We start from the raw sequence: 70,712 nt of genomic DNA, 5'->3' as shown, positions 1-70,712 counted from the left end.
AGGGAGAGTGATCCTGAGTGAAGCAGACGACAAATGCGAGAATCCCTAAGCTGACGTCATGGAGGCGCGCTTCGCAGCGCCGCCTGTGTTCGCGCTCACCGCCAATACGCTGCACAAACGGCGTACCGCGAGCACTTGCGGACTTTTCGGAGCCGACCGCAGTGCTTGGATTTTTTTCTCACTTAACACAAGTTAAGTAACACAAGCCTACTCGGATTTGCAAATGATAAGTGCTGTGCTACTATTTTCCCCCCAAAAGCTTGTCAGCTGTTTTATAGCTTACTCATACGCCCATGTCTTGACAGGAGCACTGAAAAATAGAAAAAAAATTGTGGTTGACCGCTTTTTCATAGGAATCAGTAAAACACGAAAGTGGAAGGGGCCTTCACAGGAGCAGTTGAATGTTAAAGGAGCCTCCTTCATGTGCGAAGGGCTCGCGAGAGTGACCCCGCCAGACGAATTGACGCCGACACGCGAGAAACAAAAAAATAACCGGCTTATTCCGGGTCAACAAAACCAAAAATGACATGCACAGAAACAGCAGCTTGCAACACATAACGGTCATGGGAACAACGCGACCGCGGAGGGTGCCTCAATCGCCTCAACTCACGCGCGTCCCCCGTACACGAAGACGCTGACATCGAGGCGCAACTTTCGGTGCTCATTAGCCTCGTGATGCGCTACTTCACTGCGCCTCTCCTAGACGGCAGCGTCATCGGAATGAGTCATATGGAAGGACATAAGGCGCGTTCTTAGAGCTGCTCACGTCTCTGTGCATAGGGCAGTGGACGAGCGCCACGTACCTCCCGTTGTGGCGAGAGGAGAGGGCGTTCATGGGCTCGAATCCGGGAGCCGCCGCGTCAAGGGCACGTTTTCTGGTGATGTCACTTCCGTGACGGATATGACGTCACTAATGTACCCGGGCATAAAACACTTTTGTGTTAAAAAGGTCACACAGCCTCTGTACGAGAACGATCGAGCAACGTATTGGAACGTGATCGAAATATGAGAAGTAAGGCCTTGCCTTCATGACCGTTATGTCCATCTACAAAATAATCATAAGCCATTCTACTCCGTAAAGGTGGATCACTTAGCTCGATACCAGTCAATACACAGTTTCCCCACGACGATGACGAAGATAAGAAGTTAATTTCCAAATCAGCAATCTCCGAACGTAAAATGCTATAACGTTGCCATTTTCTCAGCTATAAATTGCCTCCAAACATAAGGTTTCAGGCCTGCAATTTTCCCAGCCATAAATCGCCGCCTAACGCTTCGCCTTACCATTCTGACAGCCATAAAGAGCCGCTGAGGGTAAGGCTGCGGCCTTGACATTTTCCCAGCCATAAATCACCGCTCAAGGTAAGGCTATAGCTGTGCCATTTGTCCCAAGGCTACAGTCTAGCGGATGGTGATATTTTTAGGGGAAAGAAATGAGCCAAGGCAGCCGATAGCGAAAATTTCGGGACACTGAAAGCACTAACACTAACCGATGGCGGCAAACCTGGGGCATGCATCCAAAGCTCCATGGCGGAAATTCAATGGCGGAAATTTTTGGCCAGCCCAAGTTCCAGGTGTATAGCCGACGATGAACATATTGGCGCAGGGACAGGGCCAAAAAGTTCCCACCGATGGCGAAAATTTTTCGGCAGCCAAAAAGCCGAGGCTATAGTCCAGCCGATGGCAGAAATTTTTGGGCAGTGAAACACCAAACGCAATAGTCGAGCCGGTGGAGGAATTTTTAAGGCAACCAGAGTGCCAAGGCTATAGTCCCCGCTCACGGAGGAAATTTCAGTTCGCCACAAGTGCGAAGACCCTATAGACTCCAGCCGTCCATCCCATGGCCAAAATTTTGGGGCAGCCAGAGTGCCAAGGCCATATTCTAGTCAATGGCGGAAATATTGGGGCACTACATGCGCCAATGATATAGTCGATGGAATGGCGGAAATTTTGAAAAGGGCCAAGGCCGATCCAGCCAATTCATCGGGCGGTCCACCCGACGGCGGAAAAGTTGGGGCAGCCAAAGTGCCATATAGTACAGCCGTTGGCGGAAATGTTGGTGCAGTAGAAGTACTAAGGCTTTATAGTCCAGCGAAGGCGGAAATTCTTGGTGCAGCGAAAATACTAAGGCGAAAATAGTAAGGCGGTGGCGAAAACTCTGGGGCAGAGAAAATACCAAGGGTAGTCAAGCCACTGGCAGAAATATTGGGGCAGTGAAAATTTCCGCCAATGGTGGAAATTTTGTTGGCAGTGAAAGTACTAAGGCTATAACCCAGCCGATGGCGGAAATTGTGGGGAAGCCTAAGTTTCAAGAATATATATTACAGCCGACGGTCTAAATTTTCGGTCAGCCAAAGTGCCAGGGTTATATTACAGTCGATGGCGGAAATATTGGGGCAGTAAAAGTACTAAGGGTATGAGTCCAGCCGAAGGCGGAAATTCTGGGGCAGTAAAAGAGCCTATAGCCCAGCCTATCGCGGAAACTCTGGGGCAGCCAATGTGCCGGGCTACATTCCAGCCGATGGCGGAAATTTGGGGCACTGAAGGTGCCAAGGATATAGCCCAGCCGATGGTCGAAGTGTTGGGGCAGCCAAAGTCCAAGGAGATAGTCCAACCGATGGTGGAAAGTTTTGGCTAGCGAAATTGTCAACGCTATAGTCGAGCCGACAGAAAAAAATTTGGGCAACCAAAGTGCTAAAAATTAAGGCCGATGTCCAAAAATGCCTAGCCCACGGCGGAAATTTTCGTTTAGAATAAGTACCAAGCCTGTATAGTCCAGCGGATGGCGGAATTTTTTGGGAAGTAAAAGCAATAAGGTGTAGTCCAGCCGGTGGCCTAAATTTCGGGCAGTGGACGTTACGAGGGTATACTCCAGCCAATTACGGAAATTTTAGGACAGGGAAAGTGCCAACTCTGTAGTCCAGCCGATGGCGGAAATTTTGGAGGAGTGAAAGTACTAACATTATTGTCCAGCCGATGGCGGTAAATCTGGATATTTTAGGGCAGCCAAACTGTTAAGCGTATAGTCCAGCCTATGACGGAAACGTTGGGTCAAAGATATTGCCACGGCTATAGTCCAACAGATGGCGTAAATTTCGAGGTAGGGAAGGTGCCATGGCTGAAGTCCAGCCGATGGCGCAAATTTTTGGTCAGCCAAAGTTCCAAGACTAATAGCGTCCTCGATAAACACGCACCGGTGTTGCCCCCAAAACCGGCGCGGTGCACAGTGTCCCACGACGGTGCGTACCGGCACGGAGCGTTGATCGAGGACAAACGGGGCGGTTCTACCAGGCGCCATCTCTTAATTTAAGAAATCAACTCATAAAAACGTTCACAAGTAACAATACAGCACTGTAATGAGACACAGCTATATTTGAAAGTGGTATTTATTGAAGGCCAATGATTATATGTACGCACCACTTAAATCCGTCACACATGCGGAACAACGTACCGCCACCGCTTCCACTAAACAGCTACATACAAGCTGCTTCTCATCTTCGTTTGAGCCATAATGCGAGTGCCTGTTTTGTTCCGCCCTGCCGTTACAGCAAAACAAGTAGGTCTTCATCGCCTAGGCACTCCGGTGACAGTTCATGATAATTCGATCGAACGAAACGAATGTCAATCCCCAACTGTCTGGCAATGCATGCAGCCGTTTTTGAAGTACACGAAGTTCGCGTCCTCATTTACAATCTCTAGCCGTTGTTACCGCATCGTTGCCCGATGAATTCACATCCTTGTCAGCAACAATACACAGCTCCTTCCGCCTTGACACTAGTGCGGCGATGCGCCGTCGCTGCAGCAGACGGCGGAAGAAGCCCCTTCGCTGGCATCGTCCGCGATGCATCTCGGGATTGCACGCCGGCACACCATCGACTCTCTCGGTGCGCGGCGGTGCAACCAAAAATTGCCCCGCGACGGTGCGCCCCGCTTTATCGAGGACGGACGGTGCACACCGGTGCGGTTTATCGAGGATTAAAAGGCGCACCGGTGTGCCCCGGTGTGCACCGGTGCGGTTAATCGAGGATGCTATAAGGGTCAAGCAGATGTCGGTAACGTCAAGTCAGTGAAATTACGGAATCTTGAAGCGCTAGGACACAGGGACAAGCGAGTGGGACAACACAAGGCGCTTGTCCTAGTGTCCTAGCGCTTCAAGATTCCGTCATGTCATACCAACAGGCCCAAAGCAGCACCCTCAGTGAAATTGCTAAGATGCGGTGGAAATCCGCCGCCGTCTAAGCCGGTGGCGAAAATTCGGGCGCAGAAAAAGTTCCAAGGCTATGGCCTGTATTCAATAGCGAGGCGCGCATGCAGGCAATCATGTAAATGCGCCGTCACTGGTTACGTCGGGCTCCGCGAGATGGCGGTACTTGTCCGTGTCCGTGCTAAGCGCATGATATGCGTTGGTATTCCAAGCTCTAGCCCGCCGAACGCAAATTAACGCCTGGACTCAAATGTGAGTGCGATAAATAACAACTCTGTTGGCACCACCGTTTAGAATCGGGTTTAAACAGAATAGACGACGCACGCCGGTGTTATTTTTGTTTTTCGGCGTGCGGCCGCAGTGGCATAAGCCGCGCCATGTTTGTGGCGCTTCGGCCATGTCCGTGGCCATTTCAGTGTTGCCAAATGAATAAACTGACAGCTAAACTTTTCAATGAATACCGGCTATGTATAGTCCAGCCGATGGCAGAAATTTTAGGGCAGTGAGAAACTGTTAATACGGGCTTGTTGGTACATACTTAGTTTGATAACAGCGCTAGGACAGGACACAGAGAAGGCGACACGAGACTGGGCGCTGTCTCGTGTCGCCTTCTCCGTGTCCTGTCCTAGCGCTGTTATCAAACTAATTAGGGCAGTGAATTTGCCCCAAATATAGTTGAACCGATGGCGGAAATTTTGGGGCAGGGAAACGCCAAGGATAGTCCTTCCGACGGCGGAAATTTTTCGGCAGCCAAAGTGCCGAGGCTATAGTCTCTCCGACGGGAATTTAGTTCAGTATAACTGCCAAGACCATCCGATAGCAGAAATTCTGGGCAGTGGAAGTTCCGAGGCTATAGTTCCGAAATTCCATATTTTAGCTGCACTATATATAGTGCAGCTAAAATATGGAATTTTCGCATTCCGGCGGCCCCAAAATGCGAAGATCTAAAATTCGAAGGTGAAGCCAATAGGGGAAGTTTTGGGGCAGTAGAGGTGCTAAGGCCGTAGTGCAGTCGGTGGCGGAAAACTTTGGGCACCAAAGTGCCAAGGATATATAAAGTACAGCCGATAGCAGAAATGTTGGGGCTGTAAATGTGGCGGAAATTTTGGAGCAGTAAAAGTATATACTTCCGACATGTGACAAGACAAGAGTGTCATCCACTGTGGAGTGTTTTCAGGGACCGGCCAAACTCGAACTACTCCCGACGTATTTCGGCGCAACAACATCTGATGCCCTCCAGTTTGCACGCGCCAAAATCTCAGAAGTGGTTGTAGATGATCTACAGGTGCGGTTATCGATTCCTCGGATCGGGAAAAAATCCCGCATGTTTTTTTTTCTGTCTTAAGACAACTTTCATTACTTTACATCACTAAATGGACGGGGAGGCGTCGCACGTTTTTGATGACGGCTCGGTGACGGTGTCATTGTCAGCAACGGCAGTGGTTATGCCTGGGAACTGATTCAACGTTTCAAGATTGCTCATAGGATGTCGTCAACCGCAGCAGAACTGGTCGGTTTACGCGAAGCCCTCCGCACCATTTTTTGTGAAAGGCCACAGCAGTGGACTATTTTTTGTGACTTCAAACAAGCGCTGCAGGTACTAAGGTACCCAATGAAGAGAGGAGCATATGATCAGCTGACCACTGATGTCGGGATCCTGTTTAAAGGGCCACACGGTAGGGCTTCAGTGGATACCAAGTTACTGTGGCATGACTGAAAATGAGTTGGCGAATGCAGAAGCACAGCAGGCACACCACAATGGAACTCTCTTGGATATACCCATCACAAGGCAAGATGCTAACGCGATACTCTACCGAGCACGTAAACAGCTGCAGAATCGACATGAACGGCTTCACTGCAGGCTCGATCCAGAGCAACGTTCTGTCTCACTCATGCTCCTTGACTTCGTACAAGTCAAGATACATTGCTACACAGGCTGCGTCTTGGAGTACCATTGACCCAGAAGTATCTTTACACAATCGGACGCGAGGACAGCTCGGACTGCCTTCTGTGTGGTTGTCCTGAGACTACCGAACATTTGCTTAGCGCTTGTCCAAAGTACTCTAGTGAGCGAAAGAACCTTGAGGCAGCATTACTACGCTTGGACACTCGCCCTCTGTCCGAACAAAAGATTTTGGGCACGTGGGCTGACAACACGAAACAAAGCGTAGCGGTTAAAGCCTTGCTTACATTTCGACTCCTCTCTGGATTCTCGGCTCTAGGGTGCGCCAAAATATAACAGACTGCGAAATAATGTATCAAAGTGTTTTTATGAACGATAATCATGTGCTGAAAAGTGGACTGCAATCATCTGATTCTGCGCCCTGTTGTATGTGAGACGTTTATTGGTTTTACTGCATATACATAGTTCATTGGTCAATTTCATCGTTATTTCTCATACCTAATCCATATTCATTCATTTCTCTTTTTGTCCTTACCCTCCCCACAGTGGGAAGTAGCAGGCCCAAGATAAGTTTCTCATGGCCGGCCTCTTCTCCCTTTCAATAAACATTTACTCTCTCTCTCTACAAATGCGGAAATTTTGGGGCAGCGAAAGTACTAAGGCTGGTGGCGGAAATTCTAAAGCAGTGAAAGTACCAAGGTTGCGGTTCCGCCCATGCTGGAAATTTTGTGGGCCGTGAATGTACCAAGCCTATAATCCAGCCGATGGCGGAAATTCTGGGGCACCCAAAGTGCCACAGCCATATTCCAGCCGATGACTTAAATTTTCCGGTAGCCAAAGTGCCGAGGATATAATCCAGCATATCGCGGCAATTCTGGGCTAAAACATGGTGAAAACTGCGCATAAAAGACGATTCTCCAGTCGATGGCGGAAATGTTGAGCAGCCAAAACGCCAAGGCTATATTCAGAGGATGTGGGACACTTTGGTACAGTAAAAGTGCCGAGGCTATAGTGCAGCCATGGCGGATATTTTGGGAAAGGTAAAAGCGCTGAGGCTATAGTCCAAATAATGGGGGAAATTTTAGGGACAGCGAAAGTACTAACGGTATAGTCCAGCCAATGGCGAAAATATTGGGGCAGTGAAAGTACTAAGGTTATATTCCAGCCGATAGCGGAAATTTTCCTGGTGCTGCTTAAGTGTCAAGGCCATTGTCAAGACGATGGCGACAATTTTGGGGCTGACAAAGAGCCAGTGGATTGCGGAAATATTTGGTCAGGAAAAGTGCCGATGGTAGAAATTTCGGGACAGGGAAACTGGCAATGCTATAATCCTGTCGATGGCGGAAATTTCGCTCCGATGGTTGTGATTTTTGGTCGGCCAAAGTGCCAAGGCTATGGTCCAGGCCATGTCGGATATTTTTGGGCTGCCAAGGAGGTTCTGGAATTTTGGGGCGGTCAAAGTCAAAGCTATACGTTCGAAGGACTAAGGTTGCGAAAAAATACGGGGCAAAAAAAAAAGCAATCAAATCCTACTAATTCAAAGCGATAGTCCAATAGTCTAGCCAATGGCGGAAATTTTGGGGCAGTACAAGTAGCAAGACTGCCATTCGATGTCGAAAATTTTGGGACAATTGAAGTGGCAAGGCTATATTCCCGCCGACGGCAGAAATATTGGTGCAGTAGAGGTAACAATGTTTTACTCCAGCCAATATCGGTAATGTTGGGCCAGCCAAAACGCCAAGGCTATTGCTGCAGCCGATGGCAGAAGTTTCGGGCCCGTGGTCGCGGGTTCGATTCCCGGCCGCGGCGGCCGCTTTTCTGATGGAGGCGAAAAGCAAAAACGCCCGTGTGTACGAGATTTCGGCGCACGATAAAGATCCCCAGGTGGTCAAAATTAATCCGGAGCCCTCCACTACGGCGCGCCTCATCGCCTGCGTTGCGTCGGCGCGTTAAACCCCACAATCAATCAATCAAGTTTCGGGCCCGTGAAAGTACCAAGGCACTTTCTAGCCGATGGTGGAAACATCTAGTCTAGCCGATGGTGGAAACATTGGGGCAGGAAATGTACCAGAGCTATGTACCAGGCGGTGGGTGAAATATTTTTTTCTTCCGCGCCTTGGCAGCGTCATTTTCTCTTATCTCCTTTAGTCATAATAACCCAATCGACATAACCGAAGTCCACCATCTATAAGAGAACCCACAGCGGAACAGCTCTCATCCACGAGAACGCCTATGTGGGCATGACACTCAAATTGGCAGCGATCATAGGCGTGCGCACAGGGGGGGCGGCCGCCCCCCCTAATCATCTGAAGGGGGCGCTAAATTTGCCCCATGCCTTGCCGATGTAACACATGAAAGTAAAATTTCTGCTCAGAAATATTTTGTGTGTGTTGCAATTCCATCACATTGAAATAAAAATTTTATAACCATCCCTCTTTGCACTGCGTTCGCACCGCAAGGCCTTCAGTGAGAAGAGGTTGGGAGTTGCTCTGGTGGGCGCAGCGGTAAGACTTTGCCCCCCCAAATTGAGAACTCTGCGCACGCCTATGGCAGCGATCAGCCTCAGTTTGAAGAACCAGCCTGGCTATGTGCAATATATATGGCCGCGTAGGTCCTTCATGAAGCCGATTCAGCTGGTTAGATTCCGGGAAATTCCATTCCCATTCCATACCTGCAAGCCTTGCCGCCATTTCATTCTTATTACATTCCGGTGTCGCGACCGGGCGGATTGTTACCGGAGTCACATTCCAACTCCGGAGTGGTTATTCCGCAACACCGCGGAGCCGATATCCCCGGCGCACGTGCCTATGGATGGCCTCCTGGACTAAGGAAGATCAACTATTCATATCTGTGTTGAAAGAAGAGCCGGCAGTGACGTGTAAGGGAGCACGGTACCGTTACAAGTTGCGAGCCGATTCTTGCAACAACTTTTCACGAAGTCGTTCCAATCAAAATATGGATAGCTTGAAGCATCCAGTTTGTTTGGGTGGTAGTCTAGCTTTTACGTATACACAGCATGGTGCATGCAGGCAGACGCCATGACACGAAGGTGCATTTGACGTCACTGTTCGCGTCGCATCCCAACCGATTCCGGTCTGGTAGCGCGCGCAAGCGCGCCAGACTGGCCATCTCGATACGTCACGGGAGCCCTGACGTCGCCCGTTTGGGTCGAAGCGCAGATGACGCCATGAGCTCACTCGATGGCGCGGACGAGCTTTCTCGTGGGCGCAAGGATTAAAACTGATCTAAAATATGTTCTACTGAACGGTTACGGTTTAAACTTCCGAGGGGGCATCTTTATTTAGAAAGGAAGATTTTTAAATAGTTATCTAAGCTTTGAAATTCAGTAACGGTACTCCTTTAAAGGAGTACTGACACGAAATTTTAAAGCTGAGATAACTATGTAGAACGCTTCCTTTTTATCAGGAGATATCTCCCAGCAAGTTTCAACAGCAACCGTTCTGCGAAACATATTTAAAATCCATTTTAATCTTCGCCCGCACGAGAAAGCCCAGAGCGGACCGACATGACATCATGTGCTACTTGCCCGAAACTGCCGACGTCGGGGCTCCCGTGACGAAGCCGACGCGCTGCTCGGGCGTGTGTACACGTCATGGTTTTGGGACTGACGTCATGCTGCCCGGTCCTGTGGGGACGGTGAAGACCTCAGCCGGTCTGGGCGCTCGCTCGCGCTTCGAGAGCGGCAGCGATACGGCAAGAATGGTGACGTCACGTGATACCTCCTGTCACCCGGCGTTCGTTTTGTCGAAACCGAAACTGACACGAATAAACGACGCCGTAAATGAATGTTTACGCTGCGCTCGACCGTCTAAACTGTCATTCTATGAATAGTGGGCTGGTAGGCACGCATAGCAGCGAAAAAAACGTAACACCAAAATGGGGCGAACAGCAGGCTCCTCGGTATGGCGAGTGAGTGGTGGTGGTGGTGGTGGCTACACACGGATTGGTCAAGCGGCGAGCGCGGCCCTAAGGCTCAGCAGAAAAGTTGAACAGCGTCCAACCAGGCTTTCTTGACCTCCATTCTTTGAAAGCTCGAAGCATCCCCGTAATGAATGCCCTTCCCCTCTCGCACCGCCATTTTGCTCGCTATAGCAGGTCTCAGGACTGGCGAACATGTGGTCTCTTAATTACCACTATTGCACAGGTTATTGGCACTGCAGCTGCTCTTGGCAAAAATATGCAGCTGCTCCGGAGCAGTTTGAAATGACAGATTACAGACCAAAGGGAATAAGGAGGAGGAATAAACTTTATTTATGCGAGTCTTAGGTGCCGATGTCTGGGCACGCGCGCCTGCATGCATTTTCCTCGAAGGTACCACGCCATTTCGACATGACAGCAATTCCGCCTTAGTTCAACAAGAAACTGCGACATATGCACACACAGAATCACGCTGCTGTGTGCCTATACGCTCTCAATATTTATTGGTTAGCAAGAACGGATGATTTCCTAGTGTAGCCTTAGAGGTACGTTAGCATTTCTAACTGTTCGCATATTCGCTGAGCTTTAGTGGACCAGTTTGACATGCAGCTTGCTCCAGCATTGAAGTGCGAAACTCCTTCTTCATGAGCAATCTCTGCACACCGTGCTAACAAATTTTTGCATTGTCCCACAGTCTTGACATTCCGTCGCCGTCGATAACATTCCATTGCCACCTGTTTGGCCCAGCACTCGCTTCACACTCCATTACGCGCAGCGCCCTAAGGCGAAGCCGCGACACAACAAACCTACACATGCTCGCAGAGGCAGTGCCACCTCAACTTGACAACACCCTGAGAAAGGCAGCGCTGCAGAGGCAACGTCACCAACGCCGCCTCGACTTGGCATAGGCTTCCCTTCCTTCATTGCACCTTCTTCCCGTTTGTTGACAGCGCAGTAAGCTGACCAGTAAGTTGTATTTTGAAGTGAAGCTTCTGCTATGTCTCAGCGAACGCACAGCAGCGTGCGCTACTCTGCCGTTATCTCGCAGTGCATTGCCTTCATGGAGCATGTTGTAAATCGTGTTTGAACCTCCCGTGCAAACCGTTGACTGCAATACGGCTCACGCTGCTTGTGTGTCACAGCGTCCCCCTCACACTTTCACAATGCGTTGCCGCCAAGGAGCGTCTCGTGCGGGCTCAGCATACTGCCCTCCCCCTCACACTGCCGCCACACTTCCCTCCGCCGTCGTCTCTGTCCGCTCGGTGAACACGCCGCCGTCAAACCACAGTAGTGGGCGCCAAAATGCTGCGCACTGAAAATTACGGGTTTACCCGCCGCAGTGGCCAAGGTGTTGTGCTGCTGAGCACGAGGTCGCGGGTTCGATTCCCGGCCGTGGCGGTCGCTTTTCTGACGGAGGCGAAAAACAAAAACGCCCGTGCGTACGAGATTTCGGTGCACATTAAAGATCTCCATGTGGTCAAAATTAATCCAGAGCCCTCCACTCACCCCCTGCGTTGCATCGGCGCGTTAAACCCCACAATCAATCAATCAAAAATTGCGGGTTTCTGGAGCACAACACTGGCATGGAGCCATGAACTTTTACTGTAAAACCAAAAAGAACAGCTGTCTAACTGGCCATACTGCAAATCCGGAGCTGCGGTGTCATCAGTGCTGCAGAGAAATCTACAGAAGAACCCTGTTGATATGTCCACGGTTCATACGATTTCCCGGTTACTACGCTCTCATTTGTGAACCCTAAAAATGCCCCACAATACGCGTCTTCCTGCATAGTGCGTTTCTCCCTCTATTTTTTTTTAATGTATCAATGAGGTTCCACTGTTTTTACAGTTGTGGCAGACTGCCAAATGTTTGGTATGGCTGCCACCAGCAGTAGTGGCAGTGGGTACAGACGCAGCTAGGTGAATGCACAGTTTCAGCATGTCCAGGCTGCAATGACTTCTCCAAAAGGAGACTTTTTTTAGGAGCACAAAATGCTTCGTCCGCAACAAACACAATCAGGTCTGTAACCAATGCTGCGTTCCTCAAACGTGTACAACATTCACAGGCAATGTACGAGGCATTGTGAATTTCTCAAGTGCAAAAGTTAAACCAGGCAGTTTTATTCCCTAGTCCTTTTGTGATGCCAAGAGCGATTTGCCAAACCACGAAGTAAGGCCATGCGAAATGAGAGAGACGACAACGCCTTGAAAACTTCCGACATGTGTTTTATTCAGGCGCAACCCTTCGGATCAATAAATAAAACCTCCAACTCTGTCTCTGCCTTGACTGGCCACTATACAAACGCGCCCCGTATGACACAGAATACAAAAGCAACCGTCTTTCACTCAGCGTGGGTGGTGGGGGGAGATCGTGGACACATACCAACCAGGCCAGAGCAAACTAGAGTAGTAGCTGGCTTTGGCAGCACGAGTGACGCTTGCAAAAACGTTCGCGACAGGTTGAACGGGGGCAGGATTCCCTTCTGTCCTCCAAAGTGGGCGCGTGGATTTGCTTCTTGGTGAAATTGCAACTTGCCGGTGGCAACTTCAAAATGCGTACAGGGTCAGTGGTAAGCTCAACAAAATCCACAACGACCCTCAGGAAAGTTCACTGTTTGAAGCAGCAATGTTTTTTTTCCAACACGCATGTGAAACATTATGCCAAAACTTGCTATATTTCTTTGACCTTTGCATTGAAATATTTCGTAGTTGAGTTCGACCTTACGACTTTCTCGTGCGGATTTCAGCACGTGTATTTTGAAAGCAAGTGTAGGTGCATAAATGACGGCTACTGCCTGGTATAAAACAAACTCGTCCTGCCTTGCGAACCTGCACCGTTTCTCACTTAACGAAAAAAAATATGTATCAAAAATGTTCATGCGTTTCCGAAGCTCTCTATGCCTAGTGATCACAAATCTTCGGTCTCTTCGGTCTTCACTTCAAAGTGAAGCTGACACCTCAGACAAGCATTCTTCCTCACTGACTCGGGAAATACACAGCATACTGCAAACCTGGCGTATGGTCTTCGGTTACGCACCTACGTGAGTTTCAGTCATAGGAAACGGGTGGGAAGGGGGTCGCCGAAATGCCTGCAGGCAATCAGAGCCTTCTAAATTGGACAGGCTCGGCAAGACGTCCACACTTTAACACCAGAAGGCACAGAGAAGCTTGCTATGGTGCTACCTACAATTCACACATCCAGCCAGCCCTCGACAGGCATACCCTCAAATTCAGCCTTGCATTCAAAAAACTTCAGAAGCTAGCTGGATGCAGTTTCCGACGCTACTTTCTGCAAATAAGCAACCCTGAATTGTGTGCAAGGCCATTTCGGGCTTCACAACTGGGTTCAACTCTACAACCAAAAAAGTACAAATGCTGTATTCTGGTCGCCATACACACAGCTTGACAGGGAGAATGTCCATAGAAGTAGCCTGGGCTCTCAGAACATATTCCGCAAGGTACACACACATCATTAGAATGAGGTCCATCATGCTATCAGTCACGCCCCACCGAAAAAAATATACAAAGACATTCTGAACCCACTCCCTTCCAAAATTGTGGCTGCTAGTTCCGATTCGCTTAACGATATGCTGCGCGTGACTAGTGCTGCCGTCTTCAATGGGCTCCTCCACTGAACCACCGCACTGCACTTCTGAACGCTTCACAACACTGCATGCACCGGGGTTGTAATGAGACAGCAGTTGGCCAACTACCGCTGCGCTGTACTTAAGTTTTCATCAATACAAAAAACTTGAACAATATGAAAAAAGGCAATGTATACAGACAGTTGTTACAAGTACAGTTCATCTTTTCATAAAAGAAGATAAGACTGAAGTAAAAATGTTGGCTCTTCACAATGCTTCACAATAGAAAATTACATTGTTATAAATAAGATATCTCAATCCGCATCACCCTAAGCCTGAGTGCAAGACTTTACGATCCTCAGGTGATCACAAAGGCTGGCCAAATCAAGATTGGTGTTAACCCAATAAACACAAATCGAAAGTAAATATCGCCTGCTAACCATACTAACCATGCATTTTCCACCTGATTAATGACAAAAAGGTTGCCCGTACGTACAAAATTTTCGTGTAGCACATCACTGCGATTATTTTGAGCTTGGAGGCATGATCAGTCCGCAATACAACCTTAAAACAGCACAAGATAGGGGCACAGAGGAAATGCGACTAGATAACTTCCCAGATATCAGTTGGTGCTCCTTCTACCAGCACATCTGTACCAGCCTGTGCTGTGATACCGCGCCAAATCAAAACCTGCAGCTGCTGTGAAGCAGCAGATTTGTCAGACCTACCTTTTTGACAGCAAATGCCTCCCTCGAATCATTTTACACACCTCCCACTTGTAGAAAATCCCACAAGAGAGGAGCTGATACAACGCAGCCCAAACAAAACAGCAAGCAGAAATCCCCCTACCAATCTCCATGGAACTAACTGGGCACTTCGGGAATAATTGAACGCGGCTTGGGGACACGTATGCAAATTTACATATGCTACAGTTCTGACACGTCCGTAGGCACACAGAAATTTCTCGGCGCCCCGCAGAGTACTACGCAAACACCATAACTTGGCGGTTGTTGATCACATGTGGTGGCTTTGGTGAACAGTCATGTAGTTTCAACTGTTTAAATATACTCGCACTATTGATAAGCACTATGAATGCCAAATTGATAGAGCTCTGTAAATAAACAATATTTTCTTTTTTCACCGGCTAGTTACAGACTCAAAGCTAGTTACGGCAAAGACGCTCGTTATGTGCACGAAGTGTGAGCCCTACACGAAGGGAATAAAACTTCCCCACTGCTCGTTTAACACGAGACGGCAATATTACAAACCCGGAAATGGGAACCCAAACAATGGCCAATGTGTGGAGCAAACAACCACAATTTGCAGACAGACTGCCCTTGAACCAGAATCACAGAAGACCCATACTACAGAAGTCAGCACAGCACACTTAACGCCCCACAGCAGCACTGGTACGGGCAGAACAATCACCTGCGAATTTATGAAATACTGACAACAAAATATATCGCGCTGATTTTAAAGAAGTGCAAATCTTTCTGTGGCTGCCACCCTTCCGACACTTTAATAGAATTTAATAGAGTACTTGGCGGCGAATCACGTCCACATTAAACAAGCAATCAAACACGCATGCCGCAGATACCTTGCACACAACCGCTCGCCACACCGCGGTGTGAAATCCTGTTCTGTTGCCAAACGCTGCCGGCAGCCGCGCCGACTGAGGGTTGCGAGACGATGCAAGGTAACCACTTCATCTCGTTTCAAAGACGGAGAGAAAAAAAGAACCCCCCCTATGCAGGGCAGCGCACAAGTCAGACGTTGTAAAGTGTCTTCTGCATCACCGGGCGCTTGTGTTGTCGCTGCATTGTACGGCGCTGTCGGTGGTGACCGGCCCTGGCGAGTGCTGGAGCGACGGATTGGCTGCGGCTTCTTTCTCTGCTGTCAAGGTGGTCGGCACCACTGGGTTGCCTCTGTTTATGCACTTGTCACACACACTCACTCGGCTGTCGTGCATCACGTAGTCCGCTTTGAAAAAATACCACTAGGCAGCACAGTCCTGGATTAGGCCTGCGGGAAAAAAAAAAAAAAAAGAATGCATAGAGGGTGCTTAAATGCATTCCTGCAGTACATATGTTGCCCAAACAATACACTGTGTAGACAAACTCTCTAGCTAAGAATTAACTCATTTTATAATGTGCGAAGTGCAGTATTTCAGTTGAGCGTTGCTGAAAGAATGACGTGGATGAGCTTTTTTCCGTGTTGTTCTTTCATCGCCCTTTACCTTAAATACTGTGCTTTATACGTTGTGAAATGGAGGACCACGCCGGCCAAAAATTCACCTCGATTTCAAGTAGAAAAAAAAAAGTTTACTTTATAGGGCATGAAAATAAGCAGGTCGGTTGTTCCTAAATCCTAACTTGGTACAGCAGGCGTAAACTGTACATACCAAAGCCTTTCAAACGAATTGTTGCCGGCTAACATTTGCTTGACTGTCCAGGAACTAACCAGCTGACACTTTTGCGCCATCCTGGATTAAATGATTCAATTTCGCTATTGGTAAACACCCTAGCCTTCCCACTTTACCCGAGCTTCTGAAACTACCTTGAGAGAAGCAAATCGAAACAACTAGGAGTCATGTTTTTTAAACAGGCTGCCTACCGACCGGCGAGCACAACTTTATGATGCCAGTGCAGCTTAAATTTATTTCTGTGGTTAACAGCCGCAGGATATGAAGTTCAACTGGGAAGCACCATCGTGGCTTACATCATAAATACAACGCATCCAGTACGATAAATTACTTAATTTCACATTCTGAACTGGCATCCTTTAAGTGCAATATGTGTCCATTCTCAATGAAATATTTTGGAAAAGTGCATGCATAAGAAGCAATGCCAGCTAAAAATTGGTTACATCTTTCGCAAAATGCCGAACCTAGGTCGGAGAAAATTTAATCATTAATAATGCATGGCCCCTGACAGTCTAACACCTCCGTCCTCAGTAGCAGACGCGGCTGCCGACCCTCGGGTCCAAGAAGCCCCCGTGCTCGCTCACCCACACGAGGAGGCCCCGCCATCAGTCCAGGTCGGGAGGCATGCTGCTAAGGCTGGGCTTGGCCCCCGAAGACAGGGCTCCGCTGTCGTTGGGAGGGCTGCCCGTGTAGATCTTGAGCGCCCGCTCTTTCCGCGGCGATGGCACCGTCTTGACGCTCCCTTTGTGGGACCTGCCGAAGGAAGTGGAGTCACAGCAACTACAGGGACGCCATTGCGACAGGGCACAGTGGAATGCCCTCTCACATGTGGACATCTATGCATGTGCGCGAAGGCTCACACCCAAATGCAGCCTCATTCCACACTGCCCTGTGGTAGCACGGGGCTTTAATTAAAGCACGCCATTCAGCCAGGGATAGGACCTTGAACGCTGTGCATAGCATCACTTTCTTAGCCTACAAGCCGATGGCTACAGGTGGGCAAAGCATAGTCGACATGGCCAGCAGACCAGTGGCCAGAAAAATAAATTATCACACACCTTTTGGATACACAGTGAAAGGGAAAGAGTGCATTCCAAGTGGACATAGAACTCTGGACACAATCCTTTAGCAAATCTTGTGGAAGATTGCAGCCTACTGCGTCCCTCCTTCCTTTCCCCCTCAGTTTTCAAGCACACAGTGAAAGGACAGGGCAACAGGCACGCTGCCATGCGTCTCCCTGCCACACTGCTTTTCTTCCTTCACTGTAGTACAGTTTCTCAACAGAGTGCGGGTTGAAACATTGGCACAGCTCGCACGAGTGGTGCAAGGCTGGAGAAACAGCAGAGCTGGCGGCCCCTCCCCTTCACCGGAGACCTGGCCGTTGCATTTCACGTGGATTTCTTGCCGCTGAAAGTTCTCCATGGCTCACAGGCCCGGATCGTTTTGTTTGCAGCCTTTCACATCTCTCGCGCAAAGTGGACCGCGTTAGCACGTGCTGGGAGCTGCAGCAACCGGCTTCGTGAACTCTGCGTCTGTGCTCCCCACTTAAGGCCCAAACGCACATGAACTGCTAAGGAGGACATCACGCGAGAAATCACACCACAAACACTTGGCAGAGTGTTCTCGAAAGTGGAGCTCGCCAACGCCGGGTGTTCCTCACGAGGCACGCACTCACGTGCGCTCAGTACGTTTTTCTTCGTAGTTTTTTGCAAGCTCCCCATGTGGCGCAAGTCTGGATAACGCCGGGCGCTCCTCACGAGGCACACACTCGCGTGCGCTAAATACTTCTTTCTTGGTATTTTTTCGGCGAACACAGCTTATACCTGTGCTACACGAGCGTTTGGAAGGACATTTCAGTCGAATGACCTTCGAAATTTCAAATGTCATTCGAACTAGAAGGAGTTCTGTCGGTCTACACGACCATTCTCAAAGGCAGTTGAAAGTTTCGGCATTCGCCCACCATGTTTTGGTGTCGCCATGCTGCCATGTTTCGTTCTTGGCGACAATTTAATTTTATAGTTAAAATGGGCAAAAAAGCAATTATTAGAGATCAAATTGATAACTATGTACAATCGCACACAAGACATGCACAAGGCAGCCAGTTTCTTTTTGTCTTTTTTCGCACCACCTGTGTTGAGAGTAAAAAGTTACCTCGTAATCGTAGACAGAGCGAGTGACAGAACGAAAACAAGTGAACGAGTGAAAAATTATAAAGATCTTGCACTTCAAACACACAGTTTTTCTTGTAAATAATTGGTTTTGTTATTACGACTTGCAGAAGCTGAGCCCGAGGGTACGACCATTCGTGTTTCAAAGGCCTTTGAGACTCTCAAAGGTCAGTTGTGCTCCTTTGACTCAAATGCCATTTTAACCAAATGCCTTTGAAAAACGTCGTGTAGCAGCTCAAAGGTGTCAGTTGAGGCAAATGACATTCGACTCGAAGGCCTTCGAAACGCTCGTGTAGCACGGGTATTAATCAGCTCTGCCATAAAAAAAAAAAGATGCACCACTTTGAAGGCGAAGCACATGAGTGAGGACAAAAGACCCCGGTGGAGGGTACGCACCTGATGTTCTCCCGACTGGAGATCTCCCGCTTCTCCTCTTCCGTCAGCTCCTTCACGGGCTCCGTCTTGTCACTGCCAGGGGGAGGGGGAGACAGGCAACACGTTCAGATTCAACTCTGGAAGGCCGAGGGTTATTCAAACGGGCCCTACAGCCTTTCCCCATCGGCAGTTTCTGACCAGACAGGATTGAACAATGCAGGACGTCCCCCACTGGGACACGCCGCAAAATATTTAGGGCTTCATTTTTCAAGCAAAGAAACTGGTGGTACAGAACATCTGGGCACATTTTTTTACGTTTTAACAATATAAGTAATGCTATTAGGCAGAATTCTGTCGCCTCCACTCAACAACTTTTTGAAGTTTTTGGTGTGTTACACGTCAAAGCTATGCTAGTGCAAGGTTCCAGATTAATTTTGATCATTTGGGGATCTTTAATGTATGCCAAAATCTCCGCACTGGAGTCCGGGAACAGGCATCCTTGGGTTCAGTAGCACAAAAACAGAGGCAGTTTAGGATGCACCCAGTCAAATTCAAAGCAATGCGCACGTGACACAACCGAACGTGCGAGCGAACGGCGCACCAATCTTGCGAGCAGGCAGGAGGACGATGCCAAAGTGGTGGCGCTGGGAGGGGCATTCGGAAGGAAAACTGCGCTCTCCCTCCCTCCCTGTCCTCACTTGTAAGTGGCGCATTCTACTCGTTTTCTAACGGGTGGAAGGGATGCAAGGTGCATCGCAGCTTGCGGCGTGCGTCAGCAGCGCGGAGAGCGGATGCCAGCTCAAATTTTGGGTGCACGCTAGAACAGCATTCAATCGTTATATCTGATATCGTGGCAAGTGGACAGTGCCATAGTTGTGCATCGTCACATGTGATCTACTGCTATAAACAGCATCAATGTAAGTGGAATCGACTGTAGCACACCATGCGAACCCACTTGGGAACTCCAGTTTTTCTGTTCTGTCGTATCTTCATGGGCACTCTTTCTACAGTTCTGCTCTGCACTCACACATTGCAGATAACGGTACATTTGAGAACAAGTGCTGATGGAAGAATTACAGACCACTTATAAGCGAACTCCAAGAATTTATGTGCCGAAGATAACCTGGGCGATGAGGCTGGCTGTAGGGGACAGCTATGGATTAGTTTAGACCACCTGAAATGTATGTACTGCATCAAAACATTGACAGTGAGCTGGCCTAGTTGAAAGCGATTCATGGCTACAAATGTACAAAAACAAAAAACAAGGACCAGGAAGAAAACACAGACAGGCTAACTCCGTGCGCTCATTCATGCATTTCCTTCCTGGTCCTCGTACGTTTTTGCACAATCGTAACAAAAATATCGACCCCTGGGCATTTTCGATTTGACATGTTGTAGTTGTCTCAATGTCATTTCTACCTCGCTAACTTGTTAATTCAGCTTCCAGTTTGAGCGACAACTTTCTCGGTATTAACACCAGCCTCGGAACACGGCCTTGCCCCAGTGCCCTGCTCACCGGTAGAGCACCACGAGGCCGTCCTCCCCGATGTACAGGGGCCAGGAGGTGAGCGAGGCTGCGTTGCCGTGCCACTCCATCTCCGCCTGCACCGTCAGCGCCGACACCGTGCACGGGAACTGGCCAGGGCACTGCACGCGTTGCGGTGGCGCAAGGGGGAGGGATCAAGCCCACAACGCTCACTCAAGGGCATGAACGCAACATTCTGTTTCGTATAATATACAGAAAGTGAAATAGGTAGTCTAGCACCCTCTTTTCGCTAGCTGCTAAAAATGGCTCGCCATTTGTTCCAACTTTGTGACTTCGAGGTAGACCCTTTGGTCCCCATTATAACAGCCTGGGTTCAAGCTACCGCAATCGTACGTGTTCTTTTTTGTTTGTTTTTTTCCAAGTTAGAATTGTTTGCTAAAAAATGTTCTAAATCACTACTTAAGCCCACTTTTCAATAAATAACAGTGGTTTGGGTACATTCTAGATTGCATTGGGCAGTGTGCAGTCTACCACAGCCTCGAAATTGATGCTTTCAGAACGTTTCTGAATGGTATACCAAATGAAAAATTGCTTCTCGGTCCCAGCCCCACAATGCTTTGTGCAGCTGGGTTGCCGCTGTTGCTGCCTGTGCAAGCCTTTTTCTTTTTACCACCCAAAAGTACCCCCCCACTTGGACAACTGGTCCAATGTGATAAGCAAGCCTGAAATCCCATCTCCATACTCTGGCAAGTGGAAAAAGGCCCGAAAGGCATTGCTGGGATAAAAGGGGCCACTGGCGATATTTTGGCTGCGACTGCAGCTACAACTCAACTGTCCCGCCACACCAGTGGCCAGAACAGCTGTCAAGGGTACCCCACTGAAGCAACCTAGCAACAGCCACACACCCCCTTACAAGCAAGGGGACACGATACCGCCGTTAGATTATTGGCTTAGGAACACAGCTCTCACCTTGGCAACCTCGATGACATCGGGGTGAAGGCCGCTCTGTCTGGACAACTGCAAAGAGTTTTTCAAGGAAGAGAGATGAGCGACCAAGACAGACACTAAGGCGGAAAACTAACATCTCATACAGTGCGGATCCCTGTCTTTGGTTGAAATTTGAACCGGCAGCCACAAAGCATGGAAGCGTTATTGTGCGACATTTTTACCAGTATTGCGAGATGTTTTTAGCGCTACCGCAAGACGCCTTTCCACAGCACTGCGGACGCTCAAATGCCATGCACTTTTCACCCATATTTGGAGCTTGCCTCACTCATGCCTGTATCGTTGATTGATTTGATTGATTGTAGGGTTTAACGCGCCGACGCAATGGAGGCGATGAGGCGCGCCGTAGTGGAGGGCTCCGGATTAATTTTGACCACCTGGGGATCTTTAACGTGCGCCGAAATCTCGTACACACGGGCGTTTTTGCTTTTCGCCTCCATCAGAAAAGCGGCCGCTGCAGGCAGGAATCGAACCCGCGACCTCTGGCTCAATGCCTGTATCGTAAAAAGCGTGTTCGCACCAGGCCAAGGGTCTGCTGATTCTGGCCTGTGCCCACTGCCCGCAAGCAGTCGGTGCTTATGGCAACTGCACGCCAACGAGAACTCGCTAGCGCATCAGCGTCAGTCTGCCCGCATTCCGCGAACTTGCTCGTGGAGCAGTGAATGTTACAGCCTAAAAATGGTGAACTCAATATAGAAAACAGAAAAAATCAGCTTACAACAACAACAACAAAAAAAAGTACCGCGAGGTATTCGAACTTTCGACTTGCAGAATATCATACCTAGCGCTCGAGACCACTCAGCCACGAACCACCGCTGTCGACGGCGGAAATATGAGGTATGTAATGTATAACCAGTTTACACTTTTATTTAGTTTTAGCATTTCATGCAGCTTAGGTGACTATTTGTTGTATTGCGCTTGTGCAGTAAGCGTCGCCCGAGTTTCCACAATATCTCACGTACAGCAATTGCATTTCTTAGACGGAACAGCATTCTCAGATGCATAATCGAGCTGCTGACTGCTGTGCTTGTTCACCCAGCGCAAAAAAATGCTTCCTGCTCCTTAGTTTAACGCTGTACGGTAAAAGTTTCAGTTGATTTTATTTGCTTAGTACCTGTATTGGCTTTGCTGACTTCTCCCGCCATCAAGTGGCCTTTGATTTTCCTACTAGCGTACCAGTCAGCGAAGCGTCGCATGTGCGCTTGTGCAAAGCGACCTGGACTTGCGAGCTTGATACAGTGCACAAACTAACAAAGTAAACAAAGGCACATTCTTCTATTCACAAACATGTCTTGGCTTCGTTTCAACTGAGCGAACGGACTGCGACGACCCGTCGACGGCCGGCGGACTGAACGCTGTATCATAAATGCGGGGCCGACCGACTCTGCCGGAAGGTCGGCGAGCCGTGCAGTAGCTCAGACAATGGTCAAGCCAAGTCATCTCCTCCTGACGTCACACGAAAACACCACAAAAAATGGGTGAGGATGCAGAGAGGACAGCATTGTTGAATCGATTTTTCTACTAAATAAATTCGCATAAACGCACTCAGAGTGGTCGAAACATGGCCTGTGGACTCCGGACTACAATTTGTGCTAGTAATCCCGCAATGTTTACAAATCACTTCAGTGTCCCTTTTACTGAAACTCGTGGTTTGTGCGACTGGCGTCCGAAGACCAGCACAACCATGACTGGCACGTGCTGAAAGGCGTGCCCAACCCACCGCTTCCTTGAGGGCCCCCACGGTCCGCTCCGTAAGCACCACCTCTTCCAGGAGGTCAAAGGTGAACGTCGATGGCCGCCAGCGGCGCACGTACAGCACCAGGTTGCTTGCAGAATGGACCTGCTCCGGACCTGCGACCGGAGACGAGGGGAAGCCATGAGCCGAGCCCAAAACAGGCGCAATGCTATTCACAGGAAGCTGTCGTCTCAGTTGGCTAAGTCTATATATAGCAAGGTGCCGAGGGCTGGACGGGGCTGGCACCATAGGTCGGCAAAACAGAAAGAACTCACTCAAACTCAATCACATTTTTTTTTTATTTATGCTGTACTCAATCAAACTCAGACTCAAAAAGTTCGTCTGGTCACAAAATCACTCGTACTCACTCATCAAATACTCATTTGTAATCGTACTCACTTGTACTCAAACTCATTTGTCCTCACGAGTATTCGTACTCAATCTGTACTCATGAGTACTGAATCTGTACTCATGAGTATACTCACTTGTACTCAAACTCATTTGTCCTCACGAGTATTCGTACTGAGTCTGTACTCATGAGTACTGAATCTCCACTCATGAGTACTCACTCTGTACTCATGAGTACTACTGCTCATGAGTACTACTCATTCTGCACTCGCGAGTACTACTCATTCTGCACTCACGAGTACTACTCATTCTGCACTCATGAGTACTCTCATTCTGCACTCATGAGTACTCAATCAGTACTCATGAGTACTCAATTTGTATTACTCACGAATAATCAACTTATCTGCACTGTTAGCTAGGTCGTAGCTCGAATGAAAGTAAGTAGAAAAAATAAATTGTTTAATTGATTAGAAAAACACAGGTTACATATAAATCAGGACAGAGGAAGCTTGGAACGTCTGACATGGTGCACTGTCGTTGGGCGACTTACTGTGCGAAGGCAAGTACACTGTACATGTGAGAAAGCGAAACGGGACGTAAGCACTCGCGTTGCGCCTGGCGTCTCGTCTTGTTCTCAGGCCGGGTCGGGCTCAGGGGAGCTCGGGGCTTGTCGGTGCGGCCTAGGCCGTAAACTGCGTTTTTCTGCGTGTCTTCGGGTGGCAGCTTTTGTCGTCCGTTTTCGTTTCCGTGCGCGCTGATACGTATCCTAATCCTGCTCTGAATCCGAAATGCGCCTGCCCCCAGGCACAATGAAGCGTTCGCGTAGATTGACTTCCGTTCGTATCCAGATCACTGTCCGCTTGTTCACAGATGCTCGATGCTGGCGTTTGTTTTTTGTTGTTCCAGATACTAGAAACTTCGTTAAGAGGGTGTTCGTCTCGTTGAGTTTCGGTGAATTTCAAATCTACTTGATTTTCATTGTGTGTGTGCCGTGGGATTCACTTCGTCAGACCTGAACTTGACAGTGTTTACGGCGTTGCTTTGATTGCGCCGCTTCCATCGGCGATTGTGTTCGTGTAGCTCGTCGCGTGCTTGATGCATGTGGGGGCGTAGACGTCTGGTTTGTCCGGTGGCGAGCTGCGCTGTGTAGGGACGGCAAAGTTCGGCGCGTTGAGGACGTTGCTTGAATTGACGCGTGCGTTGCGTATGGTGCGGGAGCCGTTTGGCTTTTCGTTTAGTGTGCGGTAGCGGGGCGTTTTCGTAGGGTGACATGGCTGATCGGTCAAAGTCGTTGCGGCTCCGTGCTCGCAGTCGTCATGGTTGTTTCGGAAGTGAAACGGTTGTGGTGGGGAAGCGGGCGTAGTTCGTGCCGTCCGTTCGGTCCCACATTCCTCGGCGTCGCAAGCGTGGCTTCATCGTCAGGGCATTCGATGCTTCGTCTGGATCGGGTTCATTCGTTGCCGTTCTTACCGTCTCCGTGTCGTCGCTCAAGACCTCGTCTTTTGCCCGTTGTTTCGAGAATGCTATAATCGCTATGTCTCCCATACAAGCAGGATCCGTTTATCGCGAGCCCGCTTGCTCGCGGTTGCGTCCTCTTGTACGAAATGGTGTTTGTCTTGTGAGTCTCGATCGGAGCGCGGGTGCCGGTGATCTTGTTAATTCTGGCTCGGACAGGCCGCATGCGCTGGCCGTGTCGTTGCTCGTTGACGGACCTACTTGCACGAGTGTCATGTCGTTTGTCCGCTGGACTCGGGCGGGAGCCGCGGGTGTCGGAGAGCTCGTACTTTCCGGTAGGGTTGAACCGCATGCGCTGGGTCTTTTGTTGCTTGTGGCCAGGTGATTTCTGCGGTTGTAACATTCGCTGGCCAAGTCAGGATAGCACCTGCAGTGGGAGCGGAGGATGTCGCGAACAGCAGTTTCCTCCGTGTGTGCTGCGGCTTGGTGGCGTTCCGTGCGTTGTGCATTTCGTTCTCCGTGGTCAGCTCCACTGGTTCAAGTTGGATGTCGTTCGTCACTTCTGGTGCGTTTCGTGCGCTGTGCGTCTCGTTTTATCTAGGAAACTCCCCTATAATTGGGGTGCGGTCGTTCGCCACGTATGGTGCATTTCGGGCGCCGTGCGTCTTGCTCGCTTGTCGTGGCCATATCTACCAATCCGGATGCGATGTTGTTGGTTGCGTGGACCCGCGCCGGGAGTGCACGTGCGGAAAATGTACGTACCGGCTCCGTTGAATTCCCTGCTCTCAGCGTTCCGTTCGTGTACGTCTGTAGCGGAAGAGCGGGTGCCAGGAACGTGGTGCCTTCTGGCTCGTGCGCCCTGCGTACGTTGCGCGTCTCGTTGCTCGTTGCTGGAATGATCAGCGCGTGGGCGATGTAGCTCGTGGGCGATGTAGCAGAGCAACGTGTGTTCGTAATCTCGCCAGAATTGCACTGACCTTCGATGCGTCTCCGTAATCGTGGCGATTACCTGGGAAAGGTCCGGTGAGCACGCAATCACAATTTTGCATGCGTCGTCTCGTTCATGTGCGTGCGTCGTGCATTTTGCCTGTGTTCAGATCTCGTGCAGTCCAGGCACCGTGGAAAACGGGCGGCCGACTATCGCCAGTTGTCTCAGAAAACTTTCTCGTTCATCACGCAGCCTTCTGCTCTCAAACAGCGCCGCTTGCAGGGTCCTCTGCCGTTTGTTGTCGGAGGCAGCCTGAAGTAGCGTTGGCACATTCGTTCGTTTGGAGAGATGGCGACGTTCTTCCTTGTCCTCTAGAAGACGCAAGATGATGTCGTCCTTACGGCCAGAGCAGGGTAGACCTTGTAATCGTAGTGCGCTCACGAACTGCTGTTTCTTCGTAGAGCATAGGACGTAGCGTTCCGTTGAAGTCAGCACTGTGTCGACCACCGCTGGCGTGGAGTGCGTCGGTGCCCCATGTCTGCGTGCTGCACTCTCGTAGTCGTGGTGCGGTCCGTCCAGGTGGTTCGTCCGTTCGTCCTCCCGTGGCCTTAAATCATGATCCTGTCGACTGCAACATCTTAGCTAGGTCGTGGCTCGAATGAAAGGCTAAACAGAAAAAAAAATAAAATGTCTAACTAATTAGAAATACTGAGATTACATATACATCAGGACAGAGGAGCCCGAGAAGAAAACGTCTTACACGGTGCATTGTCATAGGGCTTCCCACTGCGCGAAGGCACGTACACGGGAGAGAGAGAAACGGGACGTACGCACTCGCGTTCTGAATCGGGGGCTGAATCGCGGCTGAATCGCGGGGCAGTTGGCCAGTTCTAGAGAGGGCGCATTATGTACATGAAGCTACTTAACGGCGACCCCAGTAGCTCCCATGTGTACAGCGGGGCGTGATATTAAGTTGCAATAATGAATTATCTTTATGACGGACACAGACAGACAGACTGACAGGCCAACACTGTCGCGCTCAAGTGGCCAAAGAAAGACTATCGTCTTTAAAACCATCTGGAAAGAGACGCTGCCGCCGCTGTTCCGAATTCTGCGAATATTGCGCAACCGTACCCCTCGCAACCGCCGCCAGCCCGCAAATTAAGAGATAAACAGAAAGGCGAAAACCGGCTAGCGCGCGAAAAGCCAAAGAGTGAGGTCCCGCCGCGAAAAAGGGACAGGACGGGCGCTACGCGTCGTTGTGTCTATTTCCGTTAACAGCTAGGCCAAAACCCACACAGGTCTGATCTTACTAATTTTTCTATTCGTGTGTGTGCGGTTACCCAGAGCACCCATTTGCTGCAAATTTGCTGCACCTGGTGACGCGCCGACGGTGGGCCCGATTCGCGCCTCGGCCAGCCCGCGGCAGACGTGCTGCAACTGGCGGCACACGGCGCCGCCGAGTCTACTCTCCTTTTCCCATCGAGACGGCCGCACCAAATCATGCTTGGGACGACCGGCCCGCAAAAGACACGCAGCGACGAGTAGACTCTGGAGACGGCGCCGCTGAGTCGCCTCCCCTTTCCCATTCGTGGCTCGGCTGACGCAATCACTTCGCCTGCATTCGCCGGATTCAAACTGCGGCCAGTGATAGTCCTGATTGGAAAGATTCGAACTGCACGCGGCTGCGGCGGAACCCCGGGGGTATAAAACCAGCTCTGAAGCAGCGGCTGTGCGGCGGCATTTCATCGGAGGCACTGAGTTGAGAAGTGCCTTTGTGCGAGCCATGTAACGCTCTTGCTAGCTTTGTATATATTGTATATGAATGCAGCTTAAAATCACCGTCGGCTCGACAACTTCATCGCTCTCCTCTGCGCCGCGTCGATGGCGGACTGAGCAGGGCAACGTCGCAACATCTATGCGTCTGTATTGTTAACCTGTGGCTTTTGTATCTATGTTGTACAACGCGCCCCTTATGTAACACCACTCTGTGGGGTCTTTAAGGAAATAAAGTGAAGTGAATCGAACAGTGGTGACTGAGCTAGAATGGCCCAGTTCCAACAGTGTGTGTGTGTGTGTGTTCGGGGGGGGGGGGGGGGGCGTGGAGAGGGTATCGGTCGCAGTCGAGGGCCGCAGGGCACCCAGTTGGTGCCGGTACAGCAGCGTAGAACTGCTCTGCCGTGCTTTGTGTACTCGAGAACAAAGTTTGTAGACGCGTTTTTCGGAGGCGTGATAGCTTGCACTGACGTCACTGTATTGCCGTGTTGGTGGGTTGGTTGCACAGTGGAAATCTGCAGCTCTTATCTCGAGCAACGCGGATGAAGCTGACAGCGATCAATCAAAAAGTGCGGTGACGTCGTACTATGTGCAATCTACATGTCTTACGAGACGTTCCAAGATGCGAGCTTGAGCGGCGTCTGGCGGTGGCGTCCATCAATTCGAAACAATTCCTTCTCGAGGCCTCTCACAGTGCGAGCTTAAACTCGGCGGTATAGTTGCAAGCGAGGGGTGGTCGCCCCGCCTGTAAACAGTAGTGAAGTTAGGGGAATAACAACCACCGAAATTCGCCATCATCGTCAGCGCCCTCATTACACAGTGGCATAAACGAGAAGCGGCGAATCGGGTTGCCACTCGAAAGTAAAGCCATTCGAAAGCAAAACGCTCCTCCAGCGGCAAGATGACAGAGCTCTTCGACGAAATATGCGAGGCTAAACAAGGCGCCGCACGCGTTGAACTGGATATTATGATGTCCGATTCACAACTCACAAACGTGCTTAGGTGTACTCGGATATTTTATTTCCATTACTGAGGCAAATTCCACCACCGCGCCTGCACGCCGTAGTGCACGGTGGGGCACTTGTAAATGGCACTACACGAGGTAGCGAACCTGAGCAAAATGTTTCAAAACGGGAGCCTAATAAAATCATATGGGCGCACGTACATCAGCCAAACTGTCGCTTGAATACGCCCAGCGAACGTTACAAACCACGCAGTCGGTTTGACGCGAGTTACGTAAATTAACTGCGACAGTTGAAATGAGCGGTTCGGCTCACGAAACGACTACACAGCGTGACATGCGTCTACAGAAACTTCTGAAGACCGAAAAAGAGGGACTTCAGTACGCCTAGTTCGTGCGTTGTTAGCAGCCTCCACCGCCTCTCCCCTAAAACAATTGGAAGGGAGCAAGCGCAATGAAGCCGCCACGCGTTCACAGGCCGCGGCAACAAAAATAACTGCGGCAGTCAACAAGTCCCATCAGAGAAGAGCAACTGCGGCCGCGTTTCCCGCCGGGCCCTCACCCCCTCCTTTTTCCCTCTTCACCGTGACCCCTATGCGAGCGACCGCCGAAAAACGCTTACAGCGCCAAACAGGGACCGGGAAAGGAGGGAGGTGCAGTTTTCGTTGCCTAATTTTACCATCCTTGACAGTTAAGCTGCACAGTGGCACCGCTAAATGTTTGCGACTCGTACACGCGCGTCCGGACTCGAGCTCGTGATTAAACTTGTTTGCCCCACTGTACTCAGGAGTGCATATACTCATGAATACACAGTACTCATGATTACACAGTATTCACGAGTATTGTACTCATGAGTGCTGTGTACTCATGAGTACTGTATACTCATGAGTACTGTGTACTCATGACTACTGTATACTCATGAGCACTGTGTACTCATGAGTACTGTGTATTCATGAGTACTGTGTACTCATGAGTACTGTATACTCATGAGTACTGTGTACTCATGAGTACTGTATACTCATGAGTACTGTGTACTCATGAGTACTCATACTCATTAGTACTCAAACTCATGAGTACTCATACTCATGAATACTGTACTCATGAGTACTCATACTCATGAGTAGTGTACTCATGAGTACTGTACTCATGAGTAGTGGACTTACCCCTGTACTCACTCGTCATCGTACTCACTGTTTTTTTCTGGGTGCGTGATCACTCATCATCGTACTCACTCGTGAGTTTGAGTACAAATGAGTACAAATGAGTGTACTCACGAGTGAGTACGCCGACCTATGGCTGGCACACATGACAACACTGAGGCACGCATGTGGACGACAGCGAGCCACGATTTTACAAAATGCAGCTCAATTGAAATACTAAAATCAGCCACATTTTGAAATGTGGTCAAAAAGAAAGTAACGCAAAGTGCGCCAGTTCTTGTAGAGAGTATTGTGAAAACTTAGCGGTATGTTAAGTTGCAAACTTCAGAAATTTTCAATTCTGCATTTAATCTTAATTTCACGAGGTTTTTTTCTTGCGTGGTTCACTGGTGGCCTGGCAATGACTTCAGATACACAACTGGCTTTGTGGCCGTCTTCCTCGGCACTTGGCATAAAGGGAAACTGCGCACTGGCACATGCGCTCCTGCTATGCCTGATATACAATGCCAGGGCTCTGCCAATCACACTACTTGCCCAGTGTGTGTGCTTGCTTTCTCTGTTGCAATGTCAGTGCACCAACCCTCTCTGTAGTTACCTCCAGGTCTCGCTCTCCCCTCTCAAGCAAGCCTGTCCGAAGTACCACCCAAGTGAAGATTGTTCCAGGATAACATCACACAGCTCCAAGTGAGACAGCAGAAGAAATGAAACTTCTGTTCACTGTTGAACATGAGAGGACCGTCCCCTTTTCAAGGCGTTGTACACCAAGTGGGCCCACTGATGCACCTTCCCTGCACCGCCCCAGTGCAGTGCACTCTGCCTCTTTCCAAGGTGGAACAGGACTGAAAACATGGGACTTCTACATATGCATCTACTTTGCCATCTACTTGGACACCAGAAAGCACCTATGCTGTACTTAAAGCCTGTGCTTCTCACCTCTTAATGTGGAGAATTTTTAACTTAGCAAGGAACATTCCCCTCTGTGCACCAGAACCAAAAGATCTTCCCACAAACTGAGGCACCAGATCTAATTAAGAATCACAATGACAGCAAACAGGCAGACTACTGAAATATCACATTGGTTGTAGGCGACATAATGGTGCTCCACCCTCACTACTGCTCGATCAGGCCCACAGTTGCAATCCATTTGTAAGAGAACTGCACACAACAACACGTCCCTTACAGGAGTTTTCGCACAAGCATCCCTCACTCTGCTGAGCTTGTGTAATGGGGAAGAAGCTTGCACGCATGTATGTGGCGAGGCAATCGCGTTGAATACAGCCAAAGGCATAGCCACCATGGAAATGAGTGCACTCATTTCAAACAGGAATCGAGCCCCCCTTTCGGCAAAGCCTGAAAATGTGCAACTAAACGTGCCTCTTCTCTCAGGAACGGCAACGAATTGCTCAAGTAATTACAGCACTGTTTAAGACACCTCTGCCTCCCCAAGGAAAACACAATTGCATTGTACTCGAGAGCTTTTGAGTAAATAAGTGTTGGAGAAAACTATCATTATCACCATACTCAGGTCCACTGCAGGACGAAGTCCTCTCTCATTGACCTCCAACCGCTCTTGGCCTGCGCTGCTGAAGTCCATCCTTTGCTGCCAAATCATCTTATTTCATGCCTCCATCAAGTTAATAACAGCTCTCCCCTCCTTCTAGACACATCTCTTGGTAGCCACTCCGTTGCCCTAATTGTCCTCCGGTTGTCGGCTCGTCTCGCTACATGGCCAGCCTCAGTCTATTTCTTTTTCTTTATTTGAACTATGACATCTTCTACTCTAGTTTGTTCTCTGATCCAGGTATCCTGTTTCCCGTCTCTGAGCGGTACTCCTATCAATATTCATTCAAGGGCCCTTTAAGCTGACCTAAGTTTGCTCTTCAGTAGTTTCCGCTGCACACATCATCCCTGGCAGAAGGTATATAAAATAACATCGGACCAAATTCTGGCGGCACTGCGATATATCTACATCCTGGGGAGCTGCGCGGGCTGGGAGAGAGAGGTGCCAGGTACCACCGGCAGCAGGCAAATCCGGGAGGTTCGTAGCAGACTGGCCGCCCCAAGCGCTGCCGTATCGAGCGTTGCGCGACGCCGAGCCCCGCCTGGCCCCATAGCGGAGGCTGTGCAGGCGGCAACGGCGGCACTCGGGGATGCGGTGACGCACGCAACGGCCCCCCGCCTCCAGCGCTCTCCCCGGCAGCTCCGTCGACGAACGGCCAGTGTCGAACGGCCAGCCCGCGTGACCGGCCACTGGACGCGAGACGCACCACGGGCTGTCAGGGCCACTGACACATGCCTCCTACTGCTACTGCCTTCCGCTGCCTGTGCTTGGTGTACCGTTAAACTGCCACACTGGGTCAGGGGGTCGGAATGCAGTCTGTGTCGCCTAAGGCAGGGCAACGCTTCCATCTTCAGCACAGACTGCCACCACTCACTGGTCCTTGCAGCACTGCCGGAATGGGTTCCAGATCGGGACATGCCATTCTTGGCAAAAACAACTTTCCCTCTACTGCAAATGTCCACAAATGGTGTGCGACGTGGTGCCATCCTGCTGTGGGGAAACTAAGAACTCGGATACAGACAGTGGCAGCTAAGGACCAATGTGAGCACAGTGGGTATGGGAATTCGGTAATTTCAACATCAGCATCACCAGCCTGTCTCAAACTTCTGTGCTCTCCCAAGGCTATTGAGCATTACTCTAGTTTTCTGCATATTAATTTTCAGGCCCACGGTTTTCTGTTTGTCCAGTGCGGTAAGCATGCTTCGCAATTCCTCCCCCGAGTTACTTAGCAAGGCAACGTCATCAGCAAATCTAAGGTTACTGAGGTATTCTCCATTACGCTAACACCCACCTGTTCCCAATCCAATGTCCCGAATACCTCTTGTAAACATGCTGTGAATAACACTGGAGAGATCGTGTCTCCTTGTCTGACACCCTTCCTCATAGGTATTTTACTGCTGTCCTTATGCAGGACGATGGTAGCTGTGTCATTACATTCGACAGTGTCATTACAAATGGATTGCACTGAGGCCAGCCCAGTCTAGCCAGCGAAGCAGCAACGCTGCTTATCACCACACCAGCCATGTCCCAAGCAGTTTAACATGTTACGTGGGACGCTACAAGCGCACTGCCCTCCCTGCACTGGCAATAAAGCTTGTGCCATCAAGAGCAGTCTGCGCAAAGCCAGCAGTGGTCCGAACTTGTCTTTTTTCCAAGGGCCAGCATGGCTTTGCCCGAGTAGAACAAAACATTGTCCATCATATCACTCCCATGTCTGTTAGAAAACATTGAAGGTAATGTCCGAAAGAGAGTCAGCACAGTTCTTTCTAGCAATGCAGCAGCCCTTGCCCCTCCGAAATGCACACCATGATAGGCATGCATATCGGAAGTTTTACAGCCACTGCAGGCTCAGACAGAGAGAGCCACGAGAGCACCCTTGCGAGCCAAGGGCAGCACAAAGTCAGGAGTGACATCAAGTGCTGCCAGGCTGTGCTAGGGTACTGACCTAGGTAAACAAGTGGGAAAACGTGGTGGGTGGAATGCACTGCGCTCTTGATGGTGACAAGAGTAACATCCGCTGCCCAGCACACTACCGTGAAGGGCCCTCACCCGTTTTTCCACAGCAGAGAGGCCCCATTCGGCCTCTTGCAGCTCTCAAATCGTCCCCCCACCCCTCCCCCACTTCATCTATGGCGACAATGGTTGAATGTTAATGGCGCAAGGCCGACTGGGGCAAAGAGCGCCAAAACAGTGTTTATGTACGAGATACGAATATTTTTTCTCGAAATGGATTCGTTTAAAGAATTTAAATCTGCAATAAAAAAAAAAAATCGACCCTGGGGGTTAGATTTTTGCTTTGAGCCTCGATTTGACCCTCAAAGGGTTAAGTGTCGAGTCTTCACACTGCGTGGTCTCGCCACTCACCGGGCAGCACCTCGAGGAAGACCTTATGGGAGTGGACGACGTAGGAGTCGTGCTCGATGCGGTCCTCGTCCATGTACAGGGAGCCCGGGTTGCCCGACACCTTCTTCCTCAGCCGACACCTGCACACACCCAGGGGTGCATCGGGGCTCCGTCACCAGCGGTGTCAGGTGGTGGCAAGCGCCGCCAGAACAACAACACGCACCTGTTGAGGGGAATGTCGAGGCCGCAGCGGTCCCGGATCTCCACCAGGATGTCCTTCTTGATCTGCTTCACCGGAGTGCCTTGCACAAAGATCCAGTCCAGCAGGTACTTGCTGGGCTGCACACAGCGCAGGTGGGGCATTGAAAGAGAGGGACCGAGCGGAAGGTGCCAAGACGGAAAGAACACTGAAACGCCTGTTGCCTACCACTGCAGCGGTGCGTCAAAAGTAACAGGGCAGGAGACTAAGCTGACATTTCATGCAATGCAGGATCGCAGTATCGGTCTGTTGCAGTTCACCTAACAAGTTCACCCATCGTACGAGTGCACACCTGTCGAATCAGTTGACTGGCCCCCACAGGAGAAATGGGGGGAACAAAACCCTTTCTTGCACCACCTCCACTTCTGTGCGCTCCAGAAAGGTTAGTTGAGCCACGGCGGGCGCCTAGACGAACTCCGCAACAGTAAATGAAGTGAACAGCACTTTCGATGCCAACTAGGGAGCAATTCATTCTTGCACCGGCTCCCTCAAACACTTTCTCTTATCAACAGGTTCAAACTTCAGCGCCCCTTTCTTCACGAACACAATGCAAGCTGCTAACGGAAGTTACGAACGACTCAGCACAGCAAGAAGCACTGAAAAGCGTGTGGTGCAGTGTAGACCACTTATAACGTAAACAGTTATGGTGCAGGATCGGATATAATACGGGTTTTTGTGACCACCGGTAGGTCTTGTGGAACTCAATGCATAAGCATACCGCTTAAAACGTGGTTGCCTGAAGCACAATACCGTTTACAGAGCATTTTTTTGGTGGGTCCGCCGATCAAACGTTGCAACTGGGGCATCGTTTTGTGGTCGCAAAAAAGAAAAAAAAAAAAAGATAGAGTCAGCCATTCCATGGAGTGGCGCGCCCCCTGGTAACTTAGACGCAGAAAAGAAAAAAAAAAAAAAAAAAAAAAAGGAACAGGCAACCTTTAGTTCGCGTGACTGGTTAGCCCTCACATGATAACCGCAACCCCCCTTGCATAGGGAGCCCCGCGTGTGAAATAAGTTGTTGCTTTAGAACGTTGTGCGTACTAGCAACCACCCCCTTTCTCTTTCCCAGCACCTAAAGATAGCCGGCCCAGCTGCGAGCAACACGGGAGGTTTTTGCTACCTGTAGGCTGTGCTGATAAGCAACTGCCGCTGCCACCACGAACACAAGGTGAGCTGGAAGGAAATCTGGCTTTTGTTCTTATCAAGTTTTCTCACCAGAATAAGCCCGACCCCAACCCCCTCCCCCCAGAGCATCTGCCCTCACGCTCGCAGTTGGTGAAAGGGAGCGGCAGCGTCTGAATTTGGGGAAAAAAATGACAAAACATGCTGCGCCACTGTTTTTAAGTGGCGCTCATTTGAGCGATGATAACTGAGGAACCGCTGGAGGGTAGGTTGCGATGTGGTTGGATTTGTGCATGTTTTGTTTATAGCGCGGTACTGCTTATAGTGTGGATTTTCGCGGTGCTTATGAGATACGTTATAACCGGACTACACTGCACTTGTGTGGAGACCACCCCAAGGATTCCTTTGGCAGCACGAGGACTAGGAAAACACGAGCGAAGGTCAAGGGACGTCCAAAAAACGCATTAACTCCCCACCTCAGGCGAGTTGGGTGTCAGCAGGTAGACCTCCATGCGGTGCTCACCAGGCAGCAGGGCCCTCCCCAGCTTGATCAGGAGCTGCGGTCAGGGAGAGAGGTCGCGCAAGGATAAGCGCCCGCCAGACAACAGCGGGGGAAGACTCGGCACACAAACGACACAGCCTGTGCATTCAATGATTTGGCCCACCAATGCAGTGAATAGCAAATAAATACAAAAGGCATGGGTCAATTCAGTCGATGCTCACTGTAGAATATACGTCGATTTTGCTCTGCAAGAGTTGATTACATAGTCTGGGCGAGTTGGTACTCCACGGTACTAATGCTCACAGCGCAAACTGCTATTTACTGCTACAATAACAGGTGCCTGCCAGCTCACTAATCCCGTGAAGCCTCCACCTATGCCACCCGATTGTGTAAGAAGTTACGAACGACTCAGCACATTGTGTCGCGCCAGGGGGGTGTGACAAATCGTGGCTTGGTGGCACCATAAGTTCCCATTTTGGAAACACCAGGGCAGCCGCGATTTGAATGCCTGTGCTGAACAGCACTTTGGGTTCCACTTCTGGCATTGCTTGTTCACCCACTGAACACACATGGAAAGCACTAGAGGCGTACTGAAAAATCGAATGCACTGCAGTGACACACCATCATCTCCTTGACAAACGGCGGCGCCTTGGTTCAATTCCCTTATTGCCCAGCCCCAATGAGGGTTTTTAACACGAAAGTGTTTTATTCCCGGATACACAAAGATTTCAATGACGTCATATCCGTCACGGAAATGACGCCAGTTCGACGAAGCAAGCGGCCTGTAAAGGGTGCACCCCTGCACACAGGGTCTTCTTGTGAGGAAGCAACCTTTAGTACTAAAGAGTACGTTATAGTTCGGGTTGTTTGTTTTCGGGTTTTCTATTTTAACACGAAAGTTTTTTTATACAGGGATCTAAGATTTTACTGAGGTCATATCCATCACGGAAATGACGCCAGTGCACCTTTACTGAAGCGACCCGCCAGCAGGACGTTGCTCGCCAAGCACACCCACAAGACAGCCGCCAACTTGCAATTCATGCACAGCTGCAGATTTTGCTGTACATTTCACTTTCGTGTTTTACCGATTCCTATGACAGAGAAATCAACCACAGTTCTTTTTCACATCTCCCCCCTATCAAAAAAAAAAAGGAAGAAGAAGAAGAAGAAGAGGAAGAAAAACGAGGAAAGCATGCAGCCCTGCCTGCCTCCTTTACCTTGGTGTCCTCGTTGAAGGAGACCAGGTTGTCCGACAGCTTGGTGCACTCAAACTCCTGATTGTTTGCATACACCCGGAACACCTGCGTTTGGTAAAAAGAGTTTATTACTGCACCAGAGCCGCACCTGGGCTGTGTGAGGCCAGGTTATGGCTCAACACATGCACCACACAAGGTTCTCTGACAAGCGCTGAAGTCAACACAAGCCAAGTTTTGCACGAGAGCCCACCTTGAAGCGGCCGGACTCGACTCCCACGTAGGGCTCGAGCTCCGTCTTCAGGTCCCCAAAGGTGATCCGCTTGTCCACGTAAACCCGCAGCCCTGCATTTTTTTTTGGGGGGGGGGGGGGGAAAGGGGTTGTTTCCAAAACTCATGGGGTTTCCCCGGAACAGCAAGTCCAGTTTTACAAAAATGAGAACTAGCTAGCATGACAGCCTGCCTTGAACAACCCACAGTCCAGACTCCAGTGCCACTTAAAGTTCCCCAGCAAATACAACTCTGCAAATACACCCTGCAGCAAAATCTCCGGGTCACTTTGGTGTCTGTTTGTCTCGTTTCACTGCCCTCAATGTTCGAACAGGCATGAAAGAAAATGAGGGGATTTAACAGCACCCACGATGAACTTAATTGTGCACTACAAAAAGTCCTTGTGAGCCTTGAATACCGTGGGTGCCTCGTCTCTCAGCTTCCATGGGCCACAAAGCCAGTGCCACGCAGCACAACACCTCCCATAATGCACCCAACCACCCCTTGTTAAACGTTTTAGCTGGCTACAAAGTGCTGGGCAGCCTGACGACGACAGAGACCGTGCTCTCATTCAACACCAGCCGGCCAGTTTTAGGTAGTCACATGGGCACAATCGAGTCCAGGAAAACGACGATGCAAAGTGCACGATCTGAACCGCCACGTGCGGTGGGTTTTAACAGGAATGTAAGCAGTGCCAAAGAGCAGTGCAAACAAAGGTGCCACGTACTGCGGCTGCCGTCCTCGCTGTCCGTGTAAGGCCACGCCCGGAAGTAGCGCCGCGGCTCCTCCTTCACTCCGGGCATCTGAGTCGCATCGGTCCGAGACTGCCACAGATTGGGAAGGAACAGGAGGAGCAGGCAGTGAGGCAGCTACACACCACACAACCGCTTACGCCAATGAAAAAAAGTGCGCGCAACAGCACTGAAGGTTGTGGGAATCGCGGACGTCCGCCATCTTCCTTTTCTCTCTTGGCTCGCCGCGGAGGCGAGAGGGGGAAGGTCCCTCTATCTCCCTGAGGCCGCACATTTCCCAGCCGCGGGAGGATGACGGCGGGGGGCGCTGCCGAACCCCTCACGTTGACGGGTTTGTCCGGAAGCGCCGGGCGGGCTGGTCCGGGGGCAATGACGAAGGAAGAACCTCTTTGGACACCAGCCATCATCGGGAGTGGCCGTAAGTACGACTTGCTCCTTTTGGCCTTCCTTTGTCTGCCCTCGCGCCTGTTTATACCGTCCTGGCCAAGGTGGTCTTGGCTGTGTACAGCGATGTGCCCGACGTCCCCTTATTGCAGTGCAATTAACGTCAAGAGTGGGCAATTCCTGTGTCCTGTGTGTTCCTTGCTCGCTGCTGCTACGCCAAGTTGGCAGTTCGTGGCGGTGTTCAGCGGAGCTAGCCTTGCAGCTGGATCTCGAGGATCGAGCTAGGCCGCCGTAAGAACCCTGGTCCCCACAAGGTACGTGCATCTACCTCTGAGAGAGACAGTGTCGATAGCATCACCGCGCCACTACTGACCTACCTCGTCGCAGCATGTAGTGCTCTCAGCTGCCGACGTCCAGCCACCAGCAGAACTGCCGCGTGAATCCAACACACTCTGCTTGATCTGGTCCGTCATTTCTGCGAAGAGAGACCCCAGCACCATCTTTTACCAACCGTGTCCCCACAAAGCTGGGTAGTGACCTATTACCTCCTCCCACAAAACAAGAACATTTTAGGCACCTGACAGGCGTTGCCGAAAGGTCCCTGAACCTGCTTTTCAAAACAAACCACAGGACAGCCAAACCCATGCACAAGGAAAAGCCACTGGGAATTCACTGCCCCAAGCGCTGGACAATAAGGAGCAGCCAGCGACAGTGAGACCGAAACACATGACGGTCGGGTGCCCAAAACCGTGCCCCGTCTCAGCGGTCGTCCACAACTCCCACCCCCACGCCCTCCCTCCTCTGCAAGAAATTAGTCTCGCTCAAGACCACATTCTTTGGCAGTGCCCCCAATACATCCAAATTAGAAAACAATACACTAGAGCATGGTTTCTCAAAGTGGGTTCCGCGGAACCTAGGGGTTCCGCAGGCCCCTCCTCGAGGTTCCGCGAGCCACTGATAAATTTTTCCTGGTTGCGCACTAGCCAAGTACTAACTTAGATGGCGAACGCGAGGTGCGATCAATCTAAGGAACCTCCATTACTCATGCCCGAGTGTCAGTAAGCACATCTCAGTGCGTAACAGAAAGGCGGAAGCTGCGCAATAAATCCCACCAGCAGCTTGTAACCAGCCAGACTCCGAAAATGGGCAACGTGGTTAAACTATAACTATTGCACTTGATTCTCAGCCTTATATTATACCCCCATGCACATTTCTTTCGTTTGGAAATAGGTGCCGCTAGCGTATGCGGTCGCGTAAAGTCGACACTCACGTGCAATTAATTCAAAAGCAAGCAAGCTTGCTTCCTTTTGAATTTATTGCACGTGAATGAAGCGTGAACGGAATGAAAAATGGCGGCGGGGGGGGGGGGGGGGGTTCCTTGGCACTTAACGGAGCTTAGAAGGGTTCCCTGGGACCAACATGCTTGAGAACCCCTGCACTAGAGAGTGGCTGACCTCACCTAGATGAGAAGAGGAGAAACGCAGCCTGATTGACTTCATTCAAGAAACCGTCAGCAGAAGCCTGGACCGAGGCTTCTGAATCTCGCAGCGCTCCCTACAACTCCTCCTCACTTTCTACCTGTGAATAAAATATCTCTCTCTCGCTTGGCATGCACTTGAGTCTCAAGACCCGGCACAGAAATGTGAACATGCCCGCGTGACCCCTTGCGACCGAAGTCAGTTGTGGCCTCTCCTTTCCCTCACCTCTTGCAACGACGTAACTACGCACGCTCGGTCCCTCCCCATCTTAACTAATCCCAGTGACAGAGTGCAGGGGTACAGACCGGCCGTGGCCGGGGTCCCGCCCCCGTCGTCGTCGGCCGTCAGGTCGGGCGAGTTGTTGCGGGGCGAGATGTCGTCGCCGACCAGGGTGCGCTCGCTGTCGGTGAGGCTGGAGTCCTCCGACTGGTCGCCCCCCGTGCCCTGGCAGCCCGAGGAGGACGAGTCGCAGTGGTCGCTGTCGTAGCCGTCCGACAGGGCCGGGTTGGACGTCTGCGTCTGCTGCGCCAGCAGCCTCGGCCCACCCCCTGGGCAGTGGACACACACTTCAGCCCTGTCAGGGTGCACGGTGAAGCTGAGACTTTTTTGCGGCCTAAACTACCATATTTACTCGAATCTAACGCGCCCTCGATTGTAATGCGCACCTGTTTTTCGCGTTTCAAAGAAGAAAAAGAAAAAACGCTATGTCCTCAATTGTAACGCGCACTAGACATTCATTACTTAATACAAAAACGCAACTTTTCTCACTTGGAACAAGCAGGGTTTATTCCAAAGGTGGCACGAAATGAAATGTGCCGGTTATTGCCTCCAAGACAGTCACCACGACGACGGTCCGGGGCAGTGCTGTCGCTGCCCCGACAGCTCTGTCGTTACGGGTCTCTGAGCCGCTCGCTGCTGCTACTGCACGTACTCCGCCAGTGGGTCTTCTATTTAGGGATATCAGCCCCTCTTTGGTCTGCTGAACCCTTTCCATGTCGCCTTGCTTGCGAAAATTTTTTTTCTGCTTGCGCCAGTCCCGCACGCAAGTGTCCGGAGCACTGAATGCACGTGACACGACCTGATTTCCATCGCTTTCTGCGCACAAGATTACCGTCTTATATGCAGCATCGTGGTGAACCCGCCCTGTTTTTGCAAAAGACGACTACGCAGACAACAAAGGCAAACATGCACCGACTACGAAGCGCTGGCTACGTGTTAAGTAGTCAAGCGGCCATCTTGAAAAGTTTATGGCGACGATACGGCACCGAAGTTTTGAGTCGCACTAGACTGTAACACGCACGTGATTTTGGGACCTATTTTTGCGGAAAAAAAAAAGGTGAGCGTCAGATTTGAGTAAATATGGTACAAATGTGCACCATAGTGGAGGGCGGTGGGTTGAATTTGGACTAACCCCAGAGATTTAAAGCGTGCGTGGAAATACCACAAGCGTGCAAGCATCTGAGGAAAGTTGGAGGCCCTCCTCCTCACCTGTGCCTCCGTCTTCCTCAGTGTTGACGTACCGCTGCTGGTCGCCCCCTTCACTGCTGCTGGCTGCCATCGACTGCCTCTCCAGCAACACTGCACACACACCACAGGAAGGGAGAGGGGGCTCAGCATCACGGCAGCCCTTGCAGGTTGGGGGATAAAAATGATTAGTGCAGAATAAAGCAGGGGAGAGGGAGGCAGCAAGTGGGATGAGATTCTTGCGCTCTCGTTCGAAACTAGAACAGCACTGCAAAGTAAAATGAAGCAAGTCACGAGCCAACTTTCCCCATCAACTTATTCCAGCAGGAAGGGCATGCCCCTCAAATAATCAGCCTCATAGGAGACAAGACCCTTCCTTTCCCTCCAGCCAGGTAACATTTAAACTTCAAACAAACGATTTGCCCACCCTTAGACAGAGCATGAACAGGGGTGCGCAAATATGTTAACTTTTTAAACACTTCAACAGCAAATTCTTTTTCATGGTCCATGCTGAATCGCTGCCTGGCCTGGAGGCTTGACAGTTTGCCTGCCGCCAGTGCACTTTTTCATTTGAAGGTGGCGCTAATGACACCACCTGCACGGTGCCATTACTTCTGTGGAGTAACATGCACAACCATCAAGCTGATACAGAACACAGAGCATGTTCAAAAAGGCAGCCTGTCTTCCCCTCTTTGACTGGCTACGGCTGTGGCTGCAATACTGTCTTTTCAGTGAAGCCCCCAGCCAGCACTAACTGCACCACCCTCTTCGAGAGGAACTGGGCCACAACCCGGAGGCTAGTTCATTCACGTACTAGTGGGGGAGCCTGCTCTCCCACCCCCCCCCTCTTCCCATCCCCCGAAAGGACACCTGCCGACCGACCTTCGTGCTCGGGCGGCAGCCCCACGTGCAGGACGATGGTGTTGACGTGCCGGTCGAGGATCTCGAAGAAGCGCGACTCCCGGAAGGGCAAGCTCGCATCCTCCTCGTGCAGAAACTCTATGTACACCTGCAGGGTGATGACGACAAGAAGGACGCTCCGTCAGAAGAGGAAAACTCGCACCACTCTTCCAAGGTGGCGTTCACACAACTATTGGTGGACATTCTGAAGAGTGCAGAGAGGCGATTGTGACCACTCACACTGTTGCTCTTGCCGAAGCCCTCGGCCTTCAGCGACCGTTCAGGCACGGTCAGGAGCTCCAGGTTGTTGTGGTAGTTCTCCAGCACCATGCGCATGTTGCTCGATGGCAGCATCAGTTGCTGAAGGGAGCAGTAGAAGGAGAAGACGAAGGGGCAGAAGGCACGTTACACAACTGAACACATCCCTGAGGAGAGGCAACATTACCAGCAATAACAACAAGACAAAACAAACTGGGGTCACATTCCGTCAGCTGGAAGCAACAAAGTTGGAGACTGTCCACTAATCCTACAAGGACTGGGTTGCTGGCTAGTCTGTTGTGTGACACAGAAATAGAACTGCCCAAAAACCGAGGAGGAGACAGAACAAGCGCAGACAAAGTCCGCCGAGAACCAGGGGAGTAGGCGACTTGCCTCAGCGACCTGCGCCTTGAACTCCGCGACGGACTGCGTCTTGAGGCCTCGAACCACCACCGCTCGCCCAATCTCGTTCATGTCCACATTCACCACGTGGACCTTCACCGTTGTGCCTGCACACACCAGCTGCCTTGGAAATCACTCCCTCGCACAGCTGCAGCCTTGAAGAGTAGACACGTGCGAACATTCTTTTTTTATCACTTCCTTCACGCCCCAAAAATAGTTGACCGCACACTACATTTATTTAATATTCACTTCAACCGAGTTCTCAATACCTGGAAGCTGGAAAGCAGCTTTAAAGAATAGTGAAGGTTTGGCTGATTTCCCGAGGCCACAAAAAACGAAGCCCACGGTCTAGAAATGGACTTCGTCATTTCAACCAAAGAACAAATTCCCCTCCCACCACTAACGATTTCAACTTACATCGAAGCCCTTACTCAGACCCATCTATTTGACATTCCAGAGTACCCTCCGCTTCCAGAGTTCCTCAATGCAGGCACCTGACAGTGTCAGGCCCACAGCAGTCCCAGCACCGTTTCAGCCCACTACAGGCTAGACACTGAGCTCGATTGGGCAGCCCAGAAATAGGGGACTGCGAGAGCACTTGAGAAGCCTTTCTCAAAACAAACCCCCGCCCCCCCCCCTTTCTCTGTATTGCCAGCCCTTGCTTGCAATGCAAAAAGGTGGCTTCGCCGCATAACATGTACGTTTAGTTTCTCCATGTAGCACACATTTTAACACTTGCTTTATGCACAACACGCCAACTATGAGAAGGAAAAACAACACACCCAGAAAAGGCAGCATAGAGGTGTTGAGAAGACAGATTCAAGAGGAGATTACGCCGTGTTTAACATTACGACGTGCATTGTCAATAACGTCAAGCAGAAAAGGCGGGAATTGGATAAGTGTGTGGGCGACGTAAGCTGCAGGTGTGAATTGGTTGGCGTTATGACACCGATCAACTTTTGCTCCATCGTGGGGTCCCCCATCCCTTTCAGGAGCCCAAAAGGGGTCCCCAGGGCAGTCATGGCTGAGAACCACTGGGGTAGCCCATTTCCCGCATAAGAACTTCCGCAAAAGAAGTTTGTCTTAAAAGTAGGTCTTCCTTATCGCCATAAAATACCCCATTGCCCGGCAAGCACAACATGTTGCACCCTATTAGCATGATCAGCCTAGTCGCATAGTGTTTGCACTGTCATCTTGAGACGACAACAGCAATTACACGGGTAGAAAGAGAGGCAGAGGGAGGAAATTAATTAAGACGCTCTCGGCTCACCCCCGGGCTTGTAGGGCCGGAAGCGCTCGTGTGGCCTGCGCACCTCCAGGAGCAGGTCGCAGTTGTAGGTGGGCTTGACCCCGCCCAGGATCTGGCCAATGCTCTGGTGGGACACGTCCTCCAGCGAGCACTCCAGCGACTCGTTCATGTCGTCGTACAGCACCAGGCGGCAGCACTCCACCGGAACCACCCCCTCCAGGCCCATGATCTGGTGGGCGGTGGAGGAGAAAAGCACCCCCTCTTGACACTCCCCACTACCAAAGCAGTGGGTCAGCCCTCCATGCCAGGACCTCATACTTTCACTCGCGCATTCATGAATCACGCATGGGCGACTCGAGCTCACAACTGTGCTAATATATCATGTACAAAGGGGCTTTCAATTTGGCACAAGAACAGCACAAAACACTTATGGGGACAGACTGGTCTTAGAAACTTTTTTGCTTTCCAACCAATTTTAACATGGGCTTGTTCAGTTTTTTAGCTGATTTCAAATAGCTAATTACTTTTGATGTGAAGTAACTCTCTTCCAAGCTAGTTAAAAAATTTTTTTTATTGTTCTTGAGCATAGGAAAAAAACTATTCAACAAAAAGATTACCAGCAAGGCATGAACAGATGCCAGAAGTTGTGGAGAATGAAATGTGGGAAGCAGTTTTTTTGTTTTGCCATCACATAGTTGCTCACATGAATTCTAACTTCTAGGTTTGAACTACTCCTGCTAACCAATAAAAAATAATGCTAATTAAACAACTACTGAAATGCAAAATGCAAAATCCCATATTGCGTGGTTTAAACATTCCACTTCACAGTGCAAGAGAAATGATCTTCCTAGCTGCGCTACATGCTGCAATGTCCCTCTCGAGAATTTCGTACCACTACGATAGCACTCACAGCGAAACAGTGGGGAAGTATGGCAATATTATTTTTTTGTTAATATTAGGCCTCTATGGCCTTTTATAAGAACCCGGTACTGTTCCACATACACAATTGCCAGAAAAACTGCACATCAAGAGAAAAGTGACACCTAAAAAAATGCTTTCCTGGGCAATTTTTCAGTTCCAAATATTCGTGTGCCCTCTTATGGGAGCCCACTTGCATGCGTGCACGCGTGCACGCGTTCACACTGGCCTCAGCAATGACTGACAGCCACAGGCCCTGACCGACGTGCTTGGGATAGACGGGAAGGCTCTCTCTCCAGGGAGGGCTGATGGCCTAATTCACCAGGTCTGCCAAGCCAACAACCGGCTAATGTTTCTGTGGCCCCCCCTACAGTGCTGTTCTCTTTTTCTTCTCAGAGGCGGTAGTAGTGCCCGCCCAGGCGCACCTGGTGGGCGGTCTGGGTGGCCTCGTCCACCGTGGCGTCCTTGTGGACCTTGAGCCGCATCTCCTGCATGGTGTGCTTCAGCGGGTGCAGGCAGAACAGCTTCACCTGCGTTGGCACCAGGGGAGAGGGGTATGTACAACAGAGAGAGAGAGGGGGTCATCGCAGACACAGACAGTCAGTCCACTTGCGTTGTGCCACAGCGAGCTGGAAAAGCAGCTGAAAACTGCTACACTGCTAGCCACAAGGACCAGGGGCGACTGAATGAATCCCCGGCAAGCTGAGTATGCTAGTCGCAATCAGCAGCCACACGTGAACGGAATTAGCTACACTGCAAGGGGAGCGACGCCTTCAACGGCGTCGCTGCAAAGAAAGAAAGAAAGAGCGAGTCCTTTTGTGCCCCCCCCTTGTGTGCCCCACCTTGCACATGGAGCGGTCGATCTCCTTCTGCAGGCGCTCGCGCTCCTCGGCCTCGCGCATGCTCTCCAGCAGCTCCCGCAGGTGGGCCGGGAACTGCTCGGGCGTCATGGGCTCCGCATTCTGCTCCTTGTCCACTTGCCGGTACATCAGCATGTACGCATTGGTCGAGCTGTGGGGGGGGACCGTTGGTAAGAGCAGGCACTCATCACCGTGCGACGACAGCACCACCCTGCTGTTTCTAGCCTCGCCACTTCCATTTTGAAATACTGCCTGCTCTCGTCATCGCTACTCTGCAAATTACACTTCGGTCTGTACCATGTATGAGGGTTTTTACAGCCCCTTCTGGGGAAAGGTGTCATTTGGGATAGAACTACTTGTAGGGCCAAGCTTTCTACAGCTGAACTGCTGGTAAAAACGTTAACTACCAGGAGGGTGTCAGCAAGGTTCCCTGAGCAGTGCAGTCTTTAGACGAACCGGGCATGCTGGAACCTCACTCTGAGTGTGGACGTGCCACTTTAGAAAGGAGCCCGGGAAAGATGGTAATGCAGAATAAGAACACACAGGATGGCACGCTACTAGCAACTTCACTGGTTGCAAATACCACTAGTGCTACTGGCAACTTCACCAGTTGCTAGCAGCGCACAGCCCTGTGTGTTATTATTCTGCGTTATCCTTCAAAGATGCTTTCACCAACTCTCCCTACTTTCAATCACAGACTGCACCTGTTTACTACGATGCAAGTAACAAAAGACACACATGTGGACTTGGGAGACGTCATTAGCAGCCCACCTGGAGTAGGCGCTGACATAGTAGCCTGCCCGGCTCGGACCGCCCCCGTAGGTCTTGCGGATCTCGTCGTAGTTGACCCGGGACACCTGGGCATCGTTGAAGCAGTACCACTGGCCCTCCGTGAATGACCTGGCCAGGGGGGTCATGACGCTATGACAATGTTCCGACTTGCTCTTGCAGTCCTAAATGTGCCACGAAAGAAACGTCAACTTACTTGACATAAGCATAGTAGTGACCGCCATTAGCGCTGCCAGAGTGCACCATGATGGAGAACAGCTCGTACAGATAGGGACCCTGCACAAAGGGAGAGGGGGAGATCAGAAACCGCCACCCTCATCGATCCATTTCAGGTAAATGGCTGCCAGAAAACACTGATCCCCCTTTTTCAGTTTGTTTGTTTTTAACAACAGGGCTCTCTAAACTTGAGCTCCATCCGTGCCTGGTGTCGTTCAAAACTCAGTGCATCAAATGGAGAGGAGGAAAGTGCTAAGCGAAGAAGTGCAAGGGAAAGTGGCGAGGAAGCCCAGAGCCGACAAGCAAGTGTTGGGAGCGCACGCTTCAAGAAAAAATGTTTCCCATGGTCAGAATCAAACCTGAATCCTTCAAGTTATGAAATCAACATCTATCTGATTGCGTCATCACATTCGGGGTGCTCAGCATTTTCTTTGGGTTCATAGCGCAGGTGTTGGCTTTGGACTGTGGCTGAATTGAGGTGGACTTCGGCTCTTGGACTTTAGGGGTGTGGATTGTGGACTTTGATTTGAGTCACTTTCCATGAAAAACGCCTCCCTTTATAACCATCTTTCTCTTAAAAAAGAGCTTTTTTTTGTATGTGTAGAAACTAACAAAGATTCATTTTTGGAGAAAACTTCCGTTTTAGGAGGATAGGAGGACAAAAAAATCAGGACAGTTAAGCCTAATTACCCCAAAGTTCAAAGGGGAGCAGCACCTAATTACTTTGCTAACAACCATTTCACTGCAACTGTTACCGGCATGTACCGGATAGCCTAGAGTAAGTCCTTTCCAAATAAAAAAAAAAAGTGCGCCACAGTTACTCTTCATTTCATACAGTTCTCCTCGGCAGATATGTACATTTTAGGTGGGCAACATTAATGCACTTAACTGGTTTGGAGCTATGGCAACAGTTTGACTATTTACGCACAACGTACGTTTCAAGCACTTAGCTCCTTCGGCTTCAACTGAAACCTTAAAACCGAAGCAGGTTCACAAACCCACTTGCGTCCCGCAAAGGAGAGGGGACACCCACCGTCTCGCCCGAGCGCCTGAGGTTCCGCGTGTTCACCGACAAGGCATCCGTGCCCCCTCCAACATCGATGCCCTCGTCGTCACTGGCCGCGTCGTTGCCGCACGGCCCGTTCACCTCGGGCTGCTGCAAGCTGGTGGCGGTGGCGGTGGCGGCAGCAGACGATGACGTCGACGAAGTGGCCACGGCCTCCTCGTCCAGGGCCGAGCCACTGTCGGTGGTGTCGGCGTCATCGCCCGGGGGGCTTCCGGCCAACGCGTCGCTGCCAGGCCCGACAAAGGGGTTCAGGTCGAGCATCTCGGGGAAGGTGACCTTGTCGTTGAGCTTGATGCGGTGCATGGTGGCCGGGTCGAAGTCGAAGCGCTTCAGCTGCAGCGTGAGCAGGTAGGGGAAGCGGACAAACTTGAGGCCCTTGTGGGCATCACACTTGCGGCCGCACCGCTCGCAGTGGTACTGGTTCGACCCGTCCAGGGTCTCGGGGGTCACGAAGGCCCGCAGGGCCTCTTCCACGCTGCCGTACGACCGGGTCGACCCGAACGGCCGCACCACCAGCGGCACGTCCAGGAACGTGTCCTCCCGCGCACTCTCCGAGCCACACTGCGAGGACGCATCAGGCGATTAGGACTCTTAGTCATCCCCCAGCAGCAAAGACAGCAGTAGACTACAGCAGTAAAGACAGTTATCAGAGGGTTTACTGCACGTTAATGACCCAGCAGAACAGGAGGTCCTACGACAATCGGCCAGTCATGTTTCTGGGTGGTGGCTCAGGTCAGTGGCCACCAATCATGCAAATACAGTTGAACCTTGATATAACGAACCTCGATTTAACGAAATTCGCGATATAACGAATTTTTTCAAGTTTTCTAACAAAATTTTGCTAAATGCATGTATTTTTGTCTCGATTTTACGAAGTAATTTTGTGCGCCGCTTTCGATTTAACGAAGTCACGGCAAGAAAGGAAGAACGAAATACCGGTCGAGGCACGTTTTATTTTGCCTCTCAGGCCCTACATTGAAAAAATTCAGTACTCAAATTGACTCTTGAAGGCTAAAATGAAAGAAAAGCGGTGAAATCTACGGTTAACAACAATTAAAAGCGAAGAACAAAGCTGCACAAACCGCTAGCGGTCATAGACGGTTTAATAGTGCACCCACTATTTTGACGTCTCCATCGTTGCCTACGCCAGCGTCCTCTATGCTTAGGCTACCGAAGCCTACTTCAAGTTTTTTTTTTTCTACGCGTCATTGCTCACGGTGCTGCTGCGCTAGGTTGTGCTCGCTGATAACCAAATTAATATTTTGTTCGTGCATCGTTAGGTGAGTCTTGTAAGCAGCATGAGCACTCCAAGAGAAAGAAAAGTGTTCCGAACAAGAGCCTGAGGAAGCTCGGTGAAACTGACAGCCACCGAAGTGTGATGGATGCCATCGATGTTCTGCGGAGGCACGCAGGTGCACACGAATGTTTAAGACCTTGTTAGCGCTGTCAGCATACGAGCGTCACGTAAAGCCCGCCCTGGTCAAGAAACGCCAAGCACTGCTTTAGGACTTCTTCACTACGGCTTGAACATCGAGTGCTGGTGGCAATAAATTGCTCTCTTTGAACGTGGTCATCTTCGTTTCACCAGCGTTCATTAGACAGCTGCGGTGCGGAGAAATCAGTTTCGTAAGGGCTCAGTGGGCATAAAAGTAATTGCTTAATCGAATTTGGCCGGAAGATTTTTAATGTAAGCTTTCCGCTTTCCGGATCACGTAAGCGCTGCTCCACACAGTGAAGCGGTCCGCGTGTACTCCGCTCAACTCGCAATCATGGTTTTATCTCGAGTGTTGTGGTTGAATCACGCGCCCATACTGCGGAGCCCTTGTACATGAAAAAAGTCTTTCGAAAGTTTCATAGCAGCCTTCCGCTATTGGCCCGCCGCGCCTAAGCCTACCACTGAATGGACGAAAAGAGGCGTAACTTCGAACGAGCACCTCGGCGGGGTGAAGTTCACGGGACATGGACGCGGGTTCAATTGACTAACAGCGGCATTTAGTAGTGACCGAAATGAAAAAAGAAAAAGTGGAAACCTAGTCTGCTATCATATTTAATGAGGCGTTGCGGAAAAAGCACCGGTTTTACGATGACACATGAACTACCGTCGGCTATCCGAATTCCATTGCCCAAGTGTTGAAACTCTTAATTCACACAATTTTCGCGGCCAGTTTTAGTACAAATTTCGCTTTAATTGGAGAGGTAACTACATAGCAGTTGTTGCCTGGCGAGGGCCAAAGTGTTAAAACCCCAATAACTGGTTAAATGAACTGTAAAATCGAAACCTCGATTTTACGAAATTCTCGATTTAACAAAATTTGCGGCCCCAAGTACGACTTCGTTATATCGAGGTTTAACTGTACCATATTTTCGCGTGTATAACCTGCACCAAAAATGCAAAAATTTTAGTGGCGAGCAAAAATTTTAGTGGCGAAGTAGGGGTGTGGGTAATACGCGGGGTTTTTCCTTAGAGGAGTTTAATGGCAATGAGTGTTGTGCCGTGAAGATGACCTTCTGGACAACAGCGAGTACTGCGGCTCAAGCGATAGCTCTGGCGACAGTAGTGACACTGACTGAACTGTGAGTTTTGCCTTGCAGTCAGTGTATTCTACTTGCTAAATATGTGCCTTTTCTGTCTACCTAGTATGTGATGTGTTGCTTGAGCAGTAGCTTTGTACCTTTCCTGTATCAAATGTGCGGGCAATACGCAAGGTTTTCTTTATTTTTCTTTTCCGGTGAGCTGAAAGTAGGGGTGCGGATTATATGCAGGGGTGGGCTATACACGCAAAAATACAGTACTCCATGACGTCATAGAGAAATTGAAGGAAAGTCACCTCTACTTCGTACATTTTCCGCAATATCTTGGTTATCTGTTTGAATTTTGCGATGAAATTGTCATTGTTATCAGGACAAATCGGTGTTTTTGGTGAAGTACCAAGCATGCACTTTGTGTTCAAGACCCCTCAAACGCTGCCCCCCCCTGTGAGGAAGTAGCAGTGAGGGCACCTCGAGGCACTTGACGTAGTCCTTGAGCTTGCCCTCGTACAGCTGGCAGATGAGCTTGGCCTGGTCCGTGTGCTTGAACTTGTGCTCCAGGGCGTCGAACATCACGCGGCACAGCTCCTGCACGTCGTGCTGCTGCCAGGCTGCGTGCGGGGGGAGGGGAGGCATTGGGCACGGGATCTCTCTGCAACACCCCGCCTACTAAAATGCAAATGCCGATATCGACGCCTCTCTCTTGCAATGTGTGCAAAAACCATTAAGTTGCTGAACAGTCGGCAGCAGTGTTTAGACCTCCTGGGGAGTAAAATTTTCTACAGCACAGAACTGGTTAGCCCCGCTGAGAAGGCAAACCAAAAAGTGTGGGCAGCCTCTACAAGGACTTTACTGCAGTGACAGCCATTACAAGGACAAGCATTACAAGACATTTTCACTATCGTTGTCGACCCTCAAAATGGCCCATAGCTTTGTACTCACGTTGTTCTGTCGCCTCTAGAAACTTGACCTCGAGCAATACTGAGCCAGTTGGCTGCCACAACAGCACGATGTTTCCAGAACAGCTGAATAGGGTTAAAATTACTTTTGGCAGGGTGGCAGTCTCAGCACAATAAAGCTTGCTTTTACTTCAGTGGTGTCAACTTGTGAAACTATACAAAAGAACCGCTTACTGATCATCTAAGCGTGCTACTGGATCCCTCCGCCATCAGGCCCCTGCCTTGCTCGGCCATGCCACCCAATCCATCCGAAAAAGACCACCCTATATTTGTGGCACACGGTACAACTAGGACCAACTCTGGCAACGCCATGTTCAGAAGCAGTCACAACATCGATGGCAATGAACTCGCCCTTTGGTGCACATTTTGGCAGAGAATAGCGCAAGAAACAGGACTGAGTTAGTTGGCGCGGAGGCTAGAAGACTCCCACCAGGATGCAAGCAAACCTCAAAGAAGGATTCCAACTGGGGGAGAACACTACCTTCGCTGCTGTCCCAGCCAAAGCTGGTGGTGAGATCGGTCGTCCCTATCGCAGGCCTCGAGGATGTCTGCAAGCAAACAGCAGGACGAAGTTTTTAGGAGACCTCTAGGGCATGCGTGAAGATAGAAGAAAAGCCCTGGACAACAGCTGCGCAACCCACCTGGAGGAGGAGAAAGAGCTTCTGGAGCTGGAAGGGTATGCTCTTGGCCGCATCCTGCTCCGTCCCGTCAAACTCCCACCTGCAGGACAAGGGGGCCACAGAGAATGCGTTACTAACAGTGCCAGACGTCTTGCTGTCCAAGGCCTCCAATAGGAAAAGGAGCAACAGAGGCTGAATGACGTTACGTGGAAGAAGTGGTACACAATATTAAGAAGTGTGCCCTTCACATTAAGCCTCTCACAAAACCCTGACAGGAAACTGTGTACTGGCACAGCACTTTTATGACTGCCATGACTGCTCAAAAAGAGACGAATTTCCAACTCAAGTGCGAGGTAGTGTGTGCAAGCTTCCTTCAACCCGCTTCAAATTCTTCACAGATATGCAATTACGCTGCAAATTGATTCGTGCGAAAGTTGCACTCCCCCTTGTTGAAATTAGCACTGCCGTGAGCTTTTACCGGTTCTTACGCAATGCATTATTTTTCATTTCTCTCAAATAAAAAAAACTCGGTAGCGCAATCCCCACAGCCCACATTGACAGTGGCCCCCTCCTCACCTGTACAGGGCGTTCCTAAACTCGGGGGTCATGTACAGAGTCTGCAGTAGGCTGTTGAGGTAGCAGGTCATGGCTTGGTTCACGAGGCCCACGTAGCCTGCAGAGGACAGAGACCATCAGGGGGAGAGGGGGATGGGCCAAAGTACAGGAGGGGAGAAAGGGACGGGCAGCGCAACTCGCTCGGCTAGCACGCTCCACGAAGGGAAGCTGTTATGGTCCTTGTCACGATTAAGGGCTCTCAAAAGGAAAACTGCAGTGGCTGTAACCTGCAGCACTAAAAACATGGCGATGAATTCACCGGTAAGTGTGGGAAGCGTATGCCATTCCACCCGTCCAGGTAATCCGGGACGCAGAAAAGGGGCAACAATAGTCTCGCACGTCGATTGCATCAAACAGTTTTTCGAGTCTCCGCAAAATCGACCCCGCACAACCAAAAACAGACCCCAGCACAGAGACCTGAATGGTCATGGTGGCCAGAGGCCACGGTTCACTTACCAGTGCTGCTGCTGCGGTCATCTGTAGGACAACCACAATGTGACATTACTGTCGTGTGTGTGCTCAAAACACGGACAGAAAGACACCCTCTCCTTAAAGGGGTCATGAAGACAAAATACAAGTTCACTTTATTCGAAAGACTTAGTCTTCTATTGTGCCCCCAGTGCTTGTCCGGAAGCAAATGATGCTTTATTCACTGAGAAATTAATCAATTTAGGCTAAAATTCTGATTCTCATGCCAAAACGTGTGTTTGAACAACGTCAGCAATGACATCGTAGCAACAGGTCTTTCAGCTAAACTTGGTGTGGAGTGGGGACTCCCTTACTGTTAGTCAACCTAGATGGTGCCACCACACCCTGGCAAACCGTTTCCTGCCTTTGGCTTGTTTGTGACCATATTTAAACCTGGCTTATTTTTGTTCATGGAGAAAATAATCACTTCGTGAATCAGAGTGCTCACTCGACAAATATGGTCACGTAAGACACCGTCGCTTGCGTTAATCGGCCAGTGTCATCTGAGACAACCCCAAGGCCCCGCAGTGCTGTGCATCTAAGCGAAGCATAGTGCGCACAGGAACAAGAGCAGTACACATCGGTACTTCTATGTTTACGTGTGTTTCATAACTTCCACTGTTTGTCCCACCATTCTTACTGATATAAAAGGAACATGCCCTAAATTTAAGCACAAATAGCTCGTTCAGCAAGCTTATAAGATTTGCTTAATCTGCGTTTGCTTTTTCCAGCCTCCGCCAATCGCAGAACTGGCTGGTATGCCTATTCGCATGCCTATTCCCTTTATTCCTAATTATACAGCTTCTTTGAGCGAAGTTTACGCTAAAAGTGGTGTCAGCATGATTTCAACAAGGCAATCTTTTGAATGAACCAAACTTGCATTTTGTCTAATCTGGTTTCTCAATGACCCCTGGTCAACAATGCAATGGTCATACGACCTTTGGCTTAATTTTCAAGACATCATTATGAGTGTGACACTGGCTTGTCTGGCCTTTCAACGTTCAACAGCCCTTCACAAGTTAGTGGCCTACTGTGAAGATCTTCACAGCTACCTGACTAAAAACGCTACGAACGCACCCAACACCAGTGGTGTGGCGAGAAAAAAAAAAAAAAAAATCGGGGGCGTTGTTCCCTACCGGGGAAATAAAAAATACAAAGAAAGACTCTGCCGGACGCCCAAACAATATGTCCCTTTTCTGTATGCATAAATTTCAGAGGGTGTTCCCACACCAAAACACTTTTACTGGCCAAAGCAGTGTCCAGCACTCGTGATGAACCACAAAGCCTTCCTGTTTTACAAAACAACAAATGGCGGTAAAAAAATTCAAGTTGTGCCGTGCGTTAGGAGTGGCTATACCGCGAAAACAGCCATTATTTAGCGACGTAAGAATATTCATCCCTTTATTTTCCATTCAACATTCACTTTGATTCCCTGGTTATAAAAAATTTTGAATTGGCACTAGCAAATTATAGATTAGGCAGCCTCCCCCCCCCCCTCCAAATGACACACATTTAGGGTCTGTTACTTCCTGGATGGTGTTACATTTTAACACAAAGTGCTTCGCCATTGCCCTGTGCGCATGTAATAAAGTTTGCTGCACTGTGGGGAAGCTCCGTGTGGGGGGGGTGAAGCCAGCTCATTCCACGCACCGTAAAAGTTTCGACACATCGAAGGCGGTCCATCGTGCATGGGCCCTCACGACGGTGATTCATGCCCATGGCAGTTAACAAACCAGTGGCCTCCCGAAGGCACCCCGTGTGTTACTAGGTGAAGATGCACAGATAGACGTGCTCACCCGTGGCCTCCCTGGTGTCGGGCGGGTAGTACTTGCTCTCGCCAGCAGCGCCGCGGCTGTTGCGCACCCAGTAGGCCGTCTCGGAGGCCGAGTTCCCCGCAGATGGGGGCCCGTCCTCTGGCTCCGGCTCAGGACCCTGCAGTGGCACACACACACACCACTCAAAGTCAACGCCACGTCACCAAGGGTGCGTGCACTTTCCATTCCACAAGGGAACAGCTCTCCTCTGCCCTCCAAGGGGGAGAGCACTACTGTGAAGCCCACTCAATGTGTCCAGGACTGAAGTGCAGAAATACACTGCCTTGATGTGGGGACCATGCACAAAGCAGTGCCGACTGTTGGAGGGACGTGGCGAGAGTGTAGTTTGACAGTTCTTGCTTTGAACTGAAATGTCCCGTATGAAGGCCCTTTTCCCATTCCCATGATTTCCTGCTCCCTTGCATATCCTAAAGAATTCCACAAGGCAACCAAAGGGCAAAGAGCAAACAAAATGTAACACTTGTCTCCTGTTTTCTGCACGCAATGGAGGAGGAGTAGAAGGAGAAGCAGCACTATTTAAAATGTTGCTATCAGTAAAATTCGCCCCATCGCCAGTGAAATGAACTTACTGCGAGTGGTTAGCTGATCAATTTACGGTAAGTTCGCCTCGAGCTGCCGTTGATAATCCGTAAAGTGTGCATCAATCTGCGCGGGCAACGACGACTACTGGATACAGCGGCCGTGAAGACGGTTTATTCCCTGCTAGGTTTGTGTTGTTGCGTGAAAGACGATAGTATGAGATGACGGTGATCCTCAGAAGAGGTGATGTAAAGTCGATATTCGAAACAGCGCCAACAGCTATGTCACAGCCCTCCATGCTTGCAGCCGGCTCGATAGGTCTGGGGCGCCAGAGTACGCACACACAACGGCCGCTTAAGCCTGTAAACGCGTTTCTCATCCCGTTGGTGAAAATTAAAAAGCCCAAGCCAGCCTCCTTGGCCAGAGAAACGTTTCCGTAGTAGACCTGCGCGCCACCGCCGCATCCTAAGCCCCCAGAGTGAGCATGCCCCCGGGGATTCGCTCCTATTTTGTGACGCAATGGCAAAGCAATGGAAACAAAGAGAGAGAAGCAGGTGAGAGAAATGCCAGCTTTATTTACTTATTTCTTAACAAATAACGCATTGTTTCTTGTCAAAAAAAAGCCAAGATAGCTAGAAAACGTATGAGCTTTCAGCTAAAAACAAATTTTTATTTAGCCTCTAGTGTCCCCCCTTAACGTAAAAGGGTGCTTAAAATAGTTCACTGTGGAGCACAAAGCCTGCAAATTGCAACCAGCCTTCCAAAAAGAGTGCAGTGCTGATAAGAGCCCTTCCCTCATGACACTACTTGTCTTTCCTCCGAGTTCCCATTCAGGATACAGCTTAGCCTGATCAGACACGGAAGTCCCTCCAAATGACGCACTGTTGGGCCAATCTGTCTGGCAGTTGTGATTGGTCCCCCTGGGGAGGAGGGTGTCCCTAAAAAATGCAGCCACTGCCACATGACGGCCTTCGTCCTGCCGTGGACGTGACTAGGCCTAAGATAGAGAGAAAGATGCAAGCGACACTCCCACTTGAGACGCACACTTGGCCACGACTAGCCTGAAAGGAGCCCCTTCGGGAGGCACCGTCCCCCCCGGGGGGGGAAGGGAGCGGAGCAGTGGGGGGGGCACTTGCCATGAGCCTCTTGGGGGGCTCCCGGTTGCGGTCGTAGATGACTAGCATGTTGCGGCTCACGCCGTCCACGTAGAAGCGCATCTCCTCCAGGGTCTGGTCCTCGCACACGTGCACGGCCACCTGCACCAAGGGCCAGGGAGGGCCAGGAGGCCACCAATCAGCACAAAAGGTCCTCGCAACAGTACTACCCCCTTTCGAGCTGCACAGGCACCAGTTACCGCATAAACCGGATCATGCACACACACGTAACCTGGTATTCACCGGAACAAAGACTTATCAAAGTCCCTGCTATGGCTCAGTATCACTGAATGGAATTCTTTGACATACCACGCAGCAACCTTAATTAACTCTTTGTGACACGCATTAGGATGTAGCCGTCAGAAAAATTTGAAACTGACTGTGTGTATTTTTGATAACCAAAATTTCACTTAAAACCATAAACAACTCTATCTCATAAGTAGTTAATAAATTAGGAAACACGCTACCGTAAACACAACCACCGTTTACTAACCATTGTAACAACAGAAAACGTAAACGCTTCATTGTGATCTGTAGCCCTTATATATTAAGTTAACAGCTTCGGTTTTGCTTTAATAAACGTTTTAACTAGATAGAAAACGTAAAACCAAGAACACCTACTAGACACGCAGAGCAACTCTATCTCATAAGTAGTTAATAAATTAGGAAACACGCTACTGTAAACACAACCACCGTTTACTAACCATTGTAACAACAGAAAACGTAAACGCTTCATTGTGATCTGTAGCCCTTATATATTAAGTTAACAGCTTCGGTTTTGCTTTAATAAACGTTTTAACTAGATAGAAAACGTAAAACCAAGAACACCTACTAGACACGCAGAGCAACTCTATCTCATAAGTAGTTAATAAATTAGGAAACACGCTACTGTAAACACAACCACCGTTTACTAACCATTGTAACAACAGAAAACGTAAACGCTTCATTGTGATCTGTAGCCCTTATATATTAAGTTAACAGCTTCGGTTTTGCTTTAATAAACGTTTTAACTAGATAGAAAACGTAAAACCAAGAACACCTACTAGACACGCAGAGCATTTGGCGTGTAAAGTAAGCCTTCTTGATCCCCACTTGAAGTGCTCAGCCAGCATTCCCATTTCCCGCCGTAGAGAGGAAATGCGAATGCTGACTGAGCAGTTCAAGTGGGGATGACGACGATTGTAACTCACAAATGCTCTTAAAAGTAGTGTGTACAATTGTACACGCCATGTCGCAAAAAGGGTTAACCGAGACATATTTAAACTGCCCTCTTAGCTTTCCTTGTAAACGAGTATTTGCGATGTATAACGAAGTACTCTGGTTACTTGTTTGAGCATTTTGCTGTTTCCACACTTCTTGCCTCTCCTATGTTATCTAGTACTGTTCATGTGGTTTACCCATTGTTCACAACAATGTTGCTACAATGGTTTTTATATGTGTGTTTGTAAACCAATCCCCCTTTATGTAATGCCCCCGTGAACATACAGTATGTAAATAAAAAGTGGTAGGGCTGTTCCTCAATCCTTAACTTGAAGTGAAAAAAAAAACATTAGCCAATGCGTGCTATATACGAAACGAGGGGCAACTTTTCTGCAACTTTCTCTGGGAAAAATCTCAATTTTTGTTACACTTTATATTGTGATGCTGTATGAACAGCATGGTCCCAGCTGCAGCTGTAACAGAACCCACTTCCTACAAGGACACATAAACTAGTGCCATAGATCTGCAAAAAAAAACAAGCTCTGAGCGAAGCAAATCGTTGAACAAAATGGTACCTCCATCGCCACTTCGTTTGCAGCATGATTCCTCGCTTCCTGCCACACAGACAATCTGAGGGTGCACCACAGTGAAGGGTATACGTGGTGGCCTCTCTTTTGCCCCCTCCCGTTAAATCCCCCCGCTTACGGTGTCGCCGTCAGTGATCCTCTGCAGGAGCAGCTCGAAGGAGTCGGTGGTGTAGCCAAAGTGGCGGCCCACCCTCTCCATCATCTCCGTGGCCGTGGTGGATGCCGGCACCAGGATGGTGGCCTTGGGCGCCATGGCCTGCACAAAGACGAGAGGGGCGATTGCAGCCGCCCCAAAACTGAAAGAGGAGGTGGGCTCGAACATGCACTGTGCACTAGCAGAGAAGCCTGCACACAGGCGATGCCTTTTCAAAAACTCCTTTTTTCACCTCAAACAACCATCCATCGCTAAAGGATTAAAAAAAAGAAAACCACCGGGAAAAGAGGACAGCCTTGCGGCACGCCGAGTGGTGGATGAAGGCGTAAGTGCGGAGGAACCACAGCCATCAACAGATGCATTTTATGTTGCCAGCAAGCAGGGAGGAAAAAATACTTAGAACTGCTTGTAGTTGCATCGGAAGCCCCCAGAATCAGTACTGGCATCTGCTGTGGCATGACACACTGCTGGCCTTATTTTTTTGTTACCACACATGCAACTGGCATGCTCCCTTCTTATTTAGACTTCAGTTGATACCAGTGCCACAATTTCACCAACGTTGTGCTTTGACCCAGCAGCAATGAGAGTAGGTGGTGCAAGCCAGGCCATCACTCTTGTGCTATAATGCCCCAACCTGTTTCCACCAGTGGACACACCAGCAATTTGGGGGACCCCTCTTATCTTACAGTACATGCACACAGACCAGATCGGAGAAAAATGTGCCAGCCAGGTGTCTCTTACCTGTGAGGTGGTCATGTCCCGTATGATGCATAGTGCCTGTGCTTCAGTCTTTGCTGGAACCTGCGAGGAGGAGGAGGAGATTGATTGATTGTAGGGTTTAACGCGCCGACGCAACGCAGGCGATGAGGCGCGCCGTAGTGGAGGGCTCCGGATTAATTTTGACCACCTGGGGATCTTTAACGTGCGTCGAAATCTCGTACACACGGGCGTTTCTGCTTTTCGCCTATATCAGAAAAGCAGCTGCCGCGGCAGGGAATCGAACCCGCGACCTCGTGCTCAGCAGTGCAACGCCTTAGCCACTGCGGCGGGTTCCAGGCCAAGCAGTGACAACCTCACAGATGTCGACATTAAACAATATCCCACACACAGGGTGTCTAGCAAATTGCCTAATTCAATTTCCCTGACTTTTCCATGTTTTCCATGACCATTTTAAACGAAATTCCCTGACCTATACAACAGGCGCCATTCTGTGTAAGTGGTCCGTGAAGCATATAAAAAGCATATACAAAACACATTCTATCGTAAGGAAAAACACATTAACTTCAGTTTGTTCAGTTTGAGGTTTGCTTGCCTTCTGTTACGGCTTCAGAGAGTTTATTTCATTTTGCGGGATAGAGGCTTCAAGTTGCGCTTCAGCGAGCACCTTTTGCTTTTTTTTATTGTCTTGACTCGACATGCAACGTGAACCGCATGGTGCGTTTTCGCACGCGATTTGGGCGCGTCGGCGTTGCGCATGCGATTTTTTGACGCCAGCGTCGAATCGCGCGCGCGGCAGCTTCTGCCTCGCTCAGAAAATGACGCGCGTCGCGTGGGAGGAGCCTGCCGACTTGCGCCAATGGAGAGCCGCACGCCTCATGGCGGCAGTCTCGAAGCTCTCGAGACAGCCGGATGGCCCCGCCAGAGATGTTTAGGCTTACCACCCCAGCAGGTATTGCATGGGCGCTTTCACTAGCGGCGCGGATGACGTTTTATACTAACGTTTCCAACCCCATTATAAGCTCCTTTACCTCACAAGCAACTTCGTGCGTGCCTTGAGTGGCATTTTAGAGAGTGCTTAGAAGCGGTCGCTCGAACTCCCGTCACCAGTTCGTGGTCGACGCCGCCGCCATGTTTCCGCTGCCGGCAGCACCGCGCGCAGCGTGCAGGCGGTTCCGCGGCGGCGTCAGAGAGCGTCTGTGACATGCGCGGTGCATTTTCGCGAGCAGAAAACGCCCCACGCGGTTCACGCCAAACCATGTCATGTTCCTTTTCGATTAGGTAATTCTGGCTCCTGATGTCGTAAGAAAGAAGTTCTTTCAGGATTAGCTCCAAAAAAGCACTTACTTTTAAAATTCGCTGAAAAAAAAAAGCGCGTTGTGCGTGCGATTTGGGCACCACCTACATCGCCCTTCTGCGCAACTGCAACCAGTAACAGCTAGCTGCGAGCTGCGTGAACCGCACGGCGAGTTTCTGCACGCGATTCGTGCGCGGTATTTTCATGGCCGCGTCGACGATTTCGTGCCTGCGGTGGCTCCTTTCCTGCCCAAGGAAGTGCGTTTGTGCCTTGAGTAGCATTTTAAAGAGCGGTTAGAAGCGGTCGTTGGAGCTACCGCACTACTCCGCGGCCGGTGCAGCCGCCATGTTGCCGGCGCCTGCCGCTCGGCACGCACCGTGCAGGTGGTTTTCGCGGCGGAGTCAGCGCGCCTCAGGCGTGCGCGGCGCGTTTTTGCTTGCAGAAAAACCAGAAAACGTACCATGCGGTTCACGCTTTCGTAGCGCGGGAACGTGTTGCGTTCGGTAACTTCTTGGGAGACCCCAACACTGGTTTCCCCTATTCTGAAACTGTGGGCAGGCCCCGAAGTGGTTTTCCCTGACTGGTACTACTTGATTGAAAAATTCCCTGACAATTTCCTGACTTTTCCCGGTGGCGCAAAATTCCCTGACTTTTCCCGGTCGCTAGACACCCTGCACACATTTCAACGTCAATGGCCCATTGAACTGCCCCAAGGATGAGGTCCATTGCCAGCAACAAAATCCTTTCGAGTTCGAAGTCCCTCGGAGAGCAACAAAAGGCAGAACACTGACTCTTCTACAGAGACCATCTTCGCTAATCATAATCAGCAGGAGGGGGGACACCAAAAAGCATTGTGTAAACTGTTCCGAGGCGAAGAGTGCAAGCAGAGGTGCTGACAGCCAAAGGAAACCTCCGTCAACCCCAGCCAGGGCCCTTTTTGCGACAAAAAACGCCCTGCCGTCCCAAAGCCTCACTGGCCGTACGCCAGAAACGAGAAATGTATATGCACACACGCCTGCCACAAGCAATCAACGTTACGACCCATTCAGAAATAGTCAGACCGGGGATAGCCCCCGCACAAGCTTTGTAGCCGGGCAGACAGGAATGGAACAGAGCGAAGAAAAAAGACCACGCAGATGCAAAACTTGGCAACGGCACACCAAGGAGCACCTGGCTCGCCTACATTGGCAAAGGTGTCAGTGAACTCCTCGAAACAACCTGGCCATCGATTCCTGGCATCTCGCGCAGGCAGCGCCGTCTGCCCTGTGGCGACAGCGAGAAATGGAGCTCTGTTGAGGCAAGTGCAAGACCGCTGCGCATAAAAAGAATACTGCAGTTACGCTATTCCCCTAGCCCAGCGCTGTTGGCATAGGGACGCGCTAGCCACTTTTAAACTGGCCATTTTCTTGTTATGCCCAAAATCAGCCCTCGGTTTGTAAGGGCAGCGAACCAACCTTCTGGCTTTTTGGGAAAGTAAAGTCGCTCGCCTGCCCTGCATGTTACGAAAATTAAACTAGAAAGAAAGTACGTAGTGGATACAACATTTCACACCACTTGTCAGAGTCCTTGCTTTGTGGAGTTTAATGTAGCTTGCTTTTCTGAACACATTGAAAAGCACAGCCCAATCAGATTGGTTATGATTTCATAAAATATAATGCATGCTGCTTCAGGGCACCATACATTTTCTTGTCTCCCATATTTTTCAGCATTAGCGCCAACCTGAAGCTCAATCTTTTTCCCTAACAAAAGTGAAAAGATACCCCAACTAGTGTGAACTTGAAATGTAAAGCGCTGCGTTCTTGTCCGTTATGCATCATAAGGTGAACAAAGCTTTCCATTATTTTGCCTGTTCGAGCTTTATACGACTGAAACGGAAGGCTTAATTCTGAAAGCCCTCCCATTTGTTGGGAGGGGTTAGTACCCATACGTGTACTAAACATTCACTGTGCAAGATGATGGACCACAGAAAGATACACAATACAGTGTGCAACTTCAAACTAGTGACTCCTGTTAAGACGAACTCGGTTAAGACAAACACTATCGTTAAGACGAACAACACTACTGCTTTCTTGTAACGTCTACAATGCAAAAAACTTCCACTTAGGACGAATTTTCGATAATAGGAACAATTTTTTGCAGTTCCTTTGAGTTCGTCTTAACGGCTGTCTACTGTACTTTTAAAATATCACACTTGTAAACCACCGTGACACAAATGAAGCTACCATACCCCTTTTGCCACATGACACTTCTGGGGCTCCTTCAAATGTACACAATTGTAGCACTGAATCGGCTTCCGTTAATAAAGTTAGTTGCAAGCTGTGCATTGAATACCGTCTTTCCGTAACCTCAGTCTCTTTTTTCTGCAGCCATCACTTTAGTATCAATTACCACTCACAACACCAACATCTGCTCCTGTGCCACCGTTCTCGTTTTGCCCCACTGAACTCTGGTTAAAATCTACAAGAAAGCACACAGTCACGGCCAAGCATGCAAAGCTTTCAAAACTTACCATTTAAAGATCTGCATTGCATAACTGCAGGCAGTGTCAACAAAACATGCAGCAAAAATTAAACTGTGCGGTTTTAAAAAACAATCTTGGATTTCACAGCAATGAACTGTGATGCGATGCTTTGTAGGTCAGATCGACCTTAGCACCGGCCTGTCTGCCCACTGTCTGAGCAACCACAGCAATCCCAACTTTAAGCAGAACATGCGAAGTTAGTTCCCCCCGTGATGGTTAAATGTAACTTGACAGCATTGCAGACGTTTATAACCCAACCATTTCAGAACCCCGTCTCAAAACACTACACAAACCTTAGACATCAAGACTAGTTTTAGATCATCACATATTTTAGTCTGGTGCAAGTTTGTTAATGAGGCGAACAAGACAATCTCTGGGCTACATGCTGCAGAGGTTGACTGCATGTGGACGACATGTCACGTAGCGAATTTGTGCAAATTCGTATCATAACACAGTGCCAACACACACAGATAAAAGAAAGCCCTCGTGAGACCTTCGTTTCTCCTAGCTGAGTGCTGTTTTACTACAGTACACTCGCGTTAAGACGAGCTCAAAGGGAATGTGAAAATGTGTATGTTATCAGAAATTATTCTTAAGCAGTGAATTTTTCCACTGCGGACAAGCGAGCAAAAATGTTGTTCGTCTACCAGAGTCTACTGCACACGTTTCACCTGAGGAAATGACGGGGGGAACAAAATGGAGCACAAGCTCATACATTATTTCCCTACTTTCCTATCTAAAAAGATTCTTCCAACAAGCAGCCATACAGGTGCAAGAACTAAAATTTTCTCACATTATTTCCCTACTTTCCTATCTAAAAGATTCTTCCAACAAGCAACCATACAGGTGCAAGAACTAAAATTTTCTCACACAAAAGCATGTCAGACTATTTTAAGGGCACGTAACGGGGCATCTCAAAGACTCTCCCGCCTAATCCACATCCCGTCCGCGCCGCACGCGTGCCCGCAGGTGACGCTAGCGCGCGGTTTTAACATCGCCCGAGTTGTTTGCAGCGGCAGGCCGCGGCGCTGTGGAAGCCGCGGCCGAGATTTCGACACACCGCCCCCGTGGTACGGCGTGCGCGCAGCAGACACCTCTCCGCAATTTAAACTCCGGTCGCAGCGTCGGTGCGTTGCCTGAAAGCGGCTAAAAATACCCCCAGTGGTGCCCCATTTTTGGCGACTCGCTCGTCCCGCTCAGCGAGCACCCGCTATCTCGCAGCTCGGCTTGCGAGCTTTTCCTTGCGGCCGCACTGCACGGGGGGACGCAACATTTGTTTGTGGCGAGCGTTGGTTTCAGTTTAGCTTGCCACCAATCACCCCGCGACTACAGGACGGTTGAGAAGAAAAAAAAAAAAACGCGAAGAATTTTGGCCCGGAGCTCGGGGTCGGAGAGCTTAATCACAACGTGCCATTCATTCAGGATAAATCGTGCACTAGCTTATCAGCCGCCTTACGTCACACTACGCTCGCCGAGACAATGAACAAAAGGCGAAGGCGAACTAAATTGCCTGACGGCCCCCGACACACTGTGTGACGGCAGCCCAAGGCAGCACTGAGCACTGTTTTTTTTTTTTTTTTGTACGTGTTGGATGGAATGAGCGCACACATTGCGAGGTGCAAGTCAAGGCGGTGCGGTCAGCTCAGGTTCGGCGTAGTTTTCACCTGCGCTCGCCGTGACCAAGTTGTGCAACAGCTGACGCGCATCGAAAACCGCTCAACGCGCGACTACGTCGTCACGGCTCGCGGACCCGAGACTTCCGACAGCGCTGTCAGCGGCCGTAGAGGCACAGGCGGTGCTCTTAGAGAACCCAGCACTCGACGGCGAGCGGCTGCTAAACTGTTCGAACCTGTGATCCGCTCGCGCGAGCCCGGGTCGACACGGAAGAGCGCGTAAGAAGAACGACGGCAGGCAACTTGCCTCGTCCGGGACGGGCTGTGCGGTCTCTCCCGGGGTCATGTCCGAGCGCTGGTTGCCGTTCGAGGAGCCGAGGTGCACGTCAAAAAAATTGCTATACGCTGGCTCAAGGCATGGTATTCACCACCGCAGCAGTCGCAGCCATGACCGAGCCAGCAGCCTGTTTGGGAAAGAAAATAACGTGTCACGAGATTGGCAGAGGCGCGGCCATGACGTCACTAAACGTGAACGCGGAGCCAATCGCAGTGAGCGACACATTTGCTCGTAAAGACAATGCTTAAGCAATTATTCGCTTTCCGAAATAAACTAACAAAATAGTAATTACACTGCATATATAGCATTTAATTTTTTGTATGCGATTACTTTTTAAAAATTTATTATAGTGCAACCGATTTTACCTGGGTAACCCTCCGCTAGGGGGCCGCTGGTGCTTTTCGCGTTTGCAAAGCTTTTTGGCTTTTTCGGTCTTTCTCGCGGTAGCCGCCCGTGGGTGTGCGTCTCCGGGTCGAAGATGAGGTGAGCAATCGTTTTAAATCCTGCGGTGGGGTGGTATTTGAACATTTAATTTCTACATATTTCCTTCCTTTATTGTGCATTCTAATACTGTAGTGTAGTATTTTTTGATATTTGCTGCTTCTTTGGTGCTTACTTGCTTCATGAACAAGAGACGTTCGACTGGTCATTGATGGTTGTTGTGCTCGTTTGTGCCGCGCTTGATCGCGCGATTAAATCGCCTCTCTGTTCCCGTTCTGTTTCATTCGCAGTTCCAAAGTGAGCAGGGATACGCTGTACGAGTGCGTCAACGCCGTCTTGAAGGAGTCGGCGCGCAAGAACCGCAAGTTCCTCGAGACGGTCGAGCTGCAGATCGCGCTCAAGAACTATGATCCCCAGAAGGACAAGCGTTTCTCGGGCACTGTCAAGTAGGCCTACAGTCGGCGCAAGCACGCCAGCTTTCTTCCGTCTGCGCAAGCTTCGCACGAACCTACCTGGAGCGCGCAGCCTTTGGCGCCTGGCACGCTGCGATCAGACCAGCCAGATAGGCCTAAATCGGTTTCCACCTGGCGCAGTGCCAAAATTTTACAACTGATCTTTTAGAGTACTGCTAATTTGATTACGCGGAAATGGTGCGTAAGTGCTTGCCCTAATTTGACAAAGGGTCTAATTGGGTCCGAAGAAAGCGTGGTTTGCCGCAGAACACGATGCTTACACGTGACGCCAAAGGCTGAAGCAGTACAGGTAGCCCGGCTTTCACAATCGAAACCGGGCGGACTCGCACCCAGGGTCTTAAAACATTGGGGAGGTGTACGCTTCGGCGGCACCATTAAAAGTGTTGCCTGGTGACGTCTGGAAGCCGACTGTCGTCGTATGTATACCCGCAGAACTCGCCACTTGCCTTGTCGCTGCATGGGTTGCGGGTTTGGGAGTGGGCCGTAGATCGTAAGGGCGACCTGCCTGGATCGGTGTGCGCATCATTGCTGTGATGAGTTTAGCACTGGGCAATGAATCACTTCGCTGATTACCTGTGCATCCTCTGATATTTGATGCTGCATATCGCACCAACCTTTTCTTCTGCCCAGTGTGATAGCATTTCAAGTTGTTTTATAAGACTTAGTAGCGGTTGATACTCGTGCTATTGTTGCTATTAGACGCAGCTCAGTGTTCAAGTTAACTACGCTCAAGCCTGCATGTTTTTTTCAGCTGGTCCATAATGCAACGGCACTTGCTAGCCAGTACCCAGCTATGCTTTGCGAGGGGATCATAGCCTAGGCCATGCTGTGGGAGGTGGAGTTGTGGTCTAGGTTCAAGGGACCTTTTTCCAGCCCTGTTGCAGTGGCCACACTGGGGGGATTATCGAACTTGTGGCTCTTTTTTTCCACCTGCCCTGCGCAGTTGAGGAAGCCATCCATGCATGGTTTCGCGGGCAGAGAAATTTTTTGATTGAAGCCGTGGCGCTTATCTGTTAACTGCTTTCAGGGCTCAGACGCCAGAGGAGCATTTAGCTGGCTTGGCGTTTGCAACTGGCAAAGCCAATACGGCGCAATTTTGTTTACATTCCCCCCCTCCCCCCAAGAATAGTGAATTGGTCGCTGGGAGTGAGAGTATCGCATGCAGAGAGCTCTTCTGGAAAAAGTCCATAACGCTGCAACCAAATTCTGGGTGCCACTACAGGGCAGAGGGGGGGGGTCCAGTGTCTTGTGCTAGCACCACTGTGTGGTACATACCACTCCAAAGTTGGTTAGCGCACCTCCAAACAAATGCATTGCGTTTCTGACCTCGCATTTCCCTCCCTCGACCAGGCTGAAGCACATTCCCCGGCCCAAGTTCCAGGTGTGCATCCTGGGAGACCAGCAGCACTGTGACGAGGCCAAGGCCAACAACCTGGCCTGCATGGACACCGAGGCCCTCAAGAAGCTCAACAAGAGCAAGAAGCTCGTCAAGAAGCTGGGTATGTCATCCTGCCCTTGATGCCCATTCCTTGCCCCGCACGTGATGACTACAAAAGTTTACACTGCATGTATTACCTGATCCTCTGTGATCGACTTCCTACTGCTGAACAACCCGTGGGGACTGCTTGCCAGGTGGTGGCTTTAGAGGCGCATTGCTCACTGCCAGTCTGTCTCTCCTCCCTGCTGCGCAGCCAAGAAGTACGACGCGTTCATGGCCTCCGAGTCGCTGATCAAGCAGATCCCTCGGCTGCTGGGCCCTGGGCTGAACAAGGCGGGCAAGTTCCCCACCCTGCTGACGCACAACGAGTCCATGATGGCCAAGCTGGACGAGGTCAAGGCCACCATCAAGTTCCAGATGAAGAAGGTGCGTGCGATGCCCACCTCTTGGCATGTCTGCGCTGGGAATGTGTATGCACTTTTCAGATGGCTCTCAGTTCAATCAACTCAAAAGAACAGGTGCAATCAATTTGAACATGCACCCAAGCAGTGTGTGCAAACATGCAATGCCATGCTGCATCATTACCTACTTTCCGGGGGAAATGGGACTGTATTTTCCCTTTTCACAGCTGTTGCTCCCTTTTGCAGTTCTTATTGTGTGTGTGAAAGCACACAAATACGCAACTATATGTGAAAGCTGAACAGTTTTGCATTTAGCCATTGTTGGCCAGGCAGTGAACATCAACACAGAACAAGGTGCCATTCAGAAATCGGTTGTAAGAAAAGCTGGGATTGCTCTTGCTTTACTGGGGGAGGGGGTACATTGGGCACCTGTTACTTGCTGTGTTGGCACGTGTGACTAAGCAGCAGCTGAAATCTACAGGTTTGCCAGTGTGCAGTGTTGTGCTAATTCAGCTTTGTTGTAACTAGTGGCGGCGTTCCGGCAAAATGTGTGGAAAACTTTGCCAACTGCAAGTAGTCTGTTTCGTAGTTCCGTAGGGGTTTGCTGTGATGAGTTTAGCACTGGGCAATGAACGTTTCATTGATTACTTGTGCACCCTCTGAGCGCTGCTGTTGGGTCCTCGTGCTTTGCGGTCTGCTTGTGCCCGGCACGTGCTGACGTCTGTCTGTGTGCGCACGTGCAGGTCCTGTGCTTGGCCGTGGCCGTGGGCAACGTAAAGATGACCCCGGACGAGCTGGCCCAGAACATCAACCTGTCCATCAACTACCTGGTCTCTCTGCTGAAGAAGAACTGGCAGAACATCCGCTCGCTGCACATCAAGTCCACCATGGGCCCGCCCCAGCGACTCTACTAGGCGCTGCTGCTGCTGTGCTGGAATAAAGACCTGTCTGTCTCTACTGGCTTTGTTGTCTCTGCCTTCCTTCTGGTCTCGCTGCACTGCCGATAGTCTGGCTTTGTGGGATTTGTATGCACACCTGCAGCAGCATTTCTGGCTTGTGTGCCACATCTTTGCAGAACGGTGAAGAGGGCGTTTGCGTTGGGGAGGGGAGATTAACCTTTAAATTAACGTTTTGGAAGAATGCTGTGTTGACATTGTGTGCAAGGGTGTCTGGTATAGTAGTGTTGTAATAACCTGCTTGATGTTGCAATAAAATCGATGGGGGTGTGTTTAGAGATGGGTGGTAAAAGCTGAAAGCTTATGTCCAACACAGTCAAGAAAATGGCTACTCGTGATACAAATTTACAGGTAAATATTGGTGAGGGGGAATTTCCAGTTTTGCCGTAGCATACAGACTCAAGTAAGCCATGATTGCTCGCGCCCCTGGAATTTATAGAGTGCGGAAGTTGTCAGTGGCGAACTCAGTTGGAAGTAAGCTCGATTAATTTGTACCCCGGTAATTCGAGTGCGGATGTTCCCAATTCTACCGACGGGCGCGGTGATAACGATCTTTCCCGCGGCAGCGCCGTTAAATCAAATCGACTACCTGCTCACCTCAGAATGTCTGTTAACAAGCCGACGAACTTGGTCTTCATAATTTTTTACAAATATTGGTCAAATATTTTGCATCGATTAAAGTCAGCTGGTTAATCGGATTAACCGATGCCCAGCCCTAGTTTACATGCACAGCAGGCTTCTTGGTAGTGCTTCTTTTCAAGGCTGTTCTAGTGTAGCGGAAGCGGCTCCCGCCGACGGGCACTTCTGCCGCCGGCTTGTCGACAGTGCGCCTTTTGTGGAAGCATGGCCTCCGAGTTTCCCCCGCGCGAGTATAGTGCCTAGAATATTCTAGGCACTATAGCGCGAGGCCATGGTGGAAGACGCGTATTGGCGATGCCGCCGCCTGCTTTATACGGGGTACACCCGAAACAACCCATTCCCGCCGTATCGTTTTTTTTTTTATGAGGTTTAAATACAGTCAGACGTAAGTATAATTACGAAAATCGCACGCCTCGGTCCGAGTCACTCGAGTCGAAACTGGGTTCGTTATTCCGGGAAGGGGCTAAATGGGAAAACGAAACGGGAGGGGCGTTTTGTACCGGGTTGAAGCGGCAGGGAACGAACGGGAAGGTTCAAGTAAGAACGGGTTCAAATGAGAACAGGCGACAAGGGAATGGCGTTTTGCGCCGGGTTGAAACTGTAGGGGACAAGCGAGAAGGATGAAATGGGAATGGGTTCAAACGGGAACCTCTCCGGGGTGGTCGACTCCTGGCATTAGTCGTGGCGCTTGGGGGGGCCTTTTTTTTCTCTCTTTTGAAGGACGCGGGGGTTCCCCTTCTTTCCTTCGTCGGGGAAAGCTCTCGGCGTATGCATCTTTTGAAAATAAACAGTCTTGCCTTGAAACTGCAAACCAGCTCTACGTCCGCTTTCTCGCCTCCTTCAGCAGCCGACATTCCGGGCTGCTACACTATAAACCGAACCAGCCTGCCCCCACTTTCTTCTTCTCGTGTCCAGATTGCATATTGTAAAATTAGTGAGAGATCTCAAGAGACATTGTAGAAGGGACAAAGTACATGGGTTCTTCTCAATTTGTGACAAATTGCGCCTGCAGATTTATATAGCCCGTTCCATTCACCTGCAGCATGTGAGCCAGTTCAGGCGGTACGTGCGGCACCTCCTCAACTGCGGCGTTCGATACACCGGTGGTGCAGGGCGAGTGCCTGGCTTTGCCTGCACTCCGGGTAGGTCTGGTTTCCCCTTATCATGCAAGGTGGCGGAACTGAACTAGAGGTGCAGCGGGAATTGGACGTACCCACAGTGGTGTACCACGTGATCACATGGTTGGCATATTCTTAGTTCTCCTGGTTGGTGCACACCTGACCTTTCAAAAAGGAGTAGACAAACTTAGAACCCCCCCCTCTTCCATGGAAGAAACATAGCTTTCCATGGAAACATAGCAGTGTCAGGACCAACACTTGTGCGAGTCGCGCTTGTAAGGTGCGCTTTGGGGTTTTCTGCTCTTTGCGAGGAATTCCGGTTGCATGTTAGAACATGGTAGGATGGGCGAGTTGGTAGGTGTTCATACTTAATCACAGCGTGAAAGAAACGGGACAGACAGAAGAATAACCACAGGACAGGCGCCGACTCTCAAATGAATTTATTGAAAACCCGCCACAAACATTTATACCGAAGGCAAATAACGCCGCACGTGTCAAAGTAGCATACAAAAACAAAGAAAAGCAGAAGAAAGAAAAAAAGGGGAACATGAATTATATGTCGTTATCCATGAACTAGACCTCTTTATCACTAAGCACTACTGAAGGGTGGGTCCCGCACTTTTCGCCCCTCTTGCTAATGTGATAGGCTTCAACTACCTCTCGGTGTAGCTACTTCGGGTGCTTGGTAAC

General features: G+C 50.1%; 2 protein-coding genes across 4 annotated transcripts; one reads left to right on the top strand and one right to left on the bottom strand.

Annotated features, from left to right (window-relative positions):
* Window positions 1-12,250: 12,250 nt before the first annotated feature.
* On the bottom strand, window positions 12,251-64,709 carry LOC144142411 (ubiquitin carboxyl-terminal hydrolase 47-like). 3 transcript variants are annotated; one of them, XM_077673907.1, is made up of 34 exons: window positions 64,527-64,709; window positions 58,813-58,872; window positions 58,036-58,173; window positions 56,113-56,232; window positions 54,419-54,554; window positions 52,611-52,631; window positions 52,116-52,212; window positions 51,561-51,639; window positions 51,401-51,467; window positions 50,432-50,571; window positions 47,399-47,992; window positions 46,346-46,425; window positions 46,132-46,260; window positions 45,343-45,511; window positions 44,926-45,030; window positions 43,604-43,811; window positions 42,325-42,440; window positions 41,914-42,033; window positions 41,656-41,782; window positions 40,798-40,887; window positions 39,615-39,875; window positions 38,209-38,306; window positions 37,423-37,519; window positions 36,679-36,770; window positions 36,450-36,533; window positions 35,207-35,287; window positions 33,576-33,691; window positions 33,374-33,492; window positions 22,806-22,936; window positions 21,050-21,097; window positions 20,111-20,241; window positions 18,616-18,687; window positions 16,636-16,804; window positions 12,251-15,651 (listed from the first exon to the last, which is right to left on the bottom strand). In XM_077673907.1, exons 1-33 carry the CDS (start codon window positions 64,563-64,565, stop codon window positions 16,657-16,659), a joined length of 4,113 nt encoding a protein of 1,370 aa, XP_077530033.1. In that variant the 5' UTR covers window positions 64,566-64,709; the 3' UTR covers window positions 12,251-15,651; window positions 16,636-16,656. The 3 variants fall into 3 exon arrangements, with proteins under 3 accessions (XP_077530033.1, XP_077530034.1, XP_077530035.1); XM_077673908.1 differs by having other exon boundaries at window positions 39,615-39,857; XM_077673909.1 differs by lacking the exon at window positions 52,611-52,631.
* A 174-nt stretch (window positions 64,710-64,883) lies between these two features.
* Window positions 64,884-68,266, top strand: Rpl10ab (ribosomal protein L10Ab). Its single transcript, XM_077673915.1, has 5 exons — window positions 64,884-65,039; window positions 65,288-65,443; window positions 66,821-66,969; window positions 67,162-67,334; window positions 68,053-68,266. The coding sequence occupies exons 1-5, from the start codon at window positions 65,035-65,037 to the stop codon at window positions 68,221-68,223; spliced, it is 654 nt and encodes a 217-aa protein (XP_077530041.1). The 5' UTR covers window positions 64,884-65,034; the 3' UTR covers window positions 68,224-68,266.
* The last annotated feature ends 2,446 nt before the right edge of the window (window positions 68,267-70,712 follow it).

This window comes from Haemaphysalis longicornis, unplaced genomic scaffold (genome assembly GCF_048455015.1).
Source record: "Haemaphysalis longicornis isolate Haplotype H1 unplaced genomic scaffold, Haemaphysalis longicornis Haplotype H1 scaffold_6, whole genome shotgun sequence".
NCBI classification, from domain to species: Eukaryota; Metazoa; Arthropoda; class Arachnida; order Ixodida; family Ixodidae; genus Haemaphysalis; species Haemaphysalis longicornis.
This window is presented reverse-complemented; position numbering and strand designations above follow the sequence as displayed.

What these genes read in the sequence shown, in the direction of transcription:
- LOC144142411 (XM_077673907.1), bottom strand. Translation starts at nt 64,565, where the DNA reads ATGACCCCGGGAGAGACCGCACAGCCCGTCCCGGACGAG. An exon ending in CCGGCCCTACAAGCCCGGGG is followed by an intron (nt 42,441 to 43,603) that starts GTGAGCCGAGAG and finishes TGGTGTGTGCAG; the next exon opens with GCACAACGGTGAAGGTCCAC. An exon ending in TGAGGAAGACGGAGGCACAG is followed by an intron (nt 39,876 to 40,797) that starts GTGAGGAGGAGG and finishes ACAGGGCTGAAG; the next exon opens with TGTGTGTCCACTGCCCAGGG.
- Rpl10ab (XM_077673915.1), top strand. An exon ending in CGTTTCTCGGGCACTGTCAA is followed by an intron (nt 65,444 to 66,820) that starts GTAGGCCTACAG and finishes TCCCTCGACCAG; the next exon opens with GCTGAAGCACATTCCCCGGC. An exon ending in GAAGCTCGTCAAGAAGCTGG is followed by an intron (nt 66,970 to 67,161) that starts GTATGTCATCCT and finishes CCTGCTGCGCAG; the next exon opens with CCAAGAAGTACGACGCGTTC.